Here is a 72,089-nt window from a genome sequence, read left to right as displayed (position 1 = left end):
TCCACCCACAAGTGGTACTGAGGACATTCCCAATCAAACAGAAGGATCCAGTAAACATGACAGCAGATTTTCCAGCTGATGGATTGGTATTGCCGATCGGCACACGATGGCTGGGAAATCAGTCACCGGATCCCCGGACCTTACTGCCTCACAAAAGTTATGACTCTGTTGAAAATTAAAGATTTACTTGATGGAGTGCCTTGGGAGTAATTTTAACCTAACTCACCAGGCAGGAAAGCCACAGGGTCAGGTGGAAAATGGTTTTCCCACGCTATCTCCATATCCCTTTCCTGATAATAATCTCACCTGACTTTAATGGAAAGTAAACTCAGGTGGGATGTAAAGCCACCATTTTAATCAACCTCGCTAGTTTCCTGCAAGGCAGATTAAGTTTAAATTGTTCCTCCTGGGAGCACAAAGTGTAAACTGTATACTCGATTGCTGGATTCTTCACTATTGCAACCAGAATTCATAAAAGGCTTGAGTGTTCAAACAGGAAATTGTGTTCTTTGAGGATTTATTTCACCAGAGTTTTCTCCTCAGGTTCAGCATCACTTCCCGCTCCCCAAGTGCAACTCACGTCCTCTACCAACTAGAGTATGCCTTACCTACCAAGATCTGAATGAGTGTAGCCAGACACAGGAGCCAAGCAAAAAGTCCTACTGGATTAGAAAGTGGATAAATCCCCAGGCCTGGATGAAATGCATCCCAGGCTGTTATGTGAGGCAAGGGAGGAGAGAGCAGGGGCTCTGACACAAATTTTCAAATCCTCTCTGGCCACAGGAGAGGTACCAGAGGACTGGAGGACAGCGAATGTGGTGCCATTATTCAAGAAGGGTAGCAGGGATAAACCAGGTAATTACAGGCTGGAGAGTCTAACATCAGTGGTTGGGAAACTATTGGAAAAAATTCTGAGGGACAGGATTAATCTCCACTTGGAGAGGCAGGGATTAATCAGGGATAGTCAGCATGGCTTCGTCAGGGGGAGATCGTGTCTAACTAACTTGATTGAATTTTTCGGGGCGGTGACTAGATGTGTAGATGAGGGTAAAGCAGTTGATGTAGTCTACATGGACTTTAGTAAGGCTTTTGATAAGGTCCCGCATGGGAAATTGGTTAAGAAGGTAAGAGCTCATGGGATCCAGGGTAATTTGGCAAATTGGATCCAAAATTGGCTTAGTGGCAGGAGGCAGAGGGTAATGGTTGAGGGTTGTTTTTGCGAGTGGAAGCCTGTGACCAGTGGTGTACCGCAGGGATCGGTGTTGGGACCCTTGCTGTTTGTAGTGTACATTAATGATTTAGACGTGAATATAGGAGGTATAAATAAGTTCGCAGGTGACACGAAAATTGGTGGCGTTGTAAATAGTGAGGAGGAAAGCCTTAGATTACAGGATGATATAGGTGGGCTGGTATGATGGGCGGATCAGTGACAAATGGAATTTAATCCTGAGAAGTGTGAGGTGATGCATTTCGGGAGGACTAACAAGGCAAGGGAATATACAATGGATGGTAGGACCCTAGGAAGTACAGAAGGTCAGAGGGACCTTGGTGTACTTGTCCATAGATCACTGAAGGCAGCAGCACAGGTAGAGAAGGTGGTTAGGAAGGCATATGGGATACTTGCCTTTATCAGCAGAGGCATGGAATATAAGAGCAGGGAGGTTATGATGGAGCTGTATAAAATGCTAGTTAGGTCACAGCTGAAGTACTGTGTACAGTTCTGGGCACCACATTACAGGAAGGATGCGATTGCATTGGAGAGGGTGCAGAGGAGATCGACCAGGATGTTGCCTGGGTAGGAGCATTTCAGCTATGAAGAGAGACTGAAAAGGCTAGGGTTGTTTTCCTTAGAGCAGAGAAGGCTGAGGGGGGACACGATTGAGGTATACAAAATTATGAGGGGCATTGATAGGATAGATAGGAAGAAACTTTTTCCCTTAGTGGAGGGGTCAACAATCAGGGGGCATAGATTTAAGGCAAGGGGCAGGAGGTTTAGAGGGAATTTGAGGAAAAAAATTTTCACCCAAAGGGTGGTTGAAATCTGGAGCGTACTGACTGAAGAGGTGGTAGAGGCAGGAACCCGCACAACATTTAAGAAGTATTTAGATGAGCACTTGAAATGCCATAGCATACAAGGCTATGGGCCAAGTGCTGGAAAATGGAATTAGAATAGTTAGGTGCTTGATGGCTGGCACGGACACGATGGGCCGAAGGGCCTATTTCTGTGCTGTATAACTCTATGATTCTATTAGATCCACCATATAAATCTGCTCAACTCCCCTCCACTCAGCACTTGAATATGGCTCAAGCTATAAACCAACAGGCCATTTATTTAACGTTAAGCAGGGTAATAAACAGTACAAACAGGAATTACAAAAGTTATTACGCTCTGCAAAATGTCAAAACAAAAGGCTGTCTGGAAGTATGATCGCTCACTTCATATGGGGCGAAACACTGCCAGGGGGCCATTGCCTGGCCCAATTTCTCTGCAGACCTCAGACTGATTGCTGAGCTGAGCACAGGCAGCCCAATATAAGCCCTGTTGGAAACTCCTGGACACACAGCTGTCTTTCAATAGGACAACAAACAATCTAGGGCACTGCCTCTCACAAGCTACTACTTCATCCAAGACACAACTGTCAATCAAAGTCAATATTCTAAAAAAAACAGGATGCCAATTACATAGAGAGTGGAAATTGAATGTGATGGCTTGATTCCTTGATATGTGCCAAATATTTTAAATTACTTGTTACTTGGGTCTCTATAAAGTATAATGGCAGCAACCAAACAATGCATAACCATGACGAAAGTGGAATACTGCAGATACTGGAAATCTGAGTGAGAAACAGAGTTAACATATTTCCAGCATTTCCTGTTTTCACTTCATGCACACCAAGGACTTCCTAAACTGCACGTCTCCTATCTCTGCCTTGTCATTAAGTATGATATTAGCAGGACTGTAATGTACATTCCTTACAGATAGCAGAAGAAACGAGCAATAAACTGACGTTAACTCTGTATGTACTCTGGCCAGAAATAAAGGATCCAATAAGCAGTCTAACAAGATGCCTCATTTTTGTCACACTCACATCCAACACCAAGTGAGAGGAGCGCATGGATTTTTTTTTAAGTCTCAAAGGTGAAGATTTTGTGCAGTTGCCTCAGGTTCCTCATTCACCTTGCCCAAGAACAACCAGCCTCCTTTTACCCTTCCCTAACCTCATATCATCCTGTAGCATCTCTTCAATCTCTTACTCCTCTCTCATCAGACTAACCTCTTCCATAAGACCCACTTCCTGCCTCTGCACCACCCTCCCCCAAACTAAGCAAGTGGAAACAGGCTTCAATTCTGGCATCTACCCAGCAATATGGAAAATTGCCCAGGTTTGCCCTGTACACAAAAAGCAGGACAAATACATCCCGGCCAATTACCGCCCCATCAGTCTACTGTCAATCATCAGTAAAGTGATGGAAGGTGTCGTTGACAGTGCCATCAAGCGGCACTTGTTTAGCAATAACCTGCTCAGTGATGCTCAGTTTGAGTTCTGCCAGGGCCACTCAGCTCCTGACCTCATTCCAGCCTTGATTGAAACATGGACAAAAGAACTGAACTCAAGAGGTGAGGTGAGAGTGAATGCCCTTGACATCAAGGCAGCATTTGACCAAGTATGGTATCAAGGAGCCCTAGCAAAACTGGAGTCAATGGGAAATTCCTTTGGCGATTTTCACTGCCGCCTCAGCCTTTCCATTTGACTGGGGATAGTGTGGAGATGATGTATGGTGTTGTATTTCCTAATCCTTTATTAAGCGGCTTCTTCACTCGTGTAGTCATTGAGGTCAGCTGGTCTACCTCCCAGTTCTCAGAATAGTAGTCTACGCTGACAAGATAATCAGTTCCTACTAGAGTGAAGAGATCTACTCTCAGCTTCATCCATATACATAGATCATGTACTGACAGCAAAACGTCTTCTCCCAGATCCCAAAAAGGTGACAGTGGTAGCAGCAAAGCGGCAACCAGCAGAAGTAAAAGCAGTGCAACAATTTGTTGGATTATTCAACTATTTAGTAAAATTCTTGCCCAATTTGTTATTGGACTGTGAACCATTATGTCATCTCACAATACAAAAGGAAACAGAGTCATTAAGCCACCAAGGAATTGAGTCGAGTCTGAGGATGGCAAGAGAAATGCTCCACTGGCCAAACATGAGCCTTCTGCTGTCAAGGCCCCAAGCTCTGAAATTCCCTCCTGAAACCACTCTAATTATCAAACCTACTTGAAGATGCTCCTTAAAACATACCTCTTTGATTGAGCTTTCGGTCACCTGTCCTAATATCTCCTTACAATAGCAAAACACTGCGGATGCTGAAAATCTGAAACAAAAAGCAGAATCATTGACTGTGTTCCTGTCACCAGAGATTTTGCTTGACCTGCTGAGTATTTCTAATATCTCCTTATGTCGGTCAGCGTTAAATCTTGTCTGATAACTCTCCTGAGAAGGGACATTGTACTATGTTTCTTCTAGCAGGTCGAAAGCCACACTGGGAATCTGGAAGGAGCTCCTCTGCAATTGGCGAGCAACGACTAAGCAGTATCCTAGCTTTGCCAACAGTTGAGAGCAATGTATGCCCCTATAGTTGCTACATTCGACTTGTCTTCTTTCTTGAAGATTGTGATCATCATGGCATTCGAAGGTCACATGGAATTTCTTCATTCTGCCAGAGCTTCACAAATAGGGCATGTAACAGAGAGATCAGTATGTCTCCTCTGTGTTTCTGTACTTCTGCAGGGATATTGTCAGGACCAGAAGCTTTGTTGTTTTTCATCTGGCTGACAGCAGCTCTCACTTCATCAAGTGTTGGATCATCGTCTAGGTCACTTCTGACTATGTTGAGGGAGGTTCTCCAGCAGATGCATGCCCACCATGGAGTTCTGATTGAGTAGTCCTACATTCTTTCCAGTGGATGTTGATACTGTCAGTGTCTTTGAGGAGAGTTTTGCCATCTTTGGATCTTACCAATGTTGGTCTGTGTATTAAAGGTCCATAGATCTCTTTGCTTGCCTTGAAAAAGGTGCACGTGCCATGCACGTCAGCAAGGAGTCAAATTTCCTCACCTGCTCTGTCCACCATTTGTTCTTCAAATTGTGGGTTTGGTTTTGAACTTGACCTTTGGCTGCCTGGTGGGCGAGCTTCTTTTCTGTGGAGTTTGGATCCTGCTGCCAGGTTTGGAATGCTGTCCTTTTTCAATCGATGAGTTTACATATTTCTGCATCACTCTCATCAAACCAGTCTTGGTGTCTCTTAGTGGTGTGCCCAAGGACTTCTTGGCCATGTATGAGTGATAATGGATTTCAATGATTGCCAGTCATCTTGGACGTTGCTTGCTGGTGTGACCATCCATTCATCCAGTTTCTGATTGATTTGTTTTTGAAGTTCCTTGAGCTTGGTGTCATTTGACAGGCCAGAGACCTTGAATTTTCTCCGTACCTGTCACCGCTGACGGTTTTTTCTGAGGGCCACCTTAAGCATCAACAGCGACCAAACGAGTCAATGGTCTGACCAGCATTTGTCACCTTTAACCATAGCACGTGTAATGTGCACATCTTTTAGATCGCTGGTTCTGACGATCACATAGTTTATTACTAGTACTTAGATCTTGAATGTTGCCAGGATGTTTTGGAATGCTTTTTTGGCGGTATAGGGAGTTAGTGACGGCATGATTGTGTTCAGTGCACAGGGTATGGAGGCATATAGTGTTCGGATTGGACTTTCCAAAGGTGTTCAGCCAAAGGGCATGGTTGTCCCCCACCCTGGCACTGAAATCACCGAGAAGTAGGATCTTTGACTGTGATGGTACAGCTGCCAGAGTTGCACCTAGGTTGGAATAAAAGGTTTCTTTCACTTTTTTTTTAATATTCATTTATGGGGATGTGGGCGTCGCTGGCTAGGCCAGCATTTATTGCCCATCCCTAATTACCCTTGAGAAGGTGGTGTCGAGATGCCTTCTTGAACTGCTGCAGTCCATCTGGGGTAGATACACCCATAGTGCTGTTAGGAAGGGAGTGCCAGGATTTTGACCCAGCGACAGTGAAGGAATGGCAATATAGTTCCAAGTCAGGATGGTGTATGACTTGGAGCGGAACTTGCAGGTGATGGTGTTCCCATGCATTTGCTGCCCTTGTTCTTCTAGGTAGTAGAGGTCGTGGGTTTGGATGGTGCTGTTTAAGGTGCCTTGGTGCGTTGCTGCAGTGCATCTTGTAGATGGTGCTGCCGCTGTGCATCGGTAGTGGAGGGAGTGAATGTTTGTGAATGGGGAGCCAATCAAGCAGGCTGCTTTGTCTTGGATGGTGTTGAGCTTCTTCAGTGTTGTTGGAGCTGCACTCATCCAGGCAAGTGGAGAGTATTCCATCACACTCCTGACTTGTACCTTGTAGATGGTAGACAGGCTTTGGGGAGACAAGAGGTGAGTTACTCGCCACAGGATTCCTAGCCTCTGACCTGCTCTTGTAGCCACGGTATTTATATGAACTCCAGTTCAGTCTCTGGTCAATGGTAACCCCCAGAATGTTGATAGTGGGGGATTCAGCAATCATAATGCCATTGAATGTCAAGGGAAGATAGTTAGATTCTCTCTTGTTGGAGATGGTCATTGCCTGGCACTTGTGCACCATGAATGTTACTTGCCACTTATCAGCCCAAGCCTGGATATTGTCCAGGTCTTGCTGCATTTCTACACGGACAGCTTTAGTATCTGAGGAGTCGCATATGGTGCTGAACACTGGTGCTGAACACAGCGAACATCCCCACTTCTGACCTTACGATTGAAGGAAGATCACTGATGAAGCAGCTGAAGATGGTTGGGCCTCGGACACTACCCTGAGGAACTCCTGCAGTGATGTCCTGGAGCTCAGCTGATTGACCTCCAAAAATCACAACCATCTTCCTTTGCACTAGGTATGATTCCAAACAGTGGAGAGTTTTCCCCCTGATTCCCATTGACTCCAGTTTTGCTGGGGCTCCTTGATGCCATACTCGGTCAAATGCTGCCTTAATGTCAAGGCAGTCACCACCACCTCACCTCACGTCTTGAGTTCAGTTCTTGTGTCCATGTTTGAACCAAGGCTGTAATGATGTCAGGAGCTGAGTGGCCCTGGCGAAACCCAAACTGAGCATCAGTGAGCGGGTTATTGCTAAACAAGTGCCGCTTGATGGCACTGTTGACGACACCTTCCATCACTTTACTGATGATCCAGAGTAGATTGATGGGGCAGTAATTGGCCAGGCTGGATTTGTCCTACATTTGAGTGCAGGACATACCTGGGTAATTTTCCACATTGCCAGGTAGATGCCAGTGTTGTAGCTGTACTGGAACAGCTTGGCTAGGGGCGCAGCAAGTTCTGGAGCAGAGGTCTTCAGTACTATGGCAGAATGTTGTCAGGGCCCATAGCCTTTGCAGTATCCAGTGCCTTCAGTCATTTCTTGATATCACGCAGAGTGAATCGAATTATCTGAAGACTGGCATCTGTGATGCTGTGGACTTCAGGAGGCCGAGATGGATCATCAACTCAGCACATCTGGCTGAAGATCGTTGCAAATGCTTCTGCCTTATCTTTCGCACTGATGTGCTGGGCTCCCCCAACATCGAGGATGGAGATATTTGTGGAGCCTCCTCCTCCTGTTAGTTGTTTAATTGTCCACCAGCATTCACAATTGGATGTGGCAGGACTGCAGAGCTTAGATCTGATCCATTGGTTATAGGATCACTTAGCCCTGTCTATTGCATGCTGCTTACACTGTTTGGCATGCACGTAGTCCGGGGTTGTAGCTTCACCAGGTTGACGCCTGATTTTGAGGTATGCCTGATGCTGCTCCTGGCATGCCCTCCTGCACTCTTCATTGAACCAGGGTTGGTCCCCTGGCTTGATGGTAATGGTAGAGTGAGGGATATGCCTGGCCATGAGGTTACAGATTGTGGTTGAATACAATTCTGCTGCTGCTGATGGCCCACAGCACCTCATGGATGCCCAGTTTTGCATTGCTAGATCTGTTCCGAAATCTATCCCCTTTAGCATGGTGGGAGTGTCACTCAGCATAATGGATGCTGTCCTCGATGTGAAGACCGGACTTTGTCTCCACAGGACTGTGCGATGGTTACTCCTACCAATACTTTCATGGACAGATGCATCTGTGGCAAGCAAATTGATGAGGATGAGGTCAAGTATGTTTTTCCCTCTTGTTAGTTCCCTCACCACCTGCTGCAGACCCAGGCTAGCAGCTATGTCCTTTAGGTGCTACTGAGCCATTCTTGGTGATGGACATTGAAGTCCCCCACCCAGAGTACATTCTGTGCCCATGCCACACTCAGTACTTCCTCCAAGTGGTGTTCAACCTGGAGGAGCACTGATTCATCAGCTGAGGGAGGGTGGTAGGTGGTAATCAACAGGAGGTTTCCTTGCCCATGTTTAACCTGATGCCATGAGACTTCATGGGGTCTGGAGTCAATGTTGAGGACTCCCAGATCAACTCCCTCCTGACTGTGTACCACTGTGCTGCCACCTCTGCTGGGTCTGGCCTGCCAGTGGAACAAAACACACCCAGGGATGGTGATGGCAGTGTCTGGAACATTATCTGTAAGGTATGATTCAGTGAGTATGTCAGGCTGTTGCTTGACTAGTCTGTGGGACAGCTCTCCCAACTTTGCCCTCAGACTTTGCCGTTGTCGTTTCTGATGCCTAGGTCAACGACAGATGGTCTATCCGGTTTCATTCGTTATCGACTTTGTAGTAGGTAGATCCAAGTGAGTGGCTTGCTAGGCCATTTCAGAGGGCATTTAAGAGTCAGCCACATTGCTGGTTTCTTTCACTTCATCCTCAGAGTCCAAGGTAGATGTATAAACACTGATGAGGGTGGCAGACTGATTGCCTTTGAGCTTAAGGTTGAGTGTCATAAGACGCTCATTGATCCCAACAAGGAGTTTGTGGAGTCTCTTCATGAGTTTGTTTTTTGTGGCAAATCTGATTCCGTGAATTCTGAGTTCTTCTCGTGATTTCCCTTTCCAGAAGAAAGTATAGCTATCTCCATGTTCTTTGATTTGTCCCTCATCTGCTCTATGGGTCTCACTAAGAGCTACTATGTCAATGTCTAGGTGTTGGAGCTCGCACGCTACTATCGCTGTGTGTCGGGTCATTCTGAGTTATCCATTAGTTAATCCTGAAGAGGGCTGCTCAGACACAGCTATAAACACCAAACCATACTTCTGCCTCAGTTAAGAGGGGATCAGTTCATTGGTAACAGCCGCCTTTGTGCCAGGTTGTGAGTTGAGCTCTCTGATATCACAATCCTGCCCGTCACCACTAGCTGATTGCTAAAGGGCTTGAGGAAATTTGCCATCCATAGAAGGGCTCGTGAATCATGTTTTTTAGAGTGGGAGGCCTGTTGCATAATCCCACATTGTCTTGATGGGGTATTGCCTGCTTTCAATAATCAGGTGAGTCAGTATAATTGAGGACAAGGCCCAGCTGCAACCTTTCATTCACCTCCACAGCCATCAGACAACCCACTGTTGAAGGAATTTGTGGTGGTAGGATTTATTGACTGGCAGCCCTGGCTCGTCATGTCACAGGGTGCTGTAAAGTAGGCTTATGGGGCTTTTGGATGATGCAGAGGCATCATTCACTTCATCGCTCCACCCTAGACATCCTACCACTGCGGTCCGCAACTGCCTTTTCATCAGAAGAGATCCTGCTCATTTCTCAGCTCGCCTCATCTGACATGATCTTCATAGTATGCCAACTTGGGGAAAAGTGAAGAGAGCAGAACATCCCTTTATACATGGCTTTCTTCGATATCACAAAAGCCTTCTCCTCAGTAAATCAAACTGTCTTTCGGAAGGTGCTACAGCGATATGAATGTCCAGCTAAGTTCACAATCATCATCCATCTCCTACATGACAATATGCAAATAACATACTGAGCAATGGTTCCACTGCACACCCTTGTTAAAACAGGCATCAAACAGGGATGTGTCATTGCACCAATACTAGGCAAAATTTTTATTGCGGAAATGCTGCAGCTTATTACTGACAGGCTCCCCCCAGGTGTGGTAATAACTTATCGCACTGATGGTAAACTAGTCAACCTCAACAGGCTAAAGGCTAAAACCATGATAACAACCATAACACACAAGTTAGTGCCCAATCTGAAGAAGAACTACAACAGATAATTGATGTATTCACCGAAGCCTACGAGAGCATTGGACTTTCCCTAAACACTAGGAAGCTCAAGTCCACGATCAACCCACACCAAATGTATCAAATCCAATGCCTTCAATTGAGATTCATGATGAAGTGTTGGAAAATGTCCCTCGTTTCCCATATTTTGGAAGCTATTTATCCCAAAAAGTTGAGATTGATGAAGAGGTACACCACCAAATCCAAATTGCCAGCTCAGCCTCTGGTAAATTATGTACTCGAGAACCGTGATATTAGACCCGACACTAAACTCAAAGCCTATCAGGCAGTGGTTCTCCCTACAGTGCTGAAGCTTGGACAATTTATACAAGCCATATCAAAGCCCTTGAACAACATCATCAATGCTGTCTCAAAAGGATCTTGTGAATCAAGTGGGAGGACAGAAGAGCAATCATAAGCATCCTCCAAAACACAGATCCTCCAAAACAAGTATACAGGCCATGATCATCTCACATCAGCTGAAATGGATGGGAAATGTCGACAGAATGCCTGACTCAAGACTCCCCACACAGGTATTCTACACAAAGCTATACCAGGCAGCTCACTGACACGTCGCCAAAAGAAACATATCAAAGACAATACTCCTGCTTCTAATTCGTATGTTATTTATTTTATTTTTTTATTTAGAGATACAGCACTGAAACAGGCCCTTCGGCCCACCGAGTCTGTGCTGACCATTAACCACCCATTTATACTAATCCTACACTAATTCCATATTCCTACCACATCCCCACCTGTCCCTATATTTCCCTATCACCTACCTATACTAGGGGCAATTTATAATGGCCAATTTACCTATAAACCTGCAAGTCTTTGGCATGTGGGAGGAAACCGGAGTACCCGGAGGAAACCCACGCAGACACAGGGAGAACTTGCAAACTCCACACAGGCAGTACCCAGAATTGAACCCGGGTCGCTGGAGCTGTGAGGCTGCAGTGCTAACCACTGCGCCGCCCCTATGTTCATATGTATGTACAAGGAGGAGTCATCCTGGACATGAGGGAATGTAGCCAATGATGATGATGTTAAAGGCGCTAAAAAACACAAGTTCTTGTCCTTGTACATTGAAATTCATTTGCCGTTTACACCTCCACTCTGCAAGTTTATTAACCTCTTCTTGTATTTTATGGTATATTGCCTTGAAGCAATACTTCAATGATCTTTGGAAAAGGACAAAGTAAAAGTTCTAATTTAGGGAAGGCAAATTTTACGAAACTCAGAGGTGACCTGGCGAAAGTGGACTGGATACAGCTACTTGAAGGAAGGTTAGTGGCAAACCAGTGGAAGGCATTCAAAAGTGAGATTTTACAGGCACAGTGTAGGCATGTCCTCACAAAGATAAAGCGTGGCATGGCCAAATCTAGAGCCCCCTGGTTATCTGGAAGCTTACAGGGTAAGTTAAAGCAGAAAAAGAAAGCTTATGACAATTACAAAAAACGTAATACTTTGGAAAGCCTAGAGGAGTATAGAAAGTGCAGGGTGAATTAAAAAAGGAAATCAGAAATGCAGAGAGAACATGAAAAATTATTGGCAGGTAAAATCAAGGAAATCCCAAAGATGTTTTATCAGTACATTAAGAGCAAGAGGATAACTAAGGAAAGGGTAGGGCCTAACAGAGATGTACAAAGGAACTTATGCATGGGTGCAGAAGATGAGGGCAGGCTTCTTCATGAGTTTTTTGTCTCTGTCTTCACAAAAGGAGAGGGATGATGCAGACATTTTAGTAAAAGAGGACTGTGAAATATTAGATACGATAAGCATAATGAGAGAGGAAGTACTAGAGGGTCTGACATCCTTGAAGGTGGATAAATTGCCAGGGCCGGATGGATTGTATCCCAGGTTGTTAAAGGAAGCCAGGGTGGAAATAGCAGATGCACTGAGGATCATCTTCGAATCCTCACTGGATATGGGCGAGGTGCCAGGGGATTGGAGATCTGCGAACATTATACCATTTTTTAAAGAGGGTGCGAGAGATAGGCCAAATAATTATAGGCTGGTCAGTCTGACCTCGGTGGTGGGTAAATTATTAGAATCAATTCTGATTTAGGATAAACTGCCACTTAGAAAGGCACAGATTAATCAGGGATAGTCAGTGTGGATTTGTTAAGGGAAGGTCATGTCTTACTAACTTGATTGAGATTTTTGAGGAAGTAACAAGGAGGATTGATGAGGGTAGTGCAGTGGATGTGGTCTACATGGATTTTAGTAAGGCATTTGACAAGGTCCCGCATGACAGACTGTTCAGAAAAATGAAAGCCCATGGGATACAGGGGATTGTGGCAGGTTGGATCCAAAATTGACTCAGTGACAGGAAACAAAGGGTAACGATCCATGGATGTTTTTGTGAATGAAAAGCGGTTCCCAGTGACATTCCACAGGGCTCAGTGTTAGGTCCCTTGCTGTTTGTGGTATATATTAATGATTTGGACTTAAATATGGTAGGCACGATTGGGAAATTTGATGACACAAAAATTGGCCATGTAGTTGATAGTGAAGTGGACAGCTATAGACTCCAGAATGATATCAATGGTTTGGTTGAGTGGGTGACAAAATGGCAAATGGAATTCAATCCAGGGAAATGTGAGGTGATGCATTTGGGGAGGGCAAATAAAGCAAGGGAATACATAATAAACAGAAAGATATTGAGAGGGGTAGAAGAAGTGAGAGACCTTGGAGTGCATGTCTACAGGTCCCTGAAGGTGACAGGACAGGTGGATAGAGTGGTGAAGAAGGCATATGGAATGCTTTCTTTTATTGGCTGAGGTTATTTATTTATTTATTTATTCATCGGTCGGGGCATAGAGTATAAAAATTGGCAAGTCATGTTGCAGCTGTACAGAACCTTAGTTAGGCCACACTTAGAATATTGCGTTCAATTCTGGTCGCCACACTACCAGAAAGACGTGGAGGCTTTGGAGAGGGTACAGAAGAGCTTTACCAGGATGTTGCCTGGTCTGGAGGGCATTAGCTATGTGGAGAGGTTGGATAAACTCGGATTGTTTTCACTGGAACGACGGAGGTGGAGGGGCGACAGGATAGAGGTTTACAAAGTTATGAGCGGCATGGACAGAGTGGATAGTCAGAAGCTTTTTCCCAGGGTGGAAGAGTCAGTTACTAGGGGACATAGGTTTAAGGTGCGAGGGGCAAAGTTTAGAGGGGATGTGTGAGGCAAGTTTTTTTACACAGAGGGTGGTGAGTGCCTGGAACTTGCTGCCAGGGGAGGTGGTGGATGCAGATACGATAGCGACGTTTAAGAGACATCTTGACAAATATATGAATAGGAAGGGAATAGAGGGATACGGACCCCGGAAGTGCAGAAGGTTTTAGTTTAGGCAGGCATCAAGATCGGCGCAGGCCTGGAGGGCCGAATGGCCTGTTCCTGTGCTGTACTGTTCTTTGTTCTTTGTATAGAATACAAAAGCAGTGATGTAATGCTGAAACTGTATAAAATGTTGGTTAGGCCACAGCTAAAGTATTGCGTACAGTTCTGGTCACATTACAGGAAGGACGCAATTGCTCTGGAGAACAGAGGAGATTTACAAGAATGTTGCCAGGGCTCGAAAGTTGCAGCTATGAGGAAAGATTGGATCGGCTAGGGTTGTTTTCCTTAGAACTGAGGAGGCTGAGGGGTGACTTAATTGAGAGGTACAAAATTAAGAGGCGCCTAGATAGACAGGAAGGACCTGTTTCCCTTACTGGAGAGGTCAATTACCAGGGGGCACAGATTTAAGGTGATTGCTAGAAGGATTAGAGGGGACATGAGGAAAAAAAATTTCACCTAGAGTGGTGAGCGTCTGGAATTCACTGCCAGGAATGGTGGTGGAGGCAGAAACCCTTAACTCATTTAAAAGGCTCCTGGACCTGCACCTTCAGTGCTGTAACCTGCAAGGCTACGGATCAGGTGCTGTAAGATTAGATTGGGCAGTTATTTTTTTCCATCAGCGCAAACACATGAGCTGAATGACCTCCTTCAGTGCCGTAATTTTTCTATGGTTCTATGGACCGCTTACACTGAGGGACAAATCATTGGGTCAGCTACTCTGCAGGTGTCGCTGTGGCTGAACCTGTGCACTTGTTTCGACGCGGATTATCTTGCCGCGACACTCGGGTCTTGTTGTTTTCCTGAGGTTATATATAGTTGCTGCGCATCCTTGCGTATCCTAACACTGGGTATGATGGCGATGCTCTGTTCTTGCAGGATCCTCACCACAGCCACGCACCACCCGGGCTTGGCTGTGCTCTCCGCCCGAGCCAGGTAACAGCAGGAGAAAACAGAGCGGCTGACATTTCACCCTTACCGCGGTAGCCGTCTCACAGATCGTTAGAAATGTTAACGGTCGCTGAGGTAACAGTGCACGAGGGCAGAGGCCCTGGGTCAGACTTCTTCAGGAAGCTGTTTATTTTAAGTCGAAGAATACAGTTCGATGATCATTGAACTGATTGATTTACCTGAGGTGATTTCGTGACGCTGGGAGAATGCGGGGCGGTGCGCTCCTACGTGATGATTGTGTGCTGGCCATTGATTGGCTGAGAGGCGCGCGGAGCCCCTGTCGTTTGACGCGTCATGCGCGCGCTCATGCCCTTGATGGAGGCGAGTTAAAGGGCATGGGCCGAGCACGTGATGCCAGTGTCTCAATGGGGAATGGGACTTGTAACCGCGCATTAAACCGGAGTATAATAGTCTTAATTGTAAATGCTTAATAGGCAGATGCACTGGCTGGTCTGTTATTCCAACCATGCAGATCAGAAGGTCCTATTTTGACCCCAACTTGTCATAGAGTCATACAACACTGAAACAGGCTCTCTGGCCCACCAAGTCTGTGCCAACCAACAACCACCCATTTATACTAATCCTACATTAACCCTATATTCCCTGTCACATCCCCACCTTCCCTCAATTCTCCTATCACCTACCTACACTGGTGGCAAATTGCCGTGGCCAATTTACCTATCAACCTGGCTGTGGGAGAAACCGGAGCACCTGGCGGAAACCCACGCGGTCACAGGGAGAACTTGCAAACTCCGCACAGACAGTACCTAGAACGGAACTCGGGTACATGGAGCTGTGAGGCTGCGGTGCTAGTCACTGCACCACTGTGCCACCCTTGTGTCGTAGTTGATATCAGGGACGCTGCAGTTTTCCATATCACCCTGGGTTCGAGTGTGTGGAGAAACCGATCAGGGTTCACCCTCCCAATCGCTGCCTAACCTCTCCCTAGTAACATTCTCACCTCTTTAAGTCAGAAGGTCATGGGTTAAGAGGGCAAAGGGGAAAAGGCAGAGGAGTGGAACTTGCTGAGTTCCTCTTACAGTGTCCGCATGGGCACAACGGGCCAAATGGCATCCTTCTGTGCTGTAACCATTCTATGATTTGATTCAAATCCCACTCAGATTTTGAGTACAAAATCCAGGTTGGTGGTCCAGTGTACTGTACTGTCAGGTGCCATCATCAAGGTGTGATTTTAAACTAAGGTGGACATAAATTATCTTATGGCACTGTTCACTACCTCCTGTCTGTTTCTGTAGTCTACATTTTGTGCTTTTGGACACCTGTTATTTTCCATTCTGAGCCATTCCTGTTATAAGAAGCCCATGTGGGTCAAAATGAGGCATTGTTGATTTTTAATACAGCCAGCACCTCATATCAGGCTGGAGGTTAATCTAGCAGTGGCATCCAGAAAAGAAAGTTTCCCTGTAGCATACTGCAAATCCTATTAATACATAGGGGATAGATATACTCATGACAACCTACATTACCCTCACAATAGGAGCTCATTGGACTCTTAATTTCTTGCATACCACTTCTTTCTGCACTGGGTGGGGAGGGAACAGAAAAGGTAAACACATTGGAGCAGTATAATGTGGGCTCGTACTTGGATTACTCAATCTGCTTAGTTCATGAAATTCAGCAAAATCAGACCTGACTCAAAATTATTTTAACAAGGAGCTTAAAGGAGGAAAAAGAGATGGAGGTTGAGGGAGAGAATTTCAGACCTTGAGGCCGAGACTGGAGGCACAACCACCAATGGTGGGGTGAAGGGAGTTGTACAAGAATCCAGAGTTAGAGGAATGCAGTGTACTTAGAGAATTGTAGAGCTGTAGGGAGGAGGTTGTAGAGGTGGTGAGTGGGAGGCCATGGAGCAATTTGAACAGGAGGATGAGAATTTTAAACTTTATGCATTAGTGGACATTGAGCTACTGTAGGCTAGTGAGCACAGGTGAGCAGGACTTGGTGCAAGTTAAGATATGGACAGTGGAATTGTGGGTGAGCTCAACTTTTCTAGGGTGGAAGATGGAAGGTCAAAATGGAGAGTGTTTAAATACTTGAGTATGAAGATAACAAAAGTATGGAGGATGGCTTCAGCAGCAGATGGAATGCGCTAAGGCAGGGTAATGTTATGTAAATGGAAGAAGGAGGTCATTGTGATGGAAAGGACATGGGGTTGAAAGCTGACCTCGGAGTCAGAGAGGATGCCAAGGTTGCAAACAGTCTGGATCAGCCTGAGACACTGGCCAGGAGTGGGAAATGGAATCAGTGCCTAAGTACTGGAGTTTGTGGCAGAGGCTGAAGACAATGGTTTTAGAATTCCCAATGTTTAATTGGAGGAAACAGGCTGGGGGCTCTTTTCTGTAGAAAAGGGCGGCGCAGTGATTAGCACCGCAGCCTCACAGCTCCAGCGACCCGGGTTCAATTCTGGGTACTGCCTGTGTGGAGTTTGCAAGTTCTCCCTGTGTCTGCGTGGGTTTCCTCCGGGTGCTCCGGTTTCTTCCCACAGCCAAAAGACTTGCAGGTTGATGGGTAAATTGGCCATTATAAATTGCCCCTAGCATAGGTAGGTGGTCGGGGAATATAGGGACAAGTGAGGATGTGGTCGGAATATGGGATTAGTGTAGGATTAGTATAAATGGGTGGTTAATGGTCAGCACAGACTCGGTGGGCCGAAGGGCCTGTTTCAGTGCTGTATCTCTAAATCAAATCAAAATCAAATCAAAAGAAAAGATTGCGGGATGACCTGATAGAGGTCTACGATTATGAAAGGGTTTGATAGGGTAGATGTAGAGAAGATGTTTCTATTTGCTAGTGAGAGCAAAACTAGAGGCTGTAAATACAATATAGTCAGTAATAAACCCAATAGGGAATTCAGGAGAAGCATCTTTACCCAGAGTGTGGTTAGAATGTGGAACTCGCTACAGATGCAGTTAAGGGGAAGCTAGATAAACACATGAGGCAGAAAGGAATAGAAGGATATGTTGGTTGGGCTAAATTGAAGGGTGGGATGAGGCTTGTATGGAGCATAAACACTGCCATGGATCCTTTGGGATGAATGGCCTGTTTCTGTGCTGTAAATACTGACAATATCAGCACTGTGACTTAAATTTAAAGTGTGGCAGCTGATTCAAGCTGGTAGTTGCTGGCTCCCCAAAGTAAGTGCTCTTTTAGCACCTTGGGGACCAGGAGGAGCAGAAATGCTCCCCCCAGGTCCTTCAAGGAAGCCTTTGGCTTTCCCAAGTCCCTGTCCCACCACCTTCCCCCAAGCCAAGATCACCAGCTTCCCCCTCCCCACTGCAGCCATCCAGATGGCTGACTTACCACCCAGTTTGTCAATCTGACCAGTTGCCAGGCAGGAAATAGAGCTTTTTTTTAAAAAAAAAAATGATAAATTCAGCAGGATCTCTGTGTTCCCAGCATTTTTGTGTTCCCTGTAAACAGACGCTGTCCCTGTAAATAATGGGGCTCAGAAATCTGGGACATGTCAATTGATAGTTGCTTGAGTTTGAATTGATATGAGTAGCAGCATTCCACAAGCTGATAAGTCGGATTTAACATACACTCTCCCCATCCAACACCTGACAGCAGTGTGGATTTTAAACCCCTCTGAGCTAAATTAAATTAAAAAGTAATACTTCAGTTTAAATCTTGCAAAGATCCTTCTGTGGCAAAATGGATGGAGACAGGAACAAAGGAACCAGATTTTGAGCATTCAGCCCTTCGAGCCTGTTCCCACCATTCAGATCATGGCTGATCGTGCATCCATTCCATTTATTCACTTTTGTTCTATATTCCTTGATACTGTTACCCCACAAAAATTGATCAATTGCAGTCTTGAAAATTTCAATTGTCCCAGCATCCATAGTTTTTTCAGGTAATAAGTTCCAGATTTCAACACCTTTGTATGAAAAAGTGTGCCCTGATTTCGCTCCTGAATCCTCTAGCACTAACTGTAAGATTACACTCCTTTGTTCTGGATTCCACCACCAGAAGAAATAGGTCCACTGTACCTACCCGATTCGCATCCCTTTATTTTAAATATCTTGATTAGATCATCCTTCAGCTTTCTGTGTCAGGTGTCAGTCGTGGCTCAGTGGTAGCACTCCTGCCTCTGACTTCGAAGGTCGTGGGTTCAACTTCAACTCAGACTTGAGCACAAAAATCAAGGCTGACCCTCCAGTGCAGTACTGAGGGAGTGCTGCACTTTTGGAGGTGTTGTCTCTTGAATGAGACTTTAAACCTGCTTTCTCAGGTGGACATGAAAGACCCCATTGCACTATTCCGAGCAGAGCAGCGGCCTAGATACAGTGTAAAACACCTTCTCACTGTCCCATCAAACACTCCAAGAGCAGGACAGCACTGATTAGGTACAGAGTAAAGTTCCCTCTACGCTGTCCCATCAAACACTCCAAGAGCAGATACACAGGTGTGTTGCCAATACCTTCCCTGGATACCAAGGCTAGGAGAGGCACTCTGGAAGGGATGGGGAGTTGGAACTTGTCCATGGGAATAACCAAAGGTATGAGAACTGAAATAATCTAGACTAATAATGAGGTGTTAGTTGTGGCTCATTGGTTGCATTTTCATCTCTAAGTCAGTAGGTTGTGGATTCAAATCCACCTCCAGAGACTTCAGCATAAAATCTGGACTGATTTTCGCATGCAGTACTGAGGGGGTTCTGCATTGTCGAGGTCCCATCTTTCAGATGAACCCTTCAGGGAGATCTCCCCAGGAGTGTTGGCCAACATTTATCCCTCAATTATCACAAAAAAAAGGGTTTGATACAGAGTAAAGCTCCCTCTACACTGTCCCATCGAATACTCCCAGGGCAGGCACAGCACGGGTTCGATACAGAGTCAAGCTTTTTCTACTTGCAGCCAGTCGCTTTAGCCCCAGCATCAGTAAGTCTGTCTGGTGCTGCATTGAAATCGTCCAAAGTTATTTCCTGGAGGATCTTTACAGCCTGCGGAAAAGAGTTTCATTTTGTCAGCTTGGGGCTGCATCTGAATTGGTTGCCTTAGTTGAAAGCTTGTTATTGAGTGTTATCCTCTCAACTCGCCCCCTCACTCTGAAACTGAAACAGTCTTGCCGTTTTAATGCATAGGCGTGAGTTGAGAAAAGGTGCACTCAGGACAGAGTAATGCCTTTTTCTGCTGTTGTGACATTTTTGCAAATTATTTTATAAAACAGAAATAACTAATTTTTGTTGGATGCCAGTGCACAATACCCAGCAGAGCGCACTGTCTATTCGTGTGTCTCTTTTTCAGTGGTCTCCGTCTATTGATGTATTTTGCTCAGGTTGACTGGTGTTATTAATTGTTGAGCGATCCAATCATTTATACTCTGCTTTAGATTTTATAGCTTGCAGTCTTTGAAAGGGTTAATGCCCAGTTCCTCAGGGCCAAGTGCCACCTCTGCTAGTTTTTCAATGTGACTGATGCCCTTTTCCTGAGAATGTCACTGCATCAGAGGCTGTTCCCCATGGTCAGCTCTTGGCACACAGCCCTGGAGCTAACTCTTATATTAGGAGCTGTCATCAATTGTTAGCAGTACATTCTGAGTAAACCAGTGTAAAAGGTCGGGGAATGTTAAATTTAAATTGCGTCAAGCGTAAATCAGGTTTCCATGATCTTTATCACTGGTTTAAAAATCAATTCACCGGAAGGTGGCTCTGCTCACAACTGGCACTGCCCACAGATCAAAATGAGCCTGGCAGGTTTCTGGCACTTGTGTCCATTCATGGCCATTCAAAGGGGGTCTACAAATTGCTCTCATTTTCTTAGTCACACAGGCACTAGTAGACATGTTTTAAAAGTTTTTACATAGTTAAAAGTATTTAATTTATAAGAAACTGATAGTGTATGCCAATTAAATTCGGAAGTGGTTCAATATAGTTTTTTAAATGGAGAGAGAATAAATTGCCTAATCTTTTTCCACAAAAGGATCCCAGTTATCTAACTTAGATTTCAATTCTGAGTCGAGTGATCTTCAAAATCAGGCATTATCCTTCAGTGTTTTGTACGGTGGCCAGTATCAGGGTTAATCTCCAACTGGTTGTGCTGTATCCAGTTACAGTATTTCCCGTGTCACCAGAGAGCCAGTTATTTAAAGTACAGCACAGAGCTGTATTAATAATGCAAAATAAGTCACAAGTTGAGTTGACTAGCAGGGAGACCACACAGTGCATTGGGCTAGCAATCTGCCCTTTCAGCTCTGGGTCCTGAAGCTGAATCCTGTCCTCTGGGTGTCCGGGTCCTACAGTGGAACTGAGGGGTAATCTCAGTACATATCTTGGCAGCAGGCCCGTACACCAGAACTCCTCTTAATTTATTAACAGAATCAGGTCAGACAGCATCTGTGGAGAGAACAGAGGAATTAATGTTATGAGTGTGAACCCTTCTTCAAAAATGGAAAAAGAGGTGGACCGTTGTACTAATATAACCAGAAAAGTAATATATATATAATATATTTATCCAAGTAAATATGAAGACAATAAAGGGTTCAAAAATAGCCATGAAGTGGGAGATCTGTGGAAAGGCAAGGAATTGGGAGCGGTGGAAAATGTGGCGGTCAGTTGTGGAATTAAAACAGATTTGAAAAGGAGGATATAGCTGAAGTTACTGAAGTCAGTGTTCAAACTAGAGGGTTGCAGGATGCCCAGGCAAAAGACAAGATATTTTTCTTGAAGCTTGAGCTGAGCTTCATTGGAACAGTGTATAATACCAAACGGTCAAAATGGATGAAGGAGATCACATGTAGCTCAGGCTCACAATTGCAGACCGAAATGTTTGGCAGAGCAGTCAGCTAATTAATCTACATTTGGTCTCGCTAGTGTGGGAGAGAGAGCACTGAGCAGTCAATATTGTATACTGGATTACAGGGAACGTGTTTAGGGACCTGGACAGTGGTAAGGGAGAACATGACTGCACAAGTGTTGCAGCTGCTGTGTTGTACAGTAATATGTCACAGGAAAGGTAGCTAAAAGTAGGGCCAGTGGAAAAGTGAAACAGGGTGTTGCAGAGGAATTGTCCCTCCAAAAGTGTAGGGGAGCAAGATGATGTGATTAGTGGGATTATGTTGTAAATGGTGGAAAGTGATCTGGTGGCTTGTGGTGTAATGGTGAGGACCAGCTGGTCTCTGCAATGGTTTTGTAAAGGGGGGGGGGGGGGGCGGAGGTAGAGTGAGGGCACAAGCAAGAGAAATGAGATCACCCTAGTCAAGGACCCTGCAGGAGGGAAATCCTCTGAGGGGGAAGAAGGATATTTTAGAAACTCTGGTGTACAAGCTAGAGTCATCATATCAGATCCAACAGAAAAAGTGGGAGAAAGGAATAAAGTCTTGTAGAATGTGGAGTGGAGAAAGCATTCTCCATGTAGTTGTGGGAGTTTGTGGGCTTGTAGCAGATATCATTGTCAGCTAATCACCAGCGATAGAGGGAAATTCACTCGGGGATGGGTCAAATAATGGGATGTGTGAAAATTGGAAGTATTATTTAGTATTTAGTTTGCAGTAAACTGACACCCGCATTGTCAAAAGACTGGCGGGCAAAATCTCTCTGGTGCAGTAACAGATACTCAGTTGAGACCCACGTAAAGGCACATTATTGGCCACTGGCATTCGGAGCTTTACTCAAGTTTTAACTAAAGCTGTGCCTAATACAAACAAGCTGGAGAATGGCCCTTTTTTGTTCTCCTAGCTTTGTGCTGTAGTATTGGACTTTGGAAACAGATTACTGGTGATGATCTCGTAAAACTGCCTTCTCACTCGTGCAAACATTGTGTGTTTCTGCAGGACGTAATTGGGTCAGACCATGGCTTAATTATATCAGATTAATGCTCTTTAGAAGTCAGTGGTGCAGACACAGAGATGATTCAATTTCTGTTCCTGTAGTCAGTCTTGCCCTGACTTCAAGTAGTGTTTGTGGGTCACAGTTCTCTTGGGCTCAGACTGAATGTTTTAATTGTGCTCAGTGGAATATCATTAACTACAAGTAAGTGATCTCTTCCCTATGTCAAGTTCTGTGCTTAGTATCTACTAAGTATCCCCTTTGACTCTGGTTCAAGCCCTACTTTAGGACTTGAGTACATAATGTGGGGTAATACATCAGTCTAATACCGAGGGAGTGCTACATTGTTGTTAAAGGTATGATCTTTTAGATGAGACAGTAAACTGAAGTGTCCACCTGCTCAGGCGGACATAAAAGATGCCAGTTTACTGGTCTGGCCAACATATATCCCTGAACCATGAGCTCTAAAAACATATTAACTGGTCACTTATTAAACTGCTATTTGTTGGACCCTTTGTAGAAATTATCTTCTGCATTTTCCAACAAGACAACAGAGACTGTATCTATTTATTGATTGATTGATAGTTACAGCACTGAAACAGGCCCTTCGGCCCACCGAGTCTGTGCCGACCGTCAACCACCCATTTATACTAATCCTACATTAATCCCACATCCCCACACCACCTACCTATACTAGGGGCAATTTATAATGGCCAATTTACCTATCAACCTGCAAGTCTTTGGCTGTGGGAGGAAACCGGAGCACCCGGCGAAAACCCACACGGTCACAGGGAGAACTTGCAAACTCCGCACAGGCAGTACCCAGAATCGAACCCGGGTCGCTGGAGCTGTGAAGCTGCGGTGCTAACCACTGTGCCGCCCTATATCACTTGTGGTATGATAGCATAGTGGTCATGTTACTGGACTAATAATCTAGAGGCCTGGACTAAAGATCAGGATGTAGAAGCATAGAATGGTTACAGCACAGAAGGAGGCCATTTGGCCTGTCGTGTCTATGCCGGCTGTCTGCGAGAGCAATTTAGCTAGCCCACTCCCTTTCCCCATGACCCTGCAAATGTTTTCTTTTCAGGTGCTTATCCAGTTCCCTTTTTCCCTTTTGGCAGACACACACTCTCACTCTCACCCTCTCTCTCTGTCTCTCTCGGGCAATGCATTCCAGATCCAATCCACTCGCTGTGTAAAAAAAGTTTTTCCTCATGTCGCAGTTAGTTCTCTTCCAATCATCTTAAATTGGTCTCTTCTGGTTCTCGACCTTTCTGCCAACGGGAACATCCACCAACGGGAACAGTTTCTCCCCATCTACTCTGTCTAGACTTCATGATTTCGAACACCACTACCAAATCTCATCTCAGCCTCTTCTCTAAGGAGAACAACCCCAACTTCTCCATTCTAACCACATAACTGAAGTCCCTCATCCCTGGAACCATTCTTGTAAATCTTTTCTGCACCAAATCTAAGACTTCATATCCTTCCTAAAATGTGATATGAGTTCAAATCTGTGGGGTTTAAATTAATGTAAATAAATCTGGAATTAAAAAGCTAGCATTAGTGATGGTGACCATGAAGCTATCATATTGCTGTGAAAACCCATCTGGTTCGCTGATGTCCTATAGGGAAGGAAATTTGCCATCCTTACCTGGTTTGGAGTATATGTGAATCCAGATCCACAGCAGTGAGATTGACCCTTAACTGCCCTCTGAAATGGCCTAGCAAGCCACTCAAATGTATCAAACTGCTATGCCAAAACATAATAAAACTGGACGGTCCACCTGGCATTGACAGAGGCACCAAACATGATAAAAGCACACCCAGCTCAGTCAATCCTGCAAAGTCCTCCTCATTGACATCTTTGGACTTGGGCCATAATTAGGAGAGCTGTTCTACAGATTAAACAACAGCCTGACCCATTCACACACTCAATCCTACCTTTCGGGCAGCTTCCCAGACTACTACTACACCATCTCTGGGTATGTCCTATCTCACCTGCAGGACAGACCCACCAGAGGTGGTGGCACAATGGTGTATAGATGGGAGGGGAGTGGCCCACCGAGTCCTCAACATGGACTCCGGATATCATTCAGTCTCGTGGCATCAGATCAAATATGACCAAGGAAACCTCCTGCTGATTGCCACGTCCTGTCCTCTTTCAGCTAATGAATCAGTGTTTCTCCATGTTGAACACCACTTGGAAGAAGCACTGAGGTTAACAAGGATACAGAATGTACTCTGGGTGGGGGACTTCAATGTCCATCACCAAGAGTGGATCGGTTGCACCATTACTGACCGAGCTGGCCAAGTCCTGAAAGACATAGCTGCCAGACTGGGCCTGAGCAGGTGATGAGAGAACCAACAAGAGGGAAAAAACTACCTCGCCTGTAAGGTTAAAGTGTTGATAAAAACCTTATAGCTATAGGGAAAATCTACTTGACCTCTTCCTGTCCAGTCTACCTGTGGCAGATGCATCTGTCCATGACAATATTGGTAGGACTGACTACCGCATAGTCCTTGTGGAGACGAAGTCCTGTCTCCGCACTGAGGGCACTCTCCATCGTGTTGTATGACACCACCACCATGCTAAATGGACCAGATTCAGAACAGATCCAACAGTCAAAACTGAGCATCCATGAGGTGCTGTGGGCCATTAGCAGCAGTAGAATTGTATTCCACCACAATCTTTCACCTCATGGCTCAGTGTGCCCAGTTCTGGGCACCACACTTTCGGAAGGATGTCAAGGCATTAGAGACGGTGCCGAAAAAGATCAGAGCAATGGTTCCAGGGATTTGGAACTTTAGTTACTTGGATAGGTTGGAGAAGCTGGGTCTGTTCTCCTTGGAGAAGAGAAGATTAAGAAGAGATTTGATAGAGGTGTTCAAAATCATGAGGGTTCTGGACAGAGTAGATGGGGAGGAACTGTTCCCATTGGCCGAAGGATCCAGAACCAGAGGACACAGATTTAATTTGATTAGCAAAAGAAGCAACAGCGACATGAGGAAAATATTTTTTATGCAACGAATGGTTAGGATCTGGACTGCACTGCCTGAGAGTGTGGTGGAGGAAGATTCAATCAAGGCCTTCAAGAGAACTGGATAATTATCTGAAGAGAAAAAAATTGCAGGGCTATGGGGAAAAGGCAGGGGAGTGGAACTAAGTGAGTTGTTCTTGCAGAGAGCCCGCACGGACACGAATTGTCTCCTCTGTGGTATAGCCATCATATGATATCCCTCGCTTAGCATTACCATCAAGTCAGGGAAACAACCCTGCTTCAGTGAGGAGTATAGGCGAGCATGCCAACAGCAGCACCAGGCGTAACTATAAATGAGGTGCCAACACAGGGCTACATGCATGCTAAACAGCAGAGGCAGCATTTTATAGACTGAGCTAAGCAATCCCCACAACCAACAGATAAGATCAAATCTTTGCTTTCCTGCCACATCCATTCATGATTGTCCAGTTGTGGACAGTTAAACAAATAACGAGGTGGCTCCATGAACATTCCCATCATCAAGGATGGCAGTGCAAAAAAGACTGAAGTGTTTGCAACCCTTTTCTGCCAGAAGTGCCAAGTGAATAATCCATCTGTCTCTTCCCAAGTCCCACCATCACAAACGCCAGTCTTCAACATACAGTTCACTCCACATGATATCAAGAAACAGCTGAGCGCACTGGATAGCACAAAGGCTATGGACCACGAAAGCATTCCAGCTGTAGTGCTGAAGACTTGAGCTCCGGAACTAGCCGTGCCTCTAGCCAAGCTGTTCCGCAGGCGTCTACCTGACAAAATGAAAAATTGCCCAGGTATGTCCTGTCCACAAAAAGCAGGACAAATTCAATCTAGCCAGTTACTGCCCCATGAGACTACTCAATCATGAGCAAAGTGATGAAAGATGTTGTTAACAATGCTATCAAGCCACAACTCACCAATAGCCTACTCACTGATGCACAGTTTGGGTTCCATCAGGACCACTTGGCTACAGCCTTGGTCCAACCATAAACAAAAGAGCTGAATGCCAGAGGTAAGGTGAAAGTGACTGTTCTTAACATCAAGGCAGCATTTGACAAGAGCCCAAATGCGATTGAAGTCAATACCTAGCACAAAGGAAGATGATTGTGGTTGTTGGAGGCCAATCATTTCAACCCCAAGACATCATTGCAGGAGTTCCTCAGGACAGTGTCCTAGGCCCAATCATCTTCAGCTACTTCATCAATGACCTTCTGTCATCAGGTCAAAAGTGGGGATGTTTGGTGATGATTGCAGTGTTTGGTTCCATTTGCAACTCCTCAGATACTGAAACAGTCGGGGCCTGCACGCAGCAAAACCTTGACAACGTACAGGCTGGGGCTGATAAGTGGCAAGTAACATACACACCACACGAGTGCCAGGCAATGATCATCTCCAACAAGAGAAAATCTAACCATCTGCCCTTGATATTCTATGGCATTACCATCGTCAACTACCCACCATCAACATCCTGAGGGTCATCATTGACCAGAAACTTAACTGGATCAATCATATAAATACTGTGGATACAAGAGTAGGTCAGAGGCTGGGAATTCTGTGGCAAGTAGCTCGCCTTCTGGCTCCCCAGACCCTGTCCACCATCTGCAAGGCACAAGTCAGTAGTCCAATGGAATACTTTCCACTTGCCTGGGTGAATGCAGCTCCCGACAACATTCTTGAAGCTCGGCACCTTTCAAGACGAAGCAGTCCACTTGATCAGCACCGTAGCCATCATCTTAAACATTCACTCACCACCGGCGCACAGTACCAATAGCGTGTACCAGCTACAAAATGCACTGCAGCAACTCACCAAGGCTGCTTTGACAGCACCTTCCAAACCTGTGACCTGTAGCACCTAGGAGAAAGGCAGCAGACACATGGGAACACCACCACCACCAACATCAACACTTGAAAATATATATAGCTGTTCCTTCGCTATCACTGGGTCAAAATCTTGGAACTACCTAGCTAGTTAACTTTGTACCCACACCACATAGACTGCAGCGGTCCAAGAACTGACATCATGACATTCCAGTTCACCACCTTCTCAAAGGCAACTGGAGATGACGATAAATGGTGGCCTTGCCAGCGCTACCCATATCCCATAAACAAGTATTGTAAGAAGTCCTGCATTGGCTGTGAAACACAAGATATCCTGTGGTTGTCAAAGGAAAGATATAAATGCAAGTGTGTTCGTTTTATGTAATTACACACTTCTCCTGGCAGTGGGTTCTCTGCAGTGGTTCTCTTGGCAGGAAGGTGTAATTATAGTGTGACAGGTTTTCATAGCCATTTTAAATGCTGTCTGCTATAACTGCATATAATGTATTATGACACTGATTATTTACTCATAAATTTATGCAATATTAAAATGAATTCAGATTAATAGCTTCTCTTTGGAGAAAATAGTTGCTGCATGTGTTTTCTAATGATCTTCCAGCTCCTTGTGGTCACATGTGGAAATGGGTCCCCCCGATCCCATCCTTGGAGTTACTGAAGCTTTCAAGCGTGACAGCAACCCCAAGAAAATGAACTTGGGCGTTGGTGCATACCGTGATGACAACGGGAAGCCGTACGTGTTGAACTCTGTCAGAAAGGTGAGTTAGATGTGGTACCCTTTTTTTTAAAAAAAAGAAATGAGTGATAGTGGAGAAATCTAAAACCTCCAGGAATCATAGAATAGTACAGTACAGAAGGAGGCCTTTCATCCCATTGAGTCTATGCAGTTTTTTCAAGGAGTAATCTAATCCTTCCTGTTAACTGTCTCTTTCCCCATATCCCTGAAATTTCTCTATCCACCACCCTCGGAGGCAGATATCCATCACATCACTCCCATTGCCATTTGTTGTCTGGGCTCATAGATTGGCTGCTTGGGCTCATCTTTAAACATACAGATTTAAGGATTTTAGTTTTTCACTTTGCCCGTGGGTGTCGACAACAATGCACACCTTCTGGCTCGAACTGAGTAACTGCTTGACAAATCATGTGGCATCAGGAATTGATCATTAAATCAGGGGCAGGTCACAGCTTCTATAGAGGGGGCATATGAAATTGGTTTAGACTGTGTCAGAGTTATTTGTGACAGAATGTTACATGCCCAGGAATGCCATCTGAACACCACCATCTCCTGTACCCAAGCAAGAGTCAGCATCTGCTGCCGAGAAGGGGAAGGCAGAATTAAGGGAAGAATATGCAAGACAAACAAGCAGAAATGTCATAATGTCAGTTTAAGTCATGACATTTTAGTCTTTACACTGTCTAACCAAGACAGTTTCCTTTTCAACCAAGGGATTGGTATATCCATCATAAAGAATGTGAGCATCTTTCAGGGGTTTGCATGGTGGGTGTTCAAATGGCATTCCTGGGCATGTAACATTCTGTCGCAAATAACTCGCTGACACGGTCTAAACCCATTTTATATGCCCCTCTATAGAAGCTGTGATTTGCCCCTGATTTAATGATCAATTCCTGATGCAAATGATTTGTTAAGTAGTTACTCAGTTCGAGCCATAGTGTGTGCATTGTTGTCGACAGCCACGGGCAAAGTGAAAAACTTAAATCTGTAAGTTTAAAGATGAGTCTATAGGTTGGCACAGGGCAGTTAACACACCTCATGCTTGAAACAAATTCCCAACTAAGCTTGACATCTTGTCAGCTTATTGATTTGTAAATAACCTGTAAAAGTCCAAGTGTTAATCTTGTATAACAAACTCCTTTTTGCCTGAAATATATTAGAGGGACACTATTCATGAGACAGAGAAATACATGGGTACAGCCGTAGCATCACCGAAACAAATCTGGGAAAATTTGTGGGGAGTGTGTCCATTTACAGCATCCAGTGGATATTGTATGTCTGGTGACCTGTCCAAGAAAGACACACAATGAATAATCTTATTCGAGATTTTCAGAGAGCGATGAAAGCAAGAAAGACTTCCACTTCTAAAGCGATTTGCACATCCTAGAGCACTTTCCAGCCAATGAAGTGCTTTTGAAGTGTTGTCACTGTTGTAATGTAGGAAACACGGCAGCCAATTTGCACACAACAAGCTCCCACAAACAGCAATGTGGTAATGACCAGATAATCTAATTTTTGTGATGTTAATTGAGGGCAACTATTGGCCAGGGCACCAGCGAGAACTCCCCTGCCCTTCTTCAAAATTAGATCTTTTACGTCCACCTGAGAAGACAGACCGGGTCTGAGTTTAACGGCATATCCGAAAGATGGCGCCACCAACAGTGCAACACTCCCTCAGTACTGCACTGCAGTGTCACCCTGATTTTTGTGCTCCAGCCCTGGAGTGGGACTTGAACCCACAACCTGAGACACAGAGGCAAGAGTGCTACCAACTGAGCCAAGGCTGACACTTAAAATGCAAGGTACCCAAGAACATGCAGTGTCTCTGGACATTTCTGTAACTGATATGTACTCTGATTTTTGACATTCTTAACAGGCCGAGGCTCAAATTACAGCAAAGAAAATGGACAAAGAGTACCTCCCAATTGGTGGCCTGGCAGACTTCAACAAGGCCTGTGCAGAGCTGGCTCTAGGAGACAACAGTGAAGTCATCAAGAGTGGAAGGGTAAGGAGCTGCTTTTTCTAGTAGATGGGCTAGACAAAAGTTATAAAGGCGGATGGCAGCATTCCTAGAGCTCTGAACTGAATAAATGGAGCAACAAAGGAGGATTTCACGATAGTGTTACGACCGAGGTGGGAGGAGTGCACTATCTTTTCTAGTTCTGTTTCTCCACAGGCCACAACAACATCTATTTAAATGTTTACCCAGTTACCGACACCGCCAATCATATACTCCTTTTTTATTAATCCCAGAATAAAATACACCAACCAGGTTTCTTTAATAAACAACAAAATTATCCGTTTATTACAAAACAAGACTTAACCAGTAACAAAGCAAAGCATTAACACAACAGATTAAAATATGAAAGTTCCCTTTTTAAAAATTCCTCAATTACACTCACACACTCTGGGGGGAAAAAAAACACTTCACTCTGCAGAGGTCTGTTACAAAAAAGGACAAAAAAACTACTATGGCCAAATACTTGCTAATTCTTGACGAGAAAAGAAAGAAGATATGGAAGGAAGTTGTCCTTTTTTTTGGTCTGGCGTCCGGGTATACGGAGGTGGGTCACTAGGATCGTTTCTGGAGATGTCGAGAATTATTCTAGTAGGCTTTCTGGGAGAAATGTAGCATCAAGGTTTTTCCACCAGCACATATTTGAATTAAAACCGTTTTTTTTTCAGCTCCTGTGGAGCTATACGGCACCGGGGATTTTTTTTGCTCTTCCCCACTGAACCTTGGCAGGACATTCTTTTTTTGCAATGTGGATAATCTTTAAGTAATAGGACTGTAATAGTAAACCCCATGGGAATAGTCTGGCAATAGTCTGGCATTCTGGCTTTTGAATTTTTGTCAAAAGTTTATTACCAAATCAGCCGACTGTAATTTTCTAAACAGAGCTTCTAATGGTTCCAAGTGGTCCTTCAAAGTATCATTGTATACCAGCACATCGTCAAGGTAAAACACAGTTTGGAATGCTGGCTACCACTTGGTTCATTTAGTCTCTGAAAAGTGGCTGGGGCATTGTTTTTAGCCCAGATGGCATCGCTTGGCATTGGAAAAGACAGTCTATTGTGACAAAGCCAATATTTCTTTAGCTCAGGGTGTTAAAGGAATCTGCCAGTATCCCTTTAACTAACAAATCTATTTTTGTAAGAAAAGTGGCAGTGCCCACTCTTGTCAATACAGTCTTCCAAGTGAGGAATTGGTTAGGAGTCTGCCTTTGTTACTGCATTAACCTTTCTGTAGTCTGTGCAGAATCTAGTTGAACTGTCACGTTTAGGCACTAACAACACTGGGGAACTCCAGCTGCTTTGACTAGGTTCAATTAAGTGGTTTTCCAGCATCTATTGGATTTCTGCTTTCACCTGGGCCTGTTTCCCTAGATTTAAGTGATAAGGATGCTGTTTCATAGGAAAGGATTCCCCTACATGCATATCTTGTATGGCTAAGGTTGTACATTTTGGTTTGTCCTTACAAACTTCTTTAAATGCTGTGAGTAGCTTGTTAGGTCTCCTCGTTGTTCTACATCTAAATATGAAAGCATAGTGTCCAATCTCCCTAACAATTCAGTATTAGCTAACCTGATAGGTTCAATTTGAGAATAGTCGCTTGGCCTCCTTCTGCCTCATCCTCACTGTCCCTTTCATCCTTCACTGTCCCTACTACCTGACATACCTGTTCTTGCTTATCCTCTTCCCAGAGATATTGTTTCAACATATTGATATAACACCGCCATTTCTTTTTCTGGCGATCTGGGGTGTCAATCAAATAATTTACTTTACCAATTCTTTCGACCACTTTATATGGACCATTGAACTGTGCTTTCAGCAGTTCACCCTGTAAAAGTAGTAATACTAACACCTCAACCATTGAACTGTGCTTTCAGCAGTTCACCCTGTAAAAGTAGTAATACTAACACCTCATCCCCTGGTTGAAATGTTCGGGTCTTGGCATGCTTGTCTGTCTATTTCTTCATGGTTGTTTGGGAAGCTTTCAGGTATTCCTAAGCCACTTTGCAGGCTCTTGTGAGCTGCTCCCGAAACAGAGATACATAATCTAACACAGAAGATTTGTCCCTCTATTCTAAAAACTTTTCTTTAATTAGTTTTAGAGGACCTCTTATCTCATGTCTATAAACTAATTCAAAAGGACTAAAACCGGTAGACTCATTTGGTGAATCCCTAGTAGCAAACAAAAGAAATTCTAGCCCTTTATCCCAATCATGGGGATATTCATGACAGTATGCCCTGATCATCATTTTGAGATTCTGATGGGTACCATTCTAAAGCTCCTTGTGTCTGTGGGTGGTAGGCTGAAGACATTTAACTATGATACACCCAAATTATTCATAACTTTCAGGAAAATTTTGGACATAAAATTGGAGCCTGGATCCGACTGAATCTCAATTGGTAATCCATATCTAGTGAAAAACTGGGTTAACTTCTCTACCACTACCTTAGCAGAAATTGTTCTCAAGGGAATGGCCTCTGGAAACCGAGTAACCATATCCATGATAGTATATATTGGTGTCCCACTTTTATTTTCAGTAATGCTGCTACACAGTCTACCAATACTCTACTAAGTGGTTCCCCAAAAACTGGTATGGGAATTAGAGGTGCCGGTTTTATGGCAGGTTGTGGTTTTCCCACAATCTGACATGTATGGCACGTTTTACAAAACTGCACCACGTCTTTGTAAAGACCTGGCCAGTAAAAATGTCGCCTGACATGTGATTGGGTCTTCTGGAGAATCCCATTTTTCATATAGTAGCTTTTCGAACTCCCTTCAGCTTCAGTTAGAGCTGATTGTGACACTTTAACTCTGGATTGGCTTTCTGAGCCTTAATCAGAGAAGACTTACTGAACATTTCCTTTGGATTATTCAAATCCCCAAAGAAAGTTTCTGATATTCAGATAGTCTGTGGTGCCACTTTTACCACTGACAGTGGAACTTGTATAGCCATTGCTCAGGTCACTACACATGAAGGAAAAATTCCTGGAACCTTTTCCTGTAACTGTTCCGTCTCTTTAACTTCACTTGGTTCACTGGAGAAGCTACTACCTTCGCTCCGGCCAAATTATTCCCCAGGAGTAGGTCGACTTTGTCTACTGACAAATTATGGACAACTCCTACAGATACCATTCCAGACATTAGGTCACATTCAAGGTGCACCCGATACAAAGGTACAGGTGTATACTCCCTGCTAATGCCATTCACTGAAACCTCAGCATTCAATGCGCTGTCTGGTGGAAGCATTATGCCTTCCCCCGGCAAAAGCGTTTGGGTGGCTCCTGTATCCCTAAGTACAACTATAGGTTTACCTGCCTCACTTGAGGGAAAAGGAGTTACTAATCCTTTTGTCAAGAATTCCCTATAACTCTCAGGCATCTTGTTCACCTCCCCTGCAGCGGTTTTGGCCTTACAGCTGCAATGAAAGTTGCAGCCTGATCCGTCATAGTCTCAGTCAGGGCCCCTTTCTCTGCACTGGCTTTGTGCACTGCAATAAGTTCCATGGGTTTACCCCGCAATTTCCAACATTCTGCACGAAGGTGTCCCACCTTGTGGCAATGGTAACATTTAGGCTTTCTGACCTCACTTCCACCCTCAGCACCTTCCTTTCTGGCCTGAGGAGGAGATCCTGGGGCATTCCCAGCTGTCCCTTTTTGTCCCCGGCTAATTGCCTTCCTTTCACTCCCTTCACCCCCACCTTCTATTCTTCTCGGGTTTGTGGAGGTGGTGGACAAAGGGTTTGAGCTTCTAAACAAGCTCGTAATCATCAATTTCCGCTGCCTGTCTGGCTGTTGAAACCTTCTGGTTCTCTACATGGGTTCTTACTAACGGAGGGAGTGAATTTTTAAATTCTTCCAGGAGAATTATTTCCCTAAGGTTCTCATATGTGACCTCTACCTTCAATGCCTGCATCCAGTAATCAAAATTAATTTGCTTTACCCTCTCAAATTCTATATAAGTCTGCCTAGGCTGTCTCCAGAGGTTCTGAAATTTCTGCCTGTAAGCTTCAGGAAACCGCTCATAAACAGCGAGAATAGCCATTTTTGCCATCTCAATCTGCAGAAGCCTCTTCAGAAAGCATGTCATAAACTTCATGAGCTTTGCCCATCAAATTGCTTTGCATAAGCAGTGTCCAGCCTTCCTTTGGCCACTTCATCTGTCTGGCTATCTTTTCAAAAGAAATGAAAAATGCCTCTATATCCCTTTCCTCAAACATCAGGAGAGCGTGTACAAATTTAAACAGCTCTCCACTGGGTCTTGGCTGGAATCAGATCTTACCCCACCAAAAGTTTCACTGCAGTCAAGACCACACCTTTGTCTTAGTTCCATCTTTTTTAATTCAAATTCCTTCCTTCTCTTTCTCTTTGAAATGCTCTCTCTTTTGCCCTTTCTTCTGTCAAGTTCAAGTCTTTTCATTGTCAATTCTCTTTCCTGTTCAAGTTTAAGCTTTTCTGGTTCTATTTCTTTGTCAAGTTCAAGCTGTCTCATGTGCAGCTGAATTATAGCTACTTCAACTGCGCTACCATCTGGCTTGCCGCTGCCATCTAATTGCAAATGCTGTGCTATAACTTCAGTTATGTCTGCTTTCTTAGTTCCTGGTTTTAACTCTTAACATCAACTTTTCTGCCAATTCCTTTAATCTAACCTTTAAGTTTCTCAGATTACTCAGATAAATTCTCCTTCCCCAGAAAGGTAGTAACAACTGAAAAAAAACATTCTGGTAGTGTACTTTAATGTACAAGAAACCTGCTTTTTCTTTACTTCTCTTTTCAATTAGTATTACTCCACTTACAATTGCACTTGTCAGCTTTGGGTATTCCAGATGACGAGCCCCCAGTTAGATGTTGCGACCGAGGTGGGAGGAGTGCACTGTCTTTAGTGTGCTGTCTTTTCCAGTTCCACTGCTCCACAAGTCACAGCATCTATTTAAGTGTATGCCCTGTTACCAATACAGCCAATCATGCACTCTATTTTTTATCCCAGAATAAAATACACCAACCAGGGGCTGCATTTTACAAGCTCGCCGCCAATCCCAGCAGTGAACTTCAAAGATGGCGGCGCACACACATGGGATTTACTCTGCAAAGCTGACGCGATATTAATTACGGTGGCTCATTTATATGGGGCAGGCACTCTGTCCCCGGCAACAGTGTCCGGCGCTATTGCACAGGCGCTGATGCCATTTTTAAAGGGCTTCAAACTGTTGCATATAATTTGAATTTTTAAAGGAATCGAGACGTAGACTTTACTTGAAGAAAATTAATAAAAGTTTCAAGCCCCTCTCCCGCCACCCCCATGACCAAACAATTCAATCCTTGCCCAAAATACTCTTCACCCCCATTTCCCCCCCCCCCCCCCCCCACAAAGGTCACAAACTTTAATCTTTGCCCTTTCCTACCGCCCCCTAGACCAATTAAAATAGTTTGACTCCGTTCACCCCCTCCCGCACTGAGGAACATACCTGCTCTCTCTGACTTGCATCACTGGTCAGAGATCTGACGGCGCGGGGATGCCGGCCACTGACCGCAATATTGGAGCGGGACGGCCAGCGGGACCAGGTAATTAATTCATGAATTTGTTCATTTATACTTATTAACATATTTAAATGGCAATCCTGTCGCTGTATGGTGGGGGGAGGGCGCCATGAGGCCTCGCTGCCGCTGGCAATATGGGATCAGACCTTCCCGGCGTTGAGACCCATGGCACGCCTACCCTGGAGGCATTTTACGCCCCTCCCCCCCCCCCCCCGATCCTGCCATGACCCCTGACATTGGGGGAGTGGGGGGTGCTGGGTAAAATTCAGCCCCAGGTTTCTTTAATAAACAACAAAATTATTAGTTTATTTTAAAATGAGACTTAACCAGTAACGAAGCAAAGCATTAATATGCCAATTAAAATTTTAGTTTAGTTTAGAGATACAGCACTGAAACAGGCCCTTCAGCCCATCGAGTCTGTGCCGACCATCAACCACCCATTTATACTAATCCTACACTAATCCCATATTCCTACCACATCCCTACCTGTCCCTACATTTCCCTACCACCTACCTATACTAGGGGCAATTTATAATGGCCAATTTACCTACCAACCTGCAAGTCTTTTGGCTTGTGGGAGGAAACCGGAGCACCTGGAGAAAACCCACGCAGACACAGGGAGAACTTACAAACTCCACACAGGCAGTACCCAGAATTGAACCCGGGTCGCTGGAGCTGTGAGGCTGCGGTGCTAACCGCTGCGCCACTGTGCCGCCCTAAAATATGTAAGTTCCCTTTTTCAAAAATCCCCTACTACACTCACAGAATCTCAGAATCGTTACAGTGCAGAAGGAGGCCATTCAGCCCATCGTGTCCGCACTGGCTCTCTGAAAGAGCAATTCCCTCAGCTCCATACCCCTGCCTTCTCCCTGTAACCCTGCACATTCTTCCTTTTCATATAACAATGTAACTGCCTTTTGAATGCTTCGATTGAACCTGCCTCCACCACATTCTCAGGCAGTGCATTCCAGACCTTAACCACTCGCTGCATGAAAAAGTTTTTCCCCATGTCACTTTTGTGTCTCGTGCCAAATACTTTAAATCTGTGCCCTCTTGTTCTTGATCCTTTCACAATTGGAACAGTTTCTCTCTTTCTACTCTGTCCCGACCCCTCATGATTTTGAATACCTCTATCAAATCACCTCTCAGCCTCCTCTTCTCCAAGGAAAACAGTCCTAACTTCTCCAATCTATCTTCATAACTGAAGTTCCTCATCCTTGGAACCATTCTCGTAATTCTTTTCTGTACTCCAATGCCATCACGTCTTTCCTGAAGTGCAGTGCCCAGAACTGAACGCAATACTCCAGATGAGGCTGAGCTAGTGTCTTATACGAGTCCAACATAACTTCATTACTTTTGTACTCTATGCCCCTATTAATAAAGCCCAGGATACTGTATGCTTTATTAACCGCTCTTTCAACCTGTCCAGCCACCCTCAATGACTTACGCACATATACACCTTTGTCCCTCTGCTCCTGCGCCCTCTTTAGAGTTGTACCCTTTATTTTTCTGTCCATGTTTTCATACCAAAATGAATCACTTCACATTTCGCAATATTGAACTTCATCTGCCATCTGTCTGCCCATTCCACCAACTTGTCTGTGCTTTTGAAGTTCTGCACTACCCTCCGCACAGTTCACAATGCTTCCAAGTATCATATCATCTGCAAACTTTGAAATTGTACCCTGTACACCAAGGCCTAGGTCATTAATATATATCAGGAAAAGCAAGGGTCCCAGCACTGATCCCTGGGGAATTCTACAACTAACCTTCCTCCAGCCCGAAAAACATCCATTAACCACTACTCTCTGTTTCCTGTCACTCAGCCAATTCCGTATCCCTGTTGCTACTGTCCCTTTTATTCCATGAGCTACAAGTTTGCTCGCATGTCTGTTGTGTGGCACTTTATCAAACGCCTTCTGAAAATCCATATAAAATAAAAACATTGTGTTTCAAAATAAAATAGCAAATTGACTAATTGAAAAGCCTCCACTCAATCACAGTACAATGCTCTCATTATCATATATGACAAAATCTAAGGCAATTTATCATTAGAAAACAAGACATCGGCAAAGCTACACCTGTGTTACAAAGGGAGGAATGGACAAAACAACCCCGGTTGAGACTAGTTTTGCTTAATCTCTTCTCTTTGTGTTCCTCTCTCTCTCTGCTCACCACATCAACAGCATCGCCCTCATCAACCCTCTCTGTTACCACCTCAAAAAAAAAACTCCAGCAAACAACACACTGGGGGGAAAAAATGCAGAAATTCACTCTGCAGAGGTCCATTAAAAAAGAGAGACAAAAAATACTACTTTGACCAAATATTTGCTAATTCTTGACAAATAAGAAAGATATGGAAGGAAGTCAGTTGTCCCTTTTTTCGTCTGGCATCTGGGTATACGGAAATGGGTCACTTTGATTGTTTCAGAAGCAGTACAATCTGGAGATGTCAGGAATTATTCTAGTAGGCTTTCTAGGAGAAATGTGGCATCAAAGTTTCTCTGCCAACACACATTTGCAACACAGGTTTTTTTTTTCAGCTTCTCAGCATCATTATTCTGCCAGTAGCACACTCTTTGGACACATGCTTTGTCTTTCGCTACAACTGTTTAACGCTCCATTTGCAGTCTGTTCCATGACATCTGTCATTTAACCCCACCCCCCTCTGTCCTATCACAGTCCTTCCTTCTTGTTCTGCTTCTCCCCCCTTACTTGTTCAAAGACTGTTATATTTCTAACTATTGTAAGTTCTGATGAAGGGTCGCAGACCTGAAACGTTAATTCTGTTTCTCTCTCCACGGATGTTGCCAGACCTGCTGAGTATTTCCGGCACTTTCTCTTCTCATTCGAAGTTCCAGCATCTGCAGTATTTTGCTTTTTTTTTTAGTGTTTTATTTGTCCTTGAAATATCCGAAAGTTGAGAATGTTTTGTCATGCTTAACTCCACATCAAAACTAGCTTCAGGCCAAGTCTTGAGAGCACAACCAGCTTAATTGACCAATCGAGCTTCACAATTGCTCAGTCTCTGATGACCTAACACGATTACCTGGGATGGGAGTAACACTCTGTAAATAGGACTTTTGTTTAATGTTATTCCAGGCTTAGTCTGCTTAAGATCTGAACCAATATATTTAAAGGCCCCAAAAGCCTGACTCCCAATCTTAAATTCTGCCTTAATCTTATTAATACCGTATTTCTCAAAATCCACAGTACCACCCCATAGGAAATCAACGTGCATCATGAAGATGTCAAATTTCCCTTTATGATACCAATAAAACATTGCAGGATCTGCTTTTAGTTGGACGCAACCAGTTTTCAACAAAACAGATCTCGCCAAGAAATATCACACCCTGGAAGCATCATTAAGGTCATAGATGCATTTGTTCAATTTCCATAATTTTCCTTCTGCATCTGCTGCCTCTTTAGGTGGTTTTCAGATACACTTCTCTCTGAAAAGTATCACCTTGCAGAAATGTGGCTTTCAGGTCAATGGATCTACATTCCCATGAATATGTGGCCAAAAGAGCCAAAAAGATTTTCAAGATTACTTTTCCAGCTGTGGGAGAGTCCACTCTAACATTGTATCACTCAATCACTCTTTAAAACCCCTAGCAACTAGCTTCACCTTAGCCTTGTAAGTTCCATCAGGAAGGACCTTTTCAGTACAAGTCCATCTATGTGACAAAGCCGGCTGTCCCCTATCTGGTACCTCAAAATAGACTCCAAATTCTCTCCAACACTCTAATTCCTTATGTTTTGCTTCTCTTATTTGTTTATCCTCAAGTTTATTGGCAGCCACTAAAGCTTCACGGTCATGAGGATTTCTGCTTCTAGTTCTATTCCGAGACTGCCCTCAAGCCTTCGTTTCATTGTGGAATCTGCTCAAACTATGTTCTCTGTTAGCATTTTGATGTCTTTCAGGACTACTGCTAGAAGATCTCCCTCACACATTATCAGAGGCTCTTTCACCAGTATGTGATCGCTTCCTGCGCACGAGTCACTTCCTGCGCAAGAGTCACTTCCAGACCCACTATTAGAACTTGCTCTGCACTTTCTTACACTCCACTCTTTCACCCCATTCTGCCAGTGCATGGACCTTTCTTCTTGACTATCATCTTGAATATTTAACCGGTATTTAAACTTGCGTATAGATTTTCTAGCACGTCCCACAATTGTTGCATCCCTCCATCTATTAGACCCTTCTGGAATATATGTCACCCGAGTACCTACTCTGGGCAATTGGCCTTTGGATACGATAGCTCTTTCCTGAGTATCATGATCTTACTATCCTTACTATCCTTGATCTGCCATATTCTGTTCCTCAGGACCTTCATCACAAAACACATGAATATTTGAGGTACAAGGCGCCTCTTTTTCCTCTATCAACTGCTCGGATTAAGATTTTGTAATCAACCCCGAATAATCATGAGGAATGAACCTTAACAGTTTGATTTCCATGCTTGATAACTACTGTCTTACCATCATGACTGATTATTTTACCAGCGCCCCTCCATTCCCTATGACCCTCTCTTTTATAATACACAAAATCTCTTGAACTAAATTCTGCCTCAGATGGCCTATACGATGCCTCAGAGTTCTTTGAATTTCCTCAGAGACCGCAGCCTTGATGAAAGCTTGTCTCCCTGCATATGAAGCATTCAACTGTGCAGAAAAAATGGAACTAATTATAGTACCTTCTAGAGCAGAAGGATTGTCTTGCAGTACAGAAGGAAATTTGGGATTCTGCCCGTAGACCAATTGATGGGGACTATACCCTCCATGCGAAGAATTCACTTCAGATGGTTGAACTGCCTAAGCCGGGGCAGTTGTCAATTTGCAGTTTTGCTGGTCAGCTAAGATTCTGTGTAGCATTTCATCAACCACTGCATGATTCCTTTCACAGAGCCCATTTCTGAAAGGATTTTCAGCTGCAGTGTTCATAACCATAATGTTCATGTTTTCACACATGTCTCTCAACTAGTTATTGATAATGGAGGGGAATTTGCCAGTTAGAAACTTAGCTGGTGCCCCAAGTCCAGACCCTATCGATTTCCCCATAATTTTGTCTATAATCTGCCTTTTATCCTTACTATTTATTATTGTAGAAAGACTAAATTGAGTTGCTAGGTCTATAAAATGTAGAATGAAAATGTCTTTGTCCCATATCTTTAAATCCATGGCAACTACCTAGTTATAGTCACATGTCAATGGAAGCGGCGGACAATAGGGCTTGATGGTGTCTTTCAGTACTTTTTACAAATTTCACACTTTTCACTAATGTCTTCTATTATCCTTGTATACTCCATCAATCACACCTACATCCTTTAGCAGGGTTTTTAATTTATTAAGGGTGAACAAATTGTCTGTGTAACATGAAGACAATTTGCTTTTTATTTCTCTGATTCTCAACACCTGATGCCATCAATACTTCTCTAACACTGAGTAGAAACATCAGGTTTTGTTAAGGGGATTCAATAATGCCCTGACTGGGTAAACTGTAAATTCACTGACTTCCCAGAAACAATTGCCTTAACGTGCTCCATATCAAGTTTCATTTGTGCCTTTTTCATTGAAGGCTTACTCGATGGTAATGGTATCTCACTGGAGACTGCATCAGTGGTTTACTCCAACTATTTGACATGGAATTACTACTACTCTTCAGTGACTTCAATGTGTTGTCATCACCAAATCTAAAGCTGGTAGTACTTTTATACTCCTTAACCTTGTGTCGATCTTCACTACTGAGTGCATCCAGATAGCACTGTAACCAATCAGTTCCACATGCTGTTGACGTGCAAGCACTATCTAATACAGCACAGTTGAACGAATCCACAAGTAACACATTCATCACAAGACTAAAACTCCTTGTGACTAGTACAATTCATTCAGATTCATCAGTATCTTCCTCTTCTGTCTCAGAATTCTCTGCATCATGTGTTATTTCAATCATGTGTTATTTCAAGGACTGTGCCCCTCCGCTTAGAGTAGTTCATTGCATAATGATACTGAGAGTCACATCTGAAGCACCTATTAACTGTTCCTTGGGCATTCCTGGGATTCATTCGCCTATGATTGCTGTTCCAATTCTGTCTTCCACTGTAATATTCAGACCTGTTAAAGGTGCTTTCATCCTCATTCCTCCTGTCTTTATCTCTTCCATTTTACTTACATATGAACATAAGAATTAGGAACAGGAGTAGGCCACTCGGCCCTTCAAGCCTGTTCCGCCATTCAGTAAGTTCAAGGCTGAACTGATTACTGCACATTTCCACCTACCCCCAATAACCTTGCTTATCAAGAAACTAGCTACCTCTGCCTTAAAAATATTCAAAGACTCTGCTTCCTTCGCCATTTGAGGGAGAGAATTCCAAAGACTCAAGACCCTCTGAGAAAAAATTTCTCCTCATCTGTGTAAAATGGGCAACCCCCTTATTTTTAAACAGTGACCCCTAGTTCTAGATTCTCCCACAAGGGAAAACATCCTTTCCACATCCACCCTGTCAAGACTCCTCAGGATCTTATATGTTTCAATCAAGTCACCTCTTACTCTTCTCAATTCCGGCGGATACAAGCCGAGCCTGTCCAGTCTTTCCTTGTAAGACAGCCGCCTATTCCAGGTATTAGTCTAGTAAACCTTCTGTGTACTGCCTCCCAAAGCATTAACATCCTTCCTTAAATAAGGAGACCAGTGCTGTACACAGTACTCCAGATGTGGTCTCACCAATGCCCTGTATAGCTGAAGCATAACCTCCCTACTTTTGTATTCAACTCCCTTCGCGGTGAATGATAACATTCTATTAGCTTTCCTAGTTACGTGCTGTACCTGCACACTAACCTTTTGCAATTCATGCACTAGGACACCCAGATCCCTCTACGTCTCAGAGCTCTGCAATCTCTCTCCATTTAGATAATATGCTTTTTTATTCTTCCTGCCAAAGTGGACAATTTCCCACTTTCCCACATTATACTCCATTTGCTAGGTCTTTTCCCACTCACTTAACCTATCTATATCCCTTTGTAGCCCCCTTCTGTCCTCTTCACAAGTTATTTTTCTACCTATCTTTGTGTCATCAGCAAATTTAGCAACCATACCTTCGGTCCCTTCATATAAGTCATTTATATAAATTGTAAAAAGTTGACGCCCAGCACTGATCCCTGTGGCACATCTTGCCAACCAGAAAGTAACCCATTTATGCCTACTCTGTTTCCTGTTAGCTAGCCAATCTTCTATCCATGCAAATGTTACCCCCTACACCATTTATTTTATTTTCATTTAGCTTTTATTTTCTGCAATAACCTTTGATGTGGCACTTTATCAAATGCCTTCTGGAAATCTAAGTACAATACATGCACTTATGCCTGCTTCCAGTATCTGGACCATTTCGAAATCAAGTAAACATTGAGTGCTCCATTCTTTGTGTCACCGCAGAATACCCTGTTTGTTCTACCAGGGCTGCAGGAACTGACTTTCCCCAGGAATTTCTTTAAGGCAGCAGACATTTTATCCAAGAACCGAACCCCAGTTAGAACCAGGAACCTGTCCATATGCGACAACCTAGCACAATATAGCAATTTAAAAGCTGGTACTGAACCAGGGATCTCTAAATTGAATATCCTCAATCTTCTATACTGTCTGTTAAAGTCCATGATATATTCCTCCATTGAATAACCACCTGTTTTCCAAAATCTGTCGAAGTCTGACCATGCCTCATATGTATTCAGTAGGTCATCTTTTTTGAAAATTTTATCCAGGAATTCTAACAGAAGATCCAATATTCAACTGACAAGTTTACAGAACTCTTTACTTCTGATTTTACTTTTGGTAGAAAGTAACAACGCCAAGGCCATAACCTTGTTTCCTCTTTGGTAGAGATGTAACCTGTGTCCACATATCCAGTTCATTCTTCCACTGGACATATAGCTCAGTCTCCGAGAACATCGGAGGGTAATCAAACTCGTGACAATTTACACTTGCTTTCTGCCATATATTCCACAATAGCCCATGAGATTTTAGTTTTCTATGCAAAAAAAAAATCCTAGTTTCCAACCTTCAGCTTTAGGCAACCATGCTCTGCTACTGTGTTAAACTCCAGAAAGCTTGTTATGGAAGGATAATGCTGGAGCCTATCTTCACTCAGTTTTGTATTTATTGTGCTCAGTAAAAGAATTACAAACATGTAGCTCCTCACTCAAAACCCAGCTTGTAAGTGCTGAAGCAGGACCCCAATTATAACACCCTTGACCTGCATAAAATCAAAAAATTGATATACAATTAACGGTGGGTTTCGTGCTGCAGAATTCCCAGTCTCCTGACCTGCTCTTATAGCCACAGTATTTTTGTGGCTGCTGCAGGTCAGTTGCTGGTCAATGGTTCAACCTTTTCTTTTGTATTGATTTGCTGGGCTCGCCCATCATCGAGGATGGGGATATTTGTGGAGCCTCTTCCTCCTCCAGTTAGTCATTTAATTGTCCACCACCATTCACAACTAGATGTGGCAGGACTGTAGAGCTTTGATGTGATCCATTGGTTGCGGATCGCTTAACTCTGTCTGTTGTTTGCTGCTTCTGCTGTCTGGCATGCAAATAGTCCTATGTTGTAGCTTCACCAGGTTGACACCTCATTTTAAGATGTGCGTGGTGCTGCTCCTGGCATGCTCTCCTCATGAAACTCATTTAAACAAAAGGGCGAGAATTTGAGGAATTGGGGATCAGGAAACAATGGTGTTTGAGTAAAGCTCCCTCGACTCTGCCCCCATCAACCTTGGATTAACCTCTACTGAATCAGTGCGACTTTTCTAGTTTTTTAAATTAACTATCCATGTGGTCTTTTGAAATAAAATTCCCAATTTGCCGTTAATTGGAAGTACTTTTGTGTAGGCCCATTGGGCCCAAGAAAATGGACCAAGAGTGCTCATACTCATTGCCCCCTTACTCATCCTATCAGTCTGTATTTCACACCAAGGCCCAATACACTGGGACCCAACTATAATGCAGTCTGTGGGGTCCATATCTTGAGACCACATTATTTCATAGCTGGTGCCTAACGCTCAGGCTTAATCCTGCCGGTTCCAGGGCCAATTTGCATGCATATCCCTAGTTTCCTGTCCTTGTTCTCCAAAATAAATGAATAACGCAGGTGCTGTGTAAAATCAACCAAATAATTAAATGGCTCCTTTAATTTTTTTTTCTAAAGTGGGTGGCTATGTCATGGTGGGGGAGAGGCTTGTGGTTGCATTTGCAGAATGAAAATTTTGGAGTCCAAGACCAACCTGCGTTATAGCAGACTACGTTATGACAGGGCCCCAGTGTCATTGAAAATGTGGTCCTGTTTTAACGCACTGTATTACTCAGTCCTCAAGTCCAACTTCTTTCTTGTAATCTCACTGTTCCAGTTTTGACTGTTCAATGCTAAATGTGATGGTAGTTCTCCCTACCCATGGGCTTCTAAAGCACATTGCTATTCTGAACATTTTACCAACACAGTCATTAATCAAAGATATGCTGTGCTTCATTTTGATTTTAGTATATCACCGTGCAGACCATTTCTGGAACTGGATCGCTGAGGGTTGGTGCTAACTTTCTGGTGAGTGGCACAATGTCTGCTGGAATGTATTTCACGCTGCTGCTTTAGTGTTGACTCCTCTGAACTTGCCTTTCTTATTTCTCCTAAATTGCAGATACAGTGTCCTGTAGCCTCTTACTGCTCATTGTGTTAACATCAAGGTTTGTTGCAATGTTTCTTATGCAAACCAATATTTCCCCAGGACCTCAAAACTGTGGCAGTCTCTCCCTCTTTTTGTTTTTCCTCCTTCTCACAGTCTTCAGGCTTCTAAAACTCAACGTTGTCTTGATTATAGCCTATCTTACCTCATGTCTGTCATTCCCTTCAACCTTAGTTGCATCCTACATCATGGGCCTTGGTCCTTCAACTTTGGTTTCTCTTTTTTTTTTAATGTCCTTCAGAGAGAAGTGAGCGTCTTTAATGTTCTGCTTGCTAGGAAAGCTGTGCCTCTTGCCCCTCAACCCCAAGCTGAAAAAGGGAGAAATAATTCAGGAGTTGCCAAACATACAGATTAGGAGGGGGAGAGAACAGTAGAACTTCAGTAGGTGTGAAGAAACCATTTGTCCCACTTGGGATAATTTGAAATCTCTGCCTTTGTAGAATGGTTTTATGAAATATTCTCAAATAACAGTAAGGAGCCTTTTTATTTTTAAAAACTTGGCGTGCCTGATTAACTCAATTGTGTGACAGTGTCGATATTTGAAAGTCTCACATTTGTCAGTCAGCACCAGTCAGGTGCTTTGTTCACTCTGTAAACTGACAGCTTCATAACGCCAGTGTTTTGGTGATGAGAGTAAGTCTGAAGCAATACAATAGTCAGTCTGGCATGCTCTTCAATAAGATTTTATTTTAATACTTATTTCTTCCTCTCCTCACCCCAATTTTTCTGCTTGATCTGAAACATTTTTAATAAAATGTTCCCTACCCTTGTGATTTGTTCTGCAAAATATTGAGTGGTAGTCAGACAGTAGGAGTGATGTACAACAGAGTAAAGCAGAAAGACACCTGTTTGGTGAACAAGGTGGCATGAACATGAGAAGTATAGGGCAGGAATACTATAACAACACCCCAACAGTAATTTGTGCATTGATGGTGCTTTCTCCTGCCTTATAGCAACGGTTCTACAAGAACAGCCGAGAGATCTATCTGCCCAAACCTTCCTGGGGCAACCACACACCTATCTTCAGGGATGCTGGCCTGGAAGTCAAAAGTTACTGCTATTATGATCCGAAGACCTGTGGTTTTGATTTTGCAGGGGCAGTAGAGGACATTTCGGTGAGTGTGCTGTTGAGCCAGTTCTTTGAATAAAGGCTGATGAGACTCGGAATGATGTATTTTTCTAAGTCACCAGACAAGATGATTTTTTTTTAAAATGTGCACCTGTGTGTACGATGTGCCTAAATTGATGGTCATACTGTTAATTAAGGGCCTGCTACCTGACCCGAACACATGTGTAGACTAGAGTCCTGACAGTAATCATTTTATATTTTTTATATAAATACTGTATATTTTATAATAATTAATCACTCAGGACCTTCCTGGTCTCTGCATCTCAACTGCTCACTGGATAAACTTGCAGCAGGTATTTCAAACTGAAAAAGTGAACAACGGATTTGGAATTGGGAGGTAAGTAAAGTGAACGTTCCAGTGGTCGGGTCGGTCGCGGGGAAAAAATGGAAGTACTTGGGCTGGGTTGGGCTCGGGTCCGATGTGGTTCTCTTGGGTTCGGGTTGGGTTTTTTTTTTTCAGACCTGAGCAGGCCTTTACTATTAATCACAAAAAGCATAGACAATGCAGCCCAATGTTACTGATTCCAAAAATTTCGCTGTTAGTGACATCTGCCTACAACTGGCTGAAGGGTTTTTGTATACCAATTGACTTCTGATTGTTTGCAGTTGGGATTACCTAGGTAGCAGTCTAGGAGTTTTTGTTAATTTGAGCCAGAAGATGGTAATGTTTTGTCATGAGTCCAATTGTACTTGTGCTCAGGAGGAAAAGAAAATCGCTGAGGCTAATGGGTGTCTTTGAGCAATAAACTAGACCGATAACACTCATTGAATCAGAATGGTTACAGCACCGAAGGAGGCCATTTGACCTATCAATTCTTTGCCAGCTCTCTGCAAGAGCAACTCTGCTAGTCCCACTCCCCTACCTCTTTTCTCCTCAGATAATTATCCAATTTCCTTTTGAAAGCCATGATTGCATCTGACTTCACCACACTATCAGGCAGTGCATTCCAGATCTGAACCACTCACTGCGTTAAAAGGCTGTTCCTCATGTCACTTCTGGTTCTTTTGCCAATCACTTTAAATTGGTGTCCTCTGATACTCGACCCTTCCGCCAATGGGAACAGTTTCTCCGTATCTGCTCTGTCCAGACCCCTCATGATTTTGAACACCTCTATCAAATCTCCTTTCAACCTTTTCTTATCTAAGGAGAACAGTCCCAGCTTCTCCAGTCTAACCATGTAACTGAAGTCCCTTATCCCTGGAACCACTCTTGTAAATCTTTCCTGTACCCTCTCTAATGCCTTCACATCCGTCCTAAAGTGGTGTGCCCAGAATTGGACACAGTGCTCCAGTTGAGGCCAAACCAGTGTTCTATAAAGGTTCACTATAACTTCCTTGTTTTTGTACTCTCTACCTTTCTTTATAAAGCCAAGGATCCCCTACGCCTTATTAACCACTTTTTCATCGTGCCCTGCCACCTTCAACATTTTGTGCACATATATCCCCAGGTCCCACTGCTCCTGCACCCCTTTAAAATTGTATCCTTTATTTTGTATTGCCTCTCCTCATTCTTCCTACCAAAGTGCATCACTTCACACTTTTCTGCATTAAATTTCATCTGCCATTTGTCGCCCATTCTACTAGCCTATGTCTTCTTGAAGCCTATCACTATCGTCCTCACAGTTCACAATACTTCCAAGTTTTATGTCCACTGCAGATTTTGAAATTGTGCCCTGCGCCTCCAAATCTAGGTCATTAATATAAATCAAGAAAAGCAGGAGTCCCAACACTGACCCCTGGGGAACCCCACTGCCTCCAGTCCAAAAAACAACCATTCACCACTACTCTCTCTTTTCCTGTCACTCAGCCAACTTCATATCCATGCTGTCATTATCCCTTTTATCCCATGGGCTTCAACTTTGCTGACAAGCCTGTTTTGTGGCACTTTATCAAATGTCTTTTGGAAGTCCATATACACCACATCAACCACATTACTCTCATCAGCCCTCTCTGTTAACTCCGCAAAAAAGACAAGCAAGTTAGTTAAACATAATTTGCCCTTAACAAATCCATTCCTTATTTAATCCATATTTGTCTAAGTTTCTAAAAGCGCTCCCACCACTGAGTTTAAACTGACTGACCTGTAATTGCTGGGCTTGTCCTTGCACCCTTTTTTTGAACACTGGTGTAACATTTGTAATTCTCCAGTCCTCTGGCACCACCCCATATCGAAGGAGGATTGGAAGATTATGGCCAGTACCTCTGCAATTTCCACCCCTCAGTATCCTCAGTTGCATCTGATCAGTCCTGATGACTTATCAAATTTAAATACAGCCAGCCTTTCTAATGCCTTCTCTTTATCAATTTTTAACCCATCCCGGTATCTCAACTAGCGCCTCTTTCACTACAATTTGGCAGCGTCTTCTTCCTTGGTAAAGACAGTTGCAAAGTACTATGTTAATACCACAGCCTCTGCCTCCATGTCTAAATCCCCTTTTTGGTTTCTAATCGGCCCCACCTCTCCTCTTACTACCCTATTCCTATTTATATCACCTTAACTTGCACTCGCATCACCAGTGCTTCATGCTGACTGTACACTTCAAAGTGTTCTTGAACACACAGACAACCTCTAACTGTAATGATGGATGCTTTCATACTACAAGTGGGCACAGCACAAAATTTCATACAGACCATTATGGTTTCCTGACATGAGGGATGGGGTGAGGCCTGGAAACCCTAGAAAGAAGGGGAAAATAAACTTGGGTAGAAAATTCTCATCTTTGTTTTCAAATCCCTCCCTACCTCTGTAATCCCCTCCAGCCCCACAACCCTTTGAGATATCAGAGCTCCTCTAATTTTGGCCTCTTGAGCATCCCCGATTTTAATCGCTCCACCATTGGTGGCCGCACCTTCAGTTGCCTGGGCCTTAAGCTCTGAAATTCCCTCCCTACACCTCTCTGCCTCTCCGCCTCTGCACCTCACTCAACCAAGGTTTTAGTTACCTGACCTTATGTGGCTCAGTATCATATTTTGTCTTATAATGCATCTGTGAAGCGCTTTGAGACGTATTACGTTAAAGGCTCTGTATAAATAAAAGTTCTTTTTGAGACAGATGGGGTGCTAAATTACTTTATATAACGAAAGCAAAATACTGCAGAAAAACAAAATGCTGGAAATACTCAGCAGGTCTGGCAGCATCTGTAGAGAGAAACCGAGTAACTGTTTCAGGTCAGTGATCATGGGGACAATCCAAAGTAGTTAATATCCAATTAAGCACTTCTGAAGAGTCGGCATTCTGTGTCAAACAAGGCAGCCAATAGTGAGCACAGGACCATCACACAAACTCTAGATGAGATGAATGACCAAGTTAATTTGTGTTTTGAATCGAGAAATTCAAAAATAGATTTGCTTCCAGTCCTGGTCTGAGTAAAAATTATCACATTTTAAGTTCTATTCTTCTCTCAGTTCCCAACACAGGACCAAAGAAAGGCTCCTTACTAATGATGTGAAACTAACAGTGTAGCAGCTTCAAGACTGAAGCGTGAATGTGTTGCAAGGTGCTGAATATTCTGGGAGTTATTTGCTGGTTAGTGTGTCATGGATTCAGGACTGCACAGAGATTATGCTTTGCTGGGAATCATGAGAAAAATATCATTAACTTCTATAACTATCTGTTTGAAATGTTTATTCGTTCTTTACAACTTTAAAGGAAGTATATTTGGACTTTTTTACTTGCATTCTTCCTGTATCACTTGCAGAAAATTCCAGAGCAGTCCATCATCCTGTTTCATGCCTGCGCCCACAACCCCACAGGAGTAGACCCAAAACCCGAGCAGTGGAAAGAACTGGCAGCCATCGTCAAGGTGAGGGGTGAGCTCTGCAGTGTTTCTAAGTGTTGGATTTGAAGCAAAAAAGTTTTTTTCCACATCCTTGGCAACTAAGATGGTACAAATATTTACAAACGCCTAGCAATTTCTTCCTTTTGCCCATAATAGGAGACAGGGTACAGCAGATTGTATCTAATATGTAATAGATATGGTACAGCACATTGTATCTAATATATAATAGGTGACAGGGTACAGCACATTGTATCTAATATGTAATAGATATGGTACAGCACATTGTATCTAATATATAATAGGTGACAGGGTACAGCACATTGTATCTAATATGCACTAGACATGGTACAGCACATTGTATCTAATATATAATAGGTGACAGGGTACAGCACATTGTATCTAATATGTAATAGATATGGTACAGCACATTGTATCTAATATATAATAGGTGACAGGGTACAGCACATTGTATCTAATATGTAATAGATATGGTACAGCACATTGTATCTAATATATAATAGGTGACAGGGTACAGCACATTGTATCTAATATGTAATAGACATGGTACAGCACATTGTATCTAACATATAATAGGTGACAGGGTACAGCACATTGTATCTAATATATAATAGGTGACAGGGTACAGCACATTGTATCTAATATGTAAAAGACACGGTACAGCATATTGTATCTAACATAATAGGAGACAGGGTACAGCATATTGTATCGAACATGTAATAGGAGACTGGAAACAGCACATATATCTAATAAATAATAGGGCACAGAGTACACAACATGTTTAAATAAAATATCAAACTAATCTGTACATGTAACTGAGATTTAATTTTTTGTTTTGTTGTGCAGAAAAGAAATCTCTTCCCATTTTTCGACATGGCTTATCAGGGTTTTGCCAGTGGGGATTCTAACAGAGATGCCTGGGCTGTGCGCTTCTTCCTTGAGCAGGGCATTAACCTGGTTCTGTCACAATCTTATGCTAAGAACATGGGGCTGTATGGTAAGTAACTATCCTTGGGTGCCTTTGTTAGTTTTTGCAGTTTATTTTAGGGTTGAACAGCTCCAAATCAATGAGGGTATTACTTGCGCATTAATTGTCCAGCTGTCTTTTTTTGAAGTAACTTCTTCTCTTGTAGTCTCTCCACATTGCCCAACTTGCCTCTTGGAGAAGTAAGTTGGCAACTAGCACCCTTGTCCCTTTGCCTGTACCACTCCAATATCCAAACAGTGGGAGATGTGTGGGAGCAGACATGGTGCAAAATGACTATCCTGAAGCATTCTTCCCTCTTGGAACGCTGCCTGGTATCAGGCAAACCACCACCCCCACACACCTGCCAAGACTGAGGTGCACATTATTTCTCCACATGAACATTAAACTTAAAATTGCAAGCCCCCTGACTGGAAGGACATTTGCATCGTAACAGACAGTGTTGAAACAGAGAACCAGTCCCTGCCCCAATACACAGAAGAGGCCTGGTCAAGCCATTCAGTCACGTGACCACCTGCTGGCCAACTAGGGGAGTTCTAAGCTGGAAGAGCAGATTTTTAAATCAGAAAATTGTATGCTCATGGACTGAGAACATCATCTCTCCTATCTGCCTGCCTCCATCTCTTTCCCACGGAACTGAATCTTGTGAAGACGCGTAAACTCAGAGAAAAATCTCCTACGTGAACAAGGTTTACGAAGAATACTGGGCCCCAACGAAACGCAAGACCATATCTTCAATCAGTGACGACAGCGAGCTCAAAAAACAGTAACAAGATATTGCCTCAAACTGTTCTACTTATCTTCTCTTTTCTGTCCCTAGTTGCATGTGTGCATCGCTTGTGCATGCTAGCGTGGGCACATCATATATCTGTAGGCGTTAACCGTATTAGAGTTTAAGTTTAAGGCTTAATAAATTTCATCTTTCTTCTTTAAAGCAAAGAAAGCCTGTTTGTGCTCGTTTCTTTGCCTTATAATTGGAAAGTTGTGAACAAGGATTCACAAAAGGGGAGCTCAAAACTGTGTGTTTAAAAATAAAACCTTGTTACAATAAGACCAGGTGAAGATAGTAACAGACCCCTAGATGCCTTTCTCACCTGGTCATAACACTGGTATTTGATTTATATCTCCTGCAGTGACATGGCTGAGATCAGGAATGTTCTTTGAAATCTACTCAACATTCTGCCCAGTGCAGTACTCTGCTAAAGAGATCAGGAGGCCCCAGATTGGTTGTTGGTCTGTGCAGTTTTAGCTGATCTCAAATAGTTAACAGTCGGGCCCTCACAGTTAGTCCCAGTTCCCCTGGGTTAAAGGGGTGTAAAATTAATCAGGATCATGCTCCTGATCACTACACAGTGACTTCTGCTGAAAATTGTGTAGACATCTTTTATAGACCAGTGCAGAAGCTCTGGAAGCTTAACATATGCCATTAAAGCACATGGCTAAGACTTGGCTCCAAATAATGTGTGACTAGTGAAGTAATATGAAATTGAGAGAAGCTAAAGGCAGGGGAAAGATCTCCTGTTTTAAGAAGAATGTTTAAAGCAACTGGCAATGTACAATTTTATGGCAGTAAAGCTGTGACTCCAAGCAGGTGGCTTTGGTGATGAAGCTGTGACCCCAGGCAGGTTGGACGTGCTGTTACCATTCACTCTATGGAGGAGAACAATAGCAGCCAAGCAGCACCCATGGGCTGAGGGGAAATTTAAAATCTCAGTCAGTCATTCCTCTTTCTGATCACTATCTGCTGCTCTCAGCTGAAAAGTGCACAGTGTGAACATTAGCTCAGGACATGCTCAGCTGTAACTCCCCCCATTGTTGAATACCCTGTATTGTTCCTTGGGTCAGCTCATGCGTGAAGGATAGCAACTTTGAGTCCTGCCATTGCCTGTTGAGCGTGATCCCAACTCTGAAACGGTCATTTCAGAAGCAGTGGGTTAAAGCAGAAAATTGGAAATTCTGGGCTGTTCTTGAGCTTAATGCTAAATAGATTGTGAGATTTAGCTGCTCTGTTGCCTTCTAGGAGTTAATGTTCAACTGCAGGAGTTTAATGGGACTCTTCAACCTTTCAGGCGAGCGTGTTGGCGGTTTTACAGTAGTCTGCAGTGACCCCGACGAGGCAAAACGGGTGGAATCGCAGCTGAAGATCCTGATCCGCCCCATGTATTCTAACCCGCCAATAAACGGAGCTCGCATTGCCTCCACCATCATGAACACCGCAGAGCTCAGAAAAGAATGGTAAGTGTGGTTCAAAGACCGCAGCATATTCAAGGTTTGCCTGCAGCAGCTGCTTTATAAGAAGAAACCTGACTCACCTGAGATTGTGTTGAAAAATGCAAAGGTGCAGCAAAGGCTCAGATGGTTAAAACTCAAGGCACTGAGTAATGTGTTAACCATGGCTCATTGGGTAACACTCTCACCATTGAATCAGAAGTTCATGGGTTTAAGCCCCACTCCAGAGACTTGGATACATAATCTAGGGTGACACTCCAGTGCAGTGTTGAAGTAGGGCTATACTGTTGAACGTGCCTTTGCAAGGGTTAAATTACAAGGAAAAATTAAATAAGCCTGTTGTATTCCATGCGATTTCGAAGATTAATGGCTGACTTAGTGAAAGTTTTCACAATATTAAAGGTAGTTGATAAGTTAGATAGTGAAAAACTATTTCTGCTTTGGGGAGTCTAGGACCAGAGGACCAAGCCTAAAAATTAGAGCCAGGCCTTTCAGGAGTGAAGTTAGGAAACACATTTACATGGAAAGGATGGTAGAAGTTTGGAACTCTTTTTTTCCACAAATTTCAATTGATGCTAGCTCAGTTGTTTGTTTTAAATCTGAGATTGATAGATTATTGTTAACCAAAGGTGTTAAGGGATGTGAGGCAAAGGCCTCACATATGGAGTTAGGTCACAGACCAGCCATGATTTTATTGAATGGCGGAAAAGGTTTGAGGGCCTAAATGGCCTACTGTTCCTATGTTAAAAAAACAGAAAATGCTGGGAAATACTCAGTAGGTCTGGCAGCATCTGTGGAGAGAGAAACAGTGTTAATATGGCAGGTTGATGACTTTTCATCAGAAACTGTTCCAATGAATATTAAACGAAGGCCCCATCTACCCCCTCAAGTGAACGTAACAGATCCCATTGCACTATTTCAAAGTAGAACAGAGGAGTTCTCTACTGGCCAATATTTATCCCTCAACCAATATCACATTATTTCATGGCTGTTTGTGGGAGCTTGCTGTACACAGATTGGCTGCCGCATTTCCTATGTTACATCAGTGACTACACTTCAAAAATACTTAATTGGCTGGAAAACACTGACATCCTGAGGTCACAAAAGGCATGGCTGTAATTTTTAGTGTATGTCCCCTTGTCCTAGATACTGCAACCAGTGGAAATGCATAAATACACATCCGTCTTTCTTCAGTAGCTTAAGCCATGTGGAGGTGGAAGAACTTGGATTTGACCACTGGTCTGCAGAGCTGGTCCGTTGTACACGAACTGATTTCAGTTGGGGTGGCTGTAGGGAGTGCTATGTTGTCAAGATTAGGGGGAAAGATGTCCATTGTGATCCCTCCTGCAACTGGTCACAGATGGAGAATGGTGGATGAATGAGGTATCTGAGGCCAAACACTTCCCACCACTCCTTGCCTAAGTGAAGCATTGGATGTGTCAGGTGTTCTCTTTACCTTACATGAGGTAAACCATACCCAGGCTTTTGCACTGTTCTGGACTTTGTGCGCCAGTCCTTCTCAAAAATGTTTATTAAAAATGTTTGTACCTATTCATCGCTCCTTGTAAATCTATTGACATTGTCATTTATTGGATTAAATGTGTTGGCTTAGGTGTGATTATTTTTTTTTGCTTATAAACTGAGTTATCCTTTTTTTATATTACCTACCTTTTTGCCTTATAGCCTGTTTTGGATGGCATGGGGCAGAGATACTGAGGCATGTGGGCAACCTGTTACCAGGTACAGCCAGTTGCTGCAATGAAGATAGCTGGTGCAGGGTGTAGAGAAACAGTTAATGGAGGCCGTTGCATGCTGTGGAAAATATTTAGAGTGCCCGAAGCACAGAGGCAAGAGGAGGTGGCATGGAATGGGACGCCCTTCAAACAGAAGTGTCTGCAGTTGGATATTATTTAACATCTGGTCAGGAGCACATTGATTTGAAAACTTTGTGCCATTTTTCCAGTTCCTCAGTAACAGTCTGCTGGTAGGCTGACAGAAGCACCATGTGCCACCAACTTTTTTATTCAGCTGTGCAATGTGCTGGATTCAATGAATGACCAGACACAGCAGCAGCATAACTGCAGGACTCCGCTCATGGCACTGCAGTTTGAACCTGGCAATCTTCACAAAGTACTTGTAAATTCATTTATAAGTTTGATCGAAACATAGCAACATAGGAGCAGGAGTAGCTCATTCGGCCCCTCGAGCCTGCTCCACCATTCAACTAGATCAGGGTTGTCCAACATCCAGCCCACAGGCCAGGATTTGGCCTGCCAAATGTTTCCATCCGGCCCGCGGATGTATATCAGAGATGAGAAATTTTCCATTGTCAGCTTTTTAAAAAATTCATGCTGTCAGTTTCACAGCTAACAGGTGTTGATATTGGGAGCAGCGGTTTCTGAACTTCGGACAAATTTGGGGTTTTCTGGCGGGTACCGACTTTTTAAAATGCCACTGGAAAACCCCAAATCTGTCAAGTTCAGAGACCGCTGTTTCTGTCAGCACCTGCCAGCTGTGAAATTGACAGCACGATTGCTTTTGCAAAAAAAATGACCACAAAGTTGCTGTGCTGAGTGCTCCTGCTCCCTGCAACTGTCAGAGAAAAAGAGGCAGGGGGAGGCAGAAGGAGAGGGGGTAGGGAGAGAGGGGGGGAGGCGCGGAGGGAGGGAGTGGGAGAGGGGCGTCGGAGGGAGTGGTGGGGGAGGGTGGGGGTTGAAGAGGGCGGGGTGTGGGACAGGGGGTCTGAGGAAGGGGGCAGAGAGAGAGTGGGGGGGGGGACTGAGGGCTGAAAGGGAGGGGGTGGCTGAGAGAGGGGGCAGAGGAATAAAGGGTGGGGGACAGAGAGGGAGGTGGCAGAGAGATGGGGAGGTGAAGGAAGGGGGCTGAGGGAGGAGGGGGGAAGGAGAGAGAGAGAGAGAGAGAGGGGGGAGGTGAGGGACAGAGAGATAGAGGGAAGGGGGCTGAGGGAGGAGAGGGGGGAGGTGTGGGACAGAGATAGAGGGAAAGGGGAGGGGGGGGCAGGACAGAAGGAGAGGAGAGGGCCTTGTGATAGAGAGGTGAGGAGTTCTGGTCACCTCATTACAGAAAGCATGTAATTGCACTAGGGAGGGTACAGACGAGATTTACGAGGATGTTGCCGGGACTGGAAAAATGCAGCTATGAGGAAGGAATGGATAGGTTGTGGGTGTTCTCCTTGGAACAGAGAAGGCTGAAGGGAGATCTGATTGAAATGTACAAAATTGTGAGGGGACTGGATAGAGTGGAGGTGAAGGGCCTATTCACCTTAGTAGAGAGGTCAATGGCTGGGGGGGGCGTAGATTTAAGGTGATTGGTAGAAAGTTTAGAGGGGAGATGAGGTAAGTTTTTTTTTCACCCAGAGGGTGTTGGGGGTCTAAAACTCACTGCCTGAAAGGGTAGTTGAGGCAGAGACCCTCAGCTCATTCAAAAGGAGTCTGGATATGTACCTCAAGTGTCGTAATCTACAGGGTTACGAACCAAATACTGGAAGGTGGGATTAGACTAGGTGGATTGTTTCTCGGCTGGCGCAACCACCATGGGCCTAGTGGCATCTTTCTGTGCCGTAAACTTTCTATGATTTTACAATACAGTCTCCTCAATCTCTCCTGATGGGATAATACCACTATCCCAGGGATTAGTCTGGTGAACCTTCGTTGCACACCTTCCATGGCAAGTACATCCTTTCTTGGGTAAGGAGACCAGAACGACGCAATACTCCCAAGTGCGGTCTCACCAAGGGTCTATACAGTTGCAGCAAGACTTCTTCAATCTTGTACTCAAATCATCTTGCAATAAAGGCCAACGTACCGTTTGCCTTCTCATTTGCTTAATACACCTGCCTGTTAGCTTTCAGTGACTCATGATCAAGGACACCCAGGTCCCTTTGGACATCAACACTTCCCAATCTCTCACCATTTAAGAAATACTCTGCCTTTGTTTTTTCTACCAGACATTTATGACATCATGGAAGACTTCACCTCGCAGCACTGTTCATCATGCCCTGCCAGTAGCCATCAAGGTCATTGTCCTATGTTTATATAGATATTAATGGCATTGAGGGATGTGGGAATAAAGCAGGAAAGTGGCGTTGAGGTAGATGATCAGCCATGATCTATCTGAGTGGCAGTGCAGGCTCGACAGGCTGAATGACCTACTCTTGCTCCTGTGTTCCTAAAGTGGATAACTTCACATTTTTCCACATTATATTCCATTTGCCACGTTCTTGGCCACTCACTTAGCCTGTCTAAGTCCCCTTGTAGTTTCTTTGCATCCTCCTCACAACCCACATTCCCAACTATTTTGTGTCATCAAACTTGGAAATATTACATTGGTGCCCACACCCAAATCATTGATAAAGATTGTGAATAGCTGGGACCCAAGCACTGATCCTTCCAGTACCCCACTAGTCACAGTCTGCCAATTTAAGAATGACCCATTTATTCCTACTCTTTTCTGTCCATTAACCAATTCTCAAACCATGCCAGTATATTACCCCCAATTCCATGTACTCTAATTTTGTTTACTAATCTCTTGTGTGGGACCTTATCGAAAGCCTTCTGAAAATCCAAATACGCCACATCCATTGGTTCCCCCTTATCTATTCTGCTAGTTACATCCTCAAAAAACTCCAACAGGTTTGTTAAACATGATTTCCCTTTCATAAATCCATGTTGACTGCCCAATCCTACCATTATTTTCTAAGTGTCCTGTTATCACATCCTTTATAATAGGTTCTAGCATTTCCCCTGCTACTGATGTCAGGCTAACAGGTCTGTGGTTCCCTGTTTTCTCTCTCCCTCCTTTCTTAAAATAGTGGGGTTACATTTGTTACCTTCCAATCTGCAGGAAGCGTTCCAGAATCTGTAGAATTTTGGAAGATGATCACCAATGCATACACTATCTCTACAGCCACCTCTCAACACTCTGGGATGTAGACCATCAGGTCCCAGTGATTTACCAACTTACAGTCCCATTAATTTCTCCAGTACTAAATAATTTCTTTCAATTCTCCATTCTCATTAGTCCGTTGGTTCTCTATTTTTGGGACGTTTTTTATATCTTCCTCCATGAAGACGGACACAATGTATCTGTTTAGTTTCTCTGCCATTTCCTTATTCCTCAATACTAATTATCCTGTCTCTGCCTGTACTGGGCCCACATTTGTCTTTGCTAATCTTTTCCTTTTTACATACTTATATAAGCTTTTACAGTCAGGGTATCATCTTTGATTCTCATTCAGCTCTTAGCAATGCACTTACTGCTTTCTGAAGCTAAAATGTAAAAGGGGCAGGTGAATCCATTTTAGTGCAGTGGCATTACGCTGGATGTCACCAATTCTATTTTGTTCACAGACTGTTAAAACAGCGATTGTATTTTGATTACTCTGCATTGACAGTATCTGCGTGCTTGGTACAAACTTTAAGTTGGCCTTGTACATTCTTCTTTGTTAGGTAACTGGTCTCCATACAAAGCGGGCCTCTGCTCCTCATAATCAGGCGTTTACTTTTTATCCCCAATATCTAGATGTATGATAACAGAGCCTGTGTGGGGTGTTTTAACAGCGAGAACCTAAGCGCCCCCCCCCCCCACTTGTTACACGAACTGGATATTGGGATCTTCACACTCGTCCTCCTGCTTCTCCAGTCTTGTGAAATGCAGACTGATTACTTGATTACTTCTTTATTGGAACAAGGACCAACACAAATCATTAAGCTGCTTTACTTTGCTGTCAATAAGTCAATGTACAGAGTAATAGTTATGGCATTTCACCTTCCTTCAACTTATTTCAGTTCCTCCTCATCCTAAAGAAAATAATACTTCTCCACACTGCTGCAGATAGTGGGCTATTTAACACTTTTTTTTACTTTGATCAGCCCTAGCTGAATTCTGACTGGCTGTATTCTTAATTTACTGGATAGGCCCTGGCTTGCTTCTCAAATCTACTCTTTTCAACTGGCCTCCTTTGCTTGTCTTGTGACCTCTGCGGATAAAAAGTTGAAGACTCAACCTACGACTCATTCCCTGTCCAGGGGTTGGCCACTAGAGTTGCCATTTAAACTGGCTCCAAACCCCTCACCCCTCCCCTTTCCCCCAGATAAGAGCCGGCACAGGCACAGTGGGTGGATGGACTCCTATGCTGTATGATTCTATGCTTCTCTCCCAGTGCCACTGTCAACAACGTAAAGTCCTGTAGCATGTACTCTGTCCCTAGCTTGACCTATTTAAAGATCATAAATGTAGTATATCCACAGAGGCATTCTGCACACTAAGCTTGGGATCATTCTCTGGTCACTTTGTGCTATATTTCTCCCCATTTGGCAGTTGGTGCTGATTTAGTAAGAGGGCAAAGTTTGCTGCTCCAACACATTGTTTGCATACCTTTCAAGTATGGTTTGCTTTGACGCAAACTGCCAGGAAACGGTGCTTCACTGATTCAAGGATTTTTTTTTTTCACTACCTTGTATGTAACATCTATTCAGCTGTACAGACTCAGTCTCATCTATGGCTATAGTAAGTCATTCCTGTCATGCAGCACCACCCCTTACAAACACACCAGGAATGAAATGCATTACTTGCTAATGCTGCTGTTAAGCATGCATGCTGACATTTTGAAATTGTGCTACGTATAGCAAATGGTAGCAGTGGCTAAGATTGGAGTAAAGTGTAGATGGTTCTATTTTGTGGACGGGTTGATGCAATAAGTTGGATACTCTCCTTCAGTCCAAAACCCTATTAACAACTGGTGGAATAGAAGTTGCTGCCTCCTGGTCATAAAAGGTCCTACATAAATTGAGTTTGGCCAGTTGAGACCAGTTACTCGTGGTCATGGGCCCACAGCACACAACTGTCATTAATTTGGCACTGGTTGAAGTCTGGGATTAAGACAGTGTTGGGTCAGTGTTGCAGGAGCCTCACATCAAAACCCATGCTTTACCTAACTTGATTCTTGACACTGCATGCCTGAAATTGAAAGTTTCATTCTCCAACACTAACATCCCTCACCTTGAAGACCATATTAAAAAAAAAAGTCTGCCATCTCTTCTGTAGCAGAAGGAAGCTAGTTGTAGAAAATTATCCTTTCTTTGTTTTTCCCCTGACCAGGCTAGAGGAGGTGAAGGGAATGGCAAACCGCATCATCAGTATGAGAGAGCAGCTGGTGTCAAACCTGAAGAAGGAAGGCTCAATCCATAACTGGCAGCACATCACCGACCAGATTGGAATGTTTTGTTTCACAGGACTCAAACCAGAACAGGTAATTCTAAGACAGCTTTTCAATCGGAGGAATAATCATTAACAATATCAATGGATCTTCTATGGCATTGATCGCAAATTGCCCGGAGCATAGGCTGTGGGAGAGGTGCAGTGTGGGGAGCATTCAAACAGGGAACACAGGACTGAGCCATTCCACCAGCACACAGGTGGGGAGGGCCCATGGAGCTGGGGAGAAAAGCAGTTGGACAAGAGAGCTGAAGGACCAAATTGAATTGAGATAGAATGGACAGTTTCCTGTCACCTTGGGGTTGGGGTAGGTAGAAGTGTTAATAAAGTTGAGGTTGGGGAGTACAGGCAATTCCTGGGACTGAAGTTGGAAGTGGAGGCATAGGCTTGAAGCTGGGACAGAGGCCAGGGGGTGTACCAGTTCTGTGAAACATTATGCATGTGTGTGCTATTATTCAATTCTGTATTTTTTTTTTATTTGCTTCATGGGATGTGGGCATCATTGGCAAGGCCAGCACTTCTTGCCCATCCTTAATTGACCTTGAGAAGGTGATGGTGAGTTGCCCTCTTGAACAGCTGCAATCTATCTGGTGCTGGTGCACCCACAGTGCTGAGAGGGAGGGAGTACCAGGATTTTGATCCAGCAACAATGAAAGAAAGGTGATATATTTCCAAGTCAGGATGGAGTGTGTTACTTTGAGGGGAACTTGCAGATGGTGGTGTTTCCACACATCTGTTGCGCTTGTCCTTCTAGGTAGAAGAGGTCGCAGGTTTGGAAGGTGCTGTCGAAGGAGGCGTGGTGAGTTGCTGCAGTGCATCTTGTAGATGGTACACACTGCTGCCACTGTCAGTCAGTGGTGTAAATGTTTAAGGTAGTGGACGGGGTGCCGATCAAGCAGGCTGTTTTGTCCTCATCCAGGCAAATGGAGAGTATTCCATCACACTCCTGATTTGCGCCTTGGTGGACAGGCTTGGGGGAGTCAGGAGATGGGTTACTCACCACAGAATTCCCAGCCTCTGACCTGCTCTTGTAGCCACAGTACTTACGTGGCTGGTCCAGTTAAGTTTCTGGTCAATGGTAACCCCAGGCCAAGGAATTCTCCCCATCTCCTGCCCTAACTTCAGAGCCCCAGAGAAACGGCGCAGGAGAAGGGGAGATCGGGTTTATATTTATGCAATCAATGGAATATCCATATGTTTTTTTTTGTTTGGGTACAAGCTACGTTTTTTGCCCTGACTTAATACTTTACAGCCAAGTGGCCTGGACTTGGCCACTTCACTGGGCTTGGCCACATCACTGGGCTGGAGTCAGGTGTAGATCAAATTGGGAAGAAGTGGCAAGAGTATATTCCATGAAGGGCAGTAATGAATCGGTTGGATTTTCACAATTTCAGTCAATATTCCTGATGCCAACTCATCAATGATTAGATTTCTTGAATTCGGATTTCACAACTTGCTGTGGTGGGTTTGAGCTCCGGAGCTCTGGGCGTGAGTTCCATACGATACCAGTACAGTACTGTACCCCTTAAAACTCTTGCATGTGTCTCACACTTCGTGTCTGCAGATCTTACTTCCTGTGTCACAATTTTGAGTCGCATTTTGTGTCAACATTTAATATTGTAATACATGTGTATTTATAATAGAAATCCATTGGACATTTATAGTGACAAAACCCTATGTAAACGTTTCATTGTCAAGTTGTTGAATCAATCAAACCACTCAATACTTTTTTTTAAAATCAGCTGCCATTTTTTCTGAGATTTCTAATGTCAAATTATAAATAAAACATTACAATTTTTAAAATTATATATTTTTCAATAACTTATTTACCTACTGAATTGCCTTTTTGATTTTCTTTCAACTGGATATTCATACTGCTGCATCTACACAGAAGTTATAACCACATCTCTATGTTTTGAGCATAGGCAGGCTACATTCTGAGTGTCTGCAGTTTGAAGCATTTTTCAGAATGCAATCTGTGTATCAGCTTGACTTTTTTTTTAGAGATACAGCACTGAAACAGGCCCTTTGGCCCACCGAGTCTGTGCAAACCAACAACCACCCATTTATACTAACCCTACAGTAATCCCATATTCCCTACCTACACTAGGGGCAATTTACAACGGCTAATTTACCTATTAACCTGCAAGTCTTTGGCTGTGGGAGGAAACCAGAGCACCCGGCGGAAACCCACGCGGTCACAGGGAGAACTTGCAAACTCTGCACAGGCAGTACCCAGAACTGAACCCGGGTTCCTGGAGCTGTGAGGCTGCGGTGCTAACCACTGCGCCACTGTGCCGCCCCTTGATGTTCCCATTTTCCAAAAGACTTTCAAACAAAACAGATTGGATTTTCAAAGCTTTATTTCAGGAAATTGGAAACATTTATATAAACTTATTAATAATTTCTATGAGTTTAGTACCAACAGCACCTGTGATTGTCTTTGTTGACCGTTAGATAGTTTTATCATCAAGACTGAGTTTCTATCCTGGTCACTCACCTGTGTAGAAACTGCTGATGAAAGGGGTGGTGGGGGGAAGAAAGCTTGAGGGTCCAAAGGGGACTGCAGACTGACAGGGAGCAGAGGCTGAAGGGTGGCAACACAGTAGAAGGGTACTGCCTAATCGGAAAGGTGGTTGAGAGCACTTTGATTCATTCTCCTGAGTTCTCCTTGACCCACAAGGCCATTGGACACAGTCCCCACACCCTGTCCAACCCTATTTTGCCCTCACCCCCTACTCCCCCTGCCAACCCTCCCTCAATACTCTGAAATTCAGTCCCTAGTCCTGGTGAACCACAGGACCCTCTCCTCATGACACTCTGCCCCCATCACCACCCCACCCCACTTCCAGAATACATGCCCCTTTTCAATGCTCATAAAGCCCTAGGCCACATTCCCACTCCTCTGATCCCAGGACCAGTTGCAAACAGTTCCCTCCCTAATTTTCCCAGATCACAGGAGCATTTTCCCAGTGTTTGCAGAACTTAATTCTTGAGTTTAGAAGAGTCAAGGGTGATTTAATCAAGGTATTAAAGGTGTTTGCCAAGATAAAAAGGCTCAAGCTACTGTGTTTGCAGAGTGCTCTCTATTAGTTGCAAGAAGGCATGAGGGGAGTTTGAGTGACTCTCACTGTATGAGGAAACCCAAATCCTGGTACGTAGTATTTAACTCTTTGCCACCAGGACTGAATTCATTTTGTAGAAATGTATTTACAATTCTGTGTTTATTTTCCACTACTCCATGGCATGGGTCAACGGAACTCACATGTATTTCTTACCTGCAGGTAGAGCGTCTGATAAAGGAATTCTCCATTTACATGACCAAGGATGGTCGAATCTCTGTCGCTGGAGTCACCTCTGCCAATGTGGCGTACCTCGCACATGCCATCCACAAAGTCTCCAAATAGAGCACCCAAGAAAGGGGGAAGACCTGAGGGAGAGAAACTCAGCTTTCAACCACAGCCAGAAACGGGAGTACTTGCATATAGTGAGGGAGAAAGATATTGTAGTTTGTTACTGTGTGATGGATGTTAATTATAGAAACTTCCAGTCTGAGGATGGGGGAGAAACCTTCCAACTTTTGAGGGGTTTAAGTTATAAGAGTACATGAGGCTGGCCAACTGAGCTATCAACTAGTAACTGCAGCTCAGAATTCCCTCTACATCCTATAAAAATGAGATTTTTTTTCATACTGTCTAAAGTTTATTTTATAAATTAACTGTAGCTGACTAAAGTCTCGCCTTCCTATGCTTCCTGAAGTTTGTACAGCTGAAATGGTTAAAAGATTCCTCATGCTACTTTTCTACGCCAAGCCCCTGCATTCTGGGGAATTTTCAGAACACTGTCTGTTTTTATCCTCATCATATTTTCTTTCACACAGCCCTCAGAATCCGATCATCCATCTGTTTGCATTTGACCTGCACTAATTCAGTTGTTACGTCCTCATTTTGTGTCTTATAAGCTTCGTTGCTGTCAGCAGTGAGTACGGTCTTCGTGCAGCTTACTTTACTCCAGTGTGCTTTATTGGTCGAAAGTCCAGATGCTGTAAGCAGTGAGTCCCATGCGAAGTAGATGCAAAGGTCACATGTTTTGAGTCCATTACACTCCTGAGGCTGCTGGCATGGCTTTACATTTGTTCTTAAATTGTTATCGGTCAATGCTAAATCAGAAAGAAAAGTTCAGACATTAAGATTGGCCTGGAAATCTTACGATCATGCTCTGTTTGGATTGTAGTCTGGAACTGCAACAGACTCTTATCATGTTAGAAAAGGTTACTTGTGTCATCCATTGAATGTGTTTTGTTTGGGTGGGGGCAGTTGGAGGAGGTTACAGTAGGCTTAAGTGTTGTGTTCATCATTGCACTTTTTTTAATGGTTGACCCCAGATTTGCCAAGAGGCAGCACAGTCACAGACAGTACTAGATATTCAAAGAGCTGTTCCAGCCAGATGTTACAAGGCTGTGGTAGCAAGCTTAGGTTTGCTGCAGGTTGATAAATTCTGTTAAAAACTAGGGTCTTGCAAATCTGTACTCAATGGTTCAATAAAATGATTACTTAAATTAACAATAGCAATTAACTTTACTTCCATGTGTTTCTTGTATTCTTTTAATCTGTTTTATTGTGACTATATCCTGCTGCCGATAATGTAAGTATTGTGTGTAATGATGGAGGTAGAAGTCAGGACAGTACACATTCTTTAAAGCATTCCTTTTCACCACAACCTACAAAACAGAACGAGAGGAAGTTTTACTGAGGTGAGGGCAGGCTCCTTTCAATCTAACATATACAAAGAAAAGTGATAAATTTCCAGTCAGAGACTCTCCGTTCTTATTGAGTTATTTCTCCCAGCCTGCAGAGGTGTAGGGCTTATTGAACTGAGCAGCCAGTTGAGGTAACTGGAAATTTAATTGCAGTGCCGTTTAAGCACTCAACTATCACATATGTATTTGGACAGTGTCAGAAGGTTATTCAACCATAGGAGCATCACAGCAGAGGCCAGTTGTGCCCACCTGATCATGCATGCACATTTTATAGCAAAGTTCAGGGGTCAGCCAAAGTTCAGTGTCTCCTCTGAGCCAGAAGGTTTTGGCTTTGACTTCCCACTCAAGAGACTTAAGCATACAATCTAGGTTGACATTCCAGTGCCGTACTGAGTGCTGCAGTGTCTGAGGTGTCATCTTATGGATGAGATGTTAAACTGAGACCCTGTCTGCCATCCCCTATTTGAAGTTTTTTTTTACCCAAATGTTTTGGCTAATATCACTACAACAGATTATCTAGTCATTATCACTGCTATTTGTGGCACCTTGCTGTGCGCAATTTGGCTCCCACATTCCTACATTCCCTCTGTTGATTCCTTCCATCAACAGTGACTACGATTCAAAAGTACTTAATTGGGTGTAAAGTGGTGTAGGACATCCTAACGACGTTATATAAATCCAAATCTTTTAATTAACAATCAGTGGAACTACCTGTATTATTTGGTACCACACTGGTGCAGTTACCCACCCACTGGTACAGTTACCTACCGAACCATTAAGGAAGCCTTTGACCCTACCCCTCTTAAAACTTTGGTGTCTGAATGAAACCGTTATGTATGTGATCTCTCCCTACAGAATATACTTCGATGGGTTCAGAAGCATAAACCACTCCCAGAATGTGCCTTTACCTACCCAGTGTTAAGGTAAAGTGAGCCCAGGGCTCTCAGATAATCTCTCGCTGTAATCTAGTTTACGGGATATACAACCTGCCCTTTATTTCCTTGTCTTTGGTAGGGGGAAGAATGAACGTCATCAGACTGAGGCTTTGACTATAACTACTAGTCAGATTTATTCAACATTAAGGAGAAATGAATAGTTTTTTTATTCATGGGATGTGATGTTGCTGGCAAGGCCAGCATTTATTGACAATCCCTAATTGTCCTTGAAAAGGTGGTGGTACCAAGTGCATGTCTTGCTAGGCCATTTCAGAGGGCAGTTAAGAGTCAACCACATTGCTGTGGATCTGGCATATAGTCACATATTAATGACAGGTTTCCTTCCCTTCAGGACATTAATGAATCAGTTGAGTTTTTATGACAATCTGGCAGTTTCATGGTCACCCACTTTGATGCAGCTATTTTTTTAAAATTCCAGATTTATTTAATTATGTTGAATTTAAGTTCCCCAACTGCTATGGTGGGATTTGAATTCCTGTCTCCAGGTTATAAGGCCAGGCCTCTGGATTAGTAGTGCAGTAGCGTAACCACGATGCAACTGCACCCAGCAAGTAGTGCTGAATTCAAACAGTAAACTTACTATTCTCAGTAACAACATTTTTAGTTTGGATCAGGCATCTGTGATGAGATGTATTTGAGATTGAAACCTCACACAGTCCTTTGTTAATCTCATCCCATACAACAAAAAGGAAAGCGAAAAATAAGGGGCAGGATTTTAACTGCCGGGGCGGGTTTGGGTGCAGGCGAGGGGTTAAATCCCTGAAAAATGCTGGATTGCCAGAAAGTCAACATGATCCTGCACTTTAACAGCCAGCGCACAGGTTTCTTGAGCTGTATGGAACTTAGCAGTGTCAACAAGGGAAGGGTACAGCAAAGGGTCATTGATCAATAAAACTGACAGGTTGGAAAACCTTTAAACAGTAAAACTACACAGTTGCTGCCCTGCTTATGTGAAGTACTTGTGCTCAAAGGACTTCTGAGGGTGTGAATTCACTGCTTCACAGGTGATTTCCAACTTTTGAAAGTTACTTCACTGACCTTTGACTTTACTCAACTTGATCAGAGCTTCCCAGCTGTCAGCTTTCATTGCAACGTGGGAGCAGCTTATGCAGTTCTACCTTACCCTCTGCTGAGGAACAAGAGGAGCGGCCACAACAACAGAAGCAACAACAGCAGCTGCCTTCTCCGCAGCCACATGCAGCTCTACAGGATAGAGGGAATAACATACCTGCAGTTCCATGAAGGCAATATCCCCAGCACAGAGGATCAGCTTCCTCAACATGATGGGGCAACAGTGCGTCAGGAGGCTCAGTCTTTTGCGGAAGGTCGTTGCTGACATCTAAACCCTCCTGAAATCATACCTCCTGCCAAGTGGGCCAGGTAGGTACGCATTGCGAGTGGCTGTTAAGGTCATCACAGCCTGAATTTGCCTGTAGCTCCTTTTCACAATTTGCTGCCCACATATGAATCTCCCAGGTGATCGATGCCATGTTTGCCAAGGTCGTCACTTATTGTCCACTTTGACACTGATGAGGCCAGTCAGACATGGAGGCTCTCGCATTTGTAATAGTGGCTGGATTCCCACAGGTACAGTGGGTCACAGACTGCACACGTGGCAGTCAAGGCATCACCCTCAGGTCAACCTGGAGTATTTGTCAATCAAAGGAATTCACTCCCTCAATGTTCAAATTGTTTGTGATCACTGGAAGGTTACCATGCATGTCTGTGCAAGATATCCTTGAAGCTACCATGATTCCTTAATTCTGTGACAGTCACTTCTCCCACAGGACCTGAATCATGACACCTCTGAGAAGCTCTAAAACCGATGAAGAGGAGAGGTACAAGAAGAGCCATACGAGTACAAGGTCAATTATTGAGCAAACCATTGGGTTGCTGAAGATACGATTCAGGTGCCTGGATAGATCTGGGGATGCCCTTCAGAATGAACCAGCAAGGGTCTCGAGAATGGTAGTAGTTTGCTGTGCTTTACAAAACAATATGGATCTGCAAGAGGAGGAAGGTACAGAATGCTCAGCACCCTTCTCCTCTGAGGAGGAGCCTGATGTGGCCAGGATGTTGCAGATGCTGAGCTGGCTGCCAGAAAAGCCCATGATGGACTCATATAGGCTCACTTCAGGTCACCTGAATGTGTGAAGCCATATGGCACTCCAATGCTAAATCCTCTGCGCCCCCAACCCCCAATACAAATCATTCCCACCGTCATAAATCCTCCCATCACATTTACACCCTTTTGCTTATCCTCCACTCTGCTCATATGATTCTCCTGAAGGCTAATGTCCGTGTGCAATTTGGAATGCTACAATGGAGAGTTCAAATAAAGTGCTTAATTCATTTACAATTCCACATATAGAACAACATTGACAATGTGAATCCCATGGGGAAACTATGAAGTCTTCCTCCTCCTGTTTTCTATTTCTCCCACATGGTGCTACCCATGTGACTTCAATAGCGCTAGAGGCAGGCTGCTCATTCCCCTGCTCTTGCAGTTGTGATATCCATGGTGGACGTCCTCTGGGTTTTCAGCCTGTGAAGGACCTGCCAAAGACTGTCCTACCTGCAGCTGTGCAGGAGGCAGCATGGGGGGCTCAGTCTGAGGAGTGGAGGGAGACAAGGGATGGGAAGTGGCAGTGCCTTGAAAAGAGTCTTCACTTCCATTTGCCCTTTCTCCACCTTCCCTCATGGCCCACCTGCACTTCCCTGCTAACCAGAGCTGGTGAACAGTTTACTATATTTCAGTGAGGTGTTGAACAGGCAAGGCGAGGCTTTCCTCCGTCCTGTTTAAAGTGGCAGACTGCAGCCATTGGTCAGAGCCAGCATGCACTCAGTTGTCTGCCGTGTCTGATGCTCCCATGGAGGTGGACATCAGTGCAATTGCCTGAGACCTCAAGGTAGAGAGGGACTCCTCCAATCTCTCTCCAAGGGTGCATATTGCCTCTGGAAATGCTGACAAAAGCATATGCACCTCGCCATGTGACAACCTAGCTATCTCTTTTGGAGTCCTCACTGAGGTGTATCTGTGCTGGTGGAGGGTGCACATGAGTCCTGTGACGGTGCTTCCTCAGAATGCAAGTCCTCCTCGGAGGACTCTTCAGCTTTCTCCTACTCCAGCTTCTCCATCACCCTTGAAGGGCCTGTGGGAGATGAAGGACATGAATCAGAACTGATATGGGGAAAATGTTCAAAGTCTACATTGTGCAGGTCTTGACATTTAAGTGGTTCTGGTAGAACCCAAACTGAGCGTCAGTGACCAGGTTATTGCTGAGCAAGTGCCGCTTATAGCACTGTCAATGGCGCCTTCCATCACTTTGCTGATGATCGAGCGTAGACTGATGGGATGGTAATTGGCTGGGTTGGATTTGTCCCGCTTTTTGTGTACAGTTTTGGGCAATTTTCCACATTATTGTGTAAATACCAATGTTGCAGCTGTACTGGAACAGCTTGGCTAGGGGCACAGCCAGTTCTGTAGCACAAGTCTTCAGTACTATTGCCGGAATGTTGTCAGGGCCCATAGCCTTTGCAGTATCCAGTGCCTTCGGTCGTTTCTTGATATCACGCGGAGTGAATCGAATTGGCTGAAGTCTGGCATCTTTGATGCTGGGGACTTCAGGAGGAGGCCGAGATGGATCATTCACTTGGCATTTCTGGCTGAAGATGGTGGCAAATGCTTCAGCTTTGTCTTTTACACTCATGCTGGGCTCCCCCATCATTGAGGATTGGGATATTTGTGGAGTTTCCTCCTCCTGTTAGTTGTTTTATTGTCTACCGCCATTCATGACTAGATGTGGCAGGACTGCAGAGCTTACATCTCATTCATTGGTTGTGGGATCGCTTAGCTCTGTCTTATCACATGCTGCTTCCGCTGTTTGGCATACATGGAGTCCTATGTTGTAGCTTCAGGTTGACACCTCATGCCTGGTTCTGCTCCTGGCATGCCCTCCTGCACGCTTCATTGAACCAAGTTTGATCCTTTGGCTTGATGGTAATGGTAGAGTGGGGGATATGCTGGGCCATGAGGTTACAGATTATGGTTGAATACAATTCTGCTGCTGCTGATGGCCCATAGCGCCTCATGGATGCCCAGTTTTGAGTTGCTTCATCCCCCTGTTCGAAATCTATCCCATTTAGCACAGTGGTAGTGCTACACAACACAATGGAGAGTATCCTTAATGTGAAGACGGGACTTTGTCTCCACAAGGACTGTGCAGTGGTCACTCCTACCAATACTGTCATGGACAGATGTATCTCCGACAGGCAGATTGGTGAGGACAAGGTCAGGTGGTTTTTTCCCTCTTGTTGGCAGTAGTGGTGCTACCTAGCTACTCTTGGTGATGGACATTGAAGTCCCCCACCAAGAGTACATTCTGTCACCCTTCGTGCTTCTTCCAAGTGCTGTTCAACATGGAGGAGTCCTGATTCATCAGCTGAGGGGGTCAGTAGGTGGTCATCAGCAGGAGGTTTCCTCGTGCATTTTTGACCTGATGCCACAAGACTTCGTGGGGTCTGGAGTCAATGTTGAGACTCCTAGGGCAACTCGCTCCAGACTGTATTCCACTGTGCCACCACCTCTGGTAGCAGTACCCAGGAATGGTGATGGTGGTGTCTGGGACATTGTAAGGTATGATTCTGTGAGTATGACTATGTCAGGCTGTTGCTTGTCTAGTCTGTGGGGCAGCTCTCCCAATTTTGGCACAAGCCCCCAGGACTTTGCAGGGTCGACGGGGCTGGGTGTGCCATTGTCAGTGCATAGCTCGATGCCGGGTGGTCCATTGGTAGGACTGAGTGGCTTGCTAGGCCATTTCAGTGGGCATTTAAGAGTCAACTACATTGCTGTGGGTCTGGAGTCATATGTAGGCCAGGCCAGTTAATCCAGCAGATTTCCTTCCCTAAAGGGCATTAGTGAACCAGGTGGGTTTTTATGACAATCGATTCATGGTCACCATGTATGAGACTAGCTTTTTAATTCTAGATTTATTCATAAATTTAAATTCTACCAGCTGTTATCATGGGATTTGAACCCTTGTCCCCCAGCATTAGCCTGGGCCTCAGGATTGCTAGTCCAGTGACGTTACCACTATGCCACTGCCTCCCCTATGGAGTATAATGTGGGGAAATGTAATGTTATTCACTTTGGTGCAAAGAGTAGAAAAATTGATTTTTTTACATGGTGAGAGATTTGGGTGTCCTAGTACAAGAAACATAATGTTAGCATGCAGGTACAGCAAGTAATTGTGAAGCCAATTTGTTCGTTGGTCTGTATTGCAAGAGTGTTGGAGTACAAGAGTAAGGACATCTTGCTGCAATTTTAAAGGGCTTTGGGGAGACCACACCTGAAGTACTGTCTGCAGTTTTGATCTCTACCTAAAGAAGGATATTCTTCTTCTTTCTTTCTTTTGGGCCTCCTTATCTCGAGAGACAATGGATACGCGCCTGGAGGTGGTCAGTGGTTTGTGAAGCAGCGCCTGGAGTGGCTATAAAGGCCAATTCTGGAGTGACAGGCTCTTCCACAGGTGCTGCAGAGAAATTTGTTTGTTTGGGCTGTTGCACAGTTGGCTCTCCCCTTGCGCCTCTGTCTTTTTTCCTGCCAACTACTAAGTCTCTTCGATTCGCCACAATTTAGCCATGTCCCTTAGGGGTGCAATGAAGGTTCAGTAGACTGATTTCTGAGATGAGAGGACTGTCCGATGAGGAGAGATCGAGTAGAATGGGACTGTATTCTCTGGAACTTAGAAGAATGAGAGGTCATCTCATTGAAACGTACGATTTTTAAGGGGTTGACGGGGTAGATGCTAAGAGGCTGTTTCTCCT

At 44.0% G+C, this 72,089-nt stretch overlaps 1 protein-coding gene across 1 annotated transcript; it reads left to right on the top strand.

Annotated features, from left to right (window-relative positions):
* The first annotated feature begins 14,385 nt into the window (after positions 1–14,385).
* Positions 14,386–65,128, top strand: LOC137379108 (aspartate aminotransferase, mitochondrial-like). Its single transcript, XM_068049811.1, has 10 exons — positions 14,386–14,503; positions 27,765–27,921; positions 29,776–29,904; positions 44,974–45,033; positions 46,126–46,287; positions 50,000–50,104; positions 50,945–51,095; positions 53,153–53,318; positions 60,432–60,582; positions 63,833–65,128. The coding sequence occupies exons 1-10, from the start codon at positions 14,421–14,423 to the stop codon at positions 63,953–63,955; spliced, it is 1,287 nt and encodes a 428-aa protein (XP_067905912.1). The 5' UTR covers positions 14,386–14,420; the 3' UTR covers positions 63,956–65,128.
* The last annotated feature ends 6,961 nt before the right edge of the window (positions 65,129–72,089 follow it).

Source organism: Heterodontus francisci, chromosome 17, assembly GCF_036365525.1.
Source record: "Heterodontus francisci isolate sHetFra1 chromosome 17, sHetFra1.hap1, whole genome shotgun sequence".
Classification (NCBI taxonomy): Eukaryota; Metazoa; Chordata; class Chondrichthyes; order Heterodontiformes; family Heterodontidae; genus Heterodontus; species Heterodontus francisci.
Note: the sequence above shows the minus strand (reverse complement) of the source record. Positions and strands in the feature narration are given on the sequence as shown.

What these genes read in the sequence shown, in the direction of transcription:
- LOC137379108 (XM_068049811.1), top strand. Translation starts at nt 14,421, where the DNA reads ATGATGGCGATGCTCTGTTCTTGCAGGATCCTCACCACAGCCACGCAC. An exon ending in GTGCTCTCCGCCCGAGCCAG is followed by an intron (nt 14,504 to 27,764) that starts GTAACAGCAGGA and finishes ATGATCTTCCAG; the next exon opens with CTCCTTGTGGTCACATGTGG. An exon ending in GGGTTGGTGCTAACTTTCTG is followed by an intron (nt 45,034 to 46,125) that starts GTGAGTGGCACA and finishes CCTGCCTTATAG; the next exon opens with CAACGGTTCTACAAGAACAG.